Below are 57,013 nucleotides of genomic sequence, written 5' to 3'. Positions count from 1 at the left end.
GGATAAAGATACTGAGTTCTGGAAGGCTAGTGTATATAAAAAAAAAATTTAGATCTATTATGCAATGCCTTTTTTCTTATACAAGTAACTTGAAGAAGTTGGAATTAAGTTTAACTACTTTTAATTACAACGCGTTTCCTTCTTTTTTATATCTCTTCAGGCACCAAATTTATACATACTCAAGTTGTGGAATACAGATCTTATGTAATAATCTTGCTCAATACAAAATCGTACAAGTCTTACGCTTTCCTTTCATTTTGTGAGGACAAGACATTTCTCCCTATATTGCCCATGTCATACAAGGCTGTGAACTTGTATTTTACCGCTAAGTGTTATTAGATGTGGCAAATAATTCTATACCTTAATCATAACCAACTGATCTTTTTACTAAAAGAAAATGTTGGAGTGATTGTTATAACATTTCGTCCTAAGTTACTTAACAAACAGTGACTATTCTTTCTACTTAAATATTACGTATGATAAATAGTAGAAACAAATGCTTATTTCTATGTGACAAACCTTATTATAATAATCTTATATTCTACTCATGTATGATCAACCCTAGGAACAAGTAATTATTTTCTATGTGATAAACATCACAAATAAGTAATAATCCTATTTTCTACTTTTGTATGGTACACCTTAGAAACTAATAATTATTTTCTACTTGAATATTATGTATGATTAAATTAAGAAACAAATGTTTTTTTCTACTTCAGATTTATGTATGTTACATTTACAGTCACACTTGAAATTTGTCTCCTCTATCATGTATTTCCTGTTCAAAATCATCTTTGTAATTAAACCGTGATATGTATTAAGAATTGACAAAATTAATCATGCAATGACATGACAAGAATTAAGCACATGTATTAAATATACAAATATATGTGCATGTGAAGTTGCAATGCACAGTTTATTGCATATATACATATGGTATACATGTAAACCTGCAAAATGCGCATTATCTGGCAAACGTTCAAGAGGAACAGCCTTATGACCTCATGTGAGCTTTATCTCTAGTATTACGAGGTGACTAGACGCAGAAAGATCATGGCAGAGAACTGCAATATACAACTAAAAGTTGGCACACAACATTCCTATATAATAACGAAAAAATCTTTAACATTAACATTGCCGAACCAAGTGAAAATTTACACAAGTAAACACCACGCGGCTGCTACACATGTTCCTTTCATATATAACAAAGCAGATTCTTTTATTGTATCAAGAATAAAAGCTATGAGAAATATCATAATTGAATCTTAATTCAGCGGAACTTTACATCAATAGATGCAAAAATATGTTATATCAACTAGTGAATATCAATGTGTACTGAAAAACTATGTTTCAAGTACCAACTGACCTTTGACCGTTAAAAGGAGAATGACATGTAAGTATAAGTAGGATAGACTTTAAAAGTTTCTAGTAAGGTTTTGCCGAGTTTGGAAGTATACATTTACATAATACCAATTACTGCCTATCACAAGTTAAGCTTTCACAAATATTTTTCAAGCAGTTTATTACAATTGTGTGTCTAGCATACCCAAGCAGTACTACTACTTGTAGCAACTTGTAGCTTATCAAAACAATATTTTGTAGTTTCAACTTCCAATTTGCAAATTTTTCAAACAAATGAAAAGCACATTTTCGTAAATTTCGAAGTTAGTATAACTTTGAGAAAAAGACAAACAGTAGTATTATTGGATATGGTCGTTATACAGGGTAAAATATAGTTTCCAAATATGGTTACCTCTGTAGAATGTCTTCCTTACATTTTCGAAACTATTTGATACATACATTACAATATTTCACTTGAGGGGAGGTCATTAAACAAAAAGAATAACGTGCATTCACTAAACTAAAGTCGAGATATTACTCATTGTTCTCATCGTATTGACTGTCTTTCTTTGTCATTACGGATTTGGCTGTAGTTGAGGAGTTTGTTTACATCTATTTATAATATCTTATATATATATATCTCACTGTGAATTTTATAGGATTATTCAACTTCACGCTTTTTTTTTCTCAAAAATTGAGAGTATATATTCACTGTCATTATTTGAAACTAATGAAATGCATTAAATGGACGATAATGTAATATACCATTACACGAGTACATATGTGTACTTGATCAAAATATTGTAAACAATATTGTCCATCAACAAATTTCAATTGCATGAAGGTAAAACGAAATACAGAACATCGAGCGTTGATCCATTTTGGGTAATGTTTCATCACGTGTTTCACATCTATGCACGACAAACAATATACAGTATAGCTTGGTCAGAATATAGGAATATCCAGTATAGTTTGGTCTAAATGTTTTGCAGCAAACAATATACAGTATAGCTCGGTCAGAATATAGGAATATCCAGTATAGTTTGGTGTAAATGTTTTGCAGCAATATAGGAATATCCAGTATAGTTTGGTGTAAATGTTTTGCGGCAAACAAAATACAGTATAGCTTGGTCAGAATATAGGAATATCAAGTATGGTTTGGTCTAAATGTTTTACGGAAACAATGAACAGTATATAGGAATGTCAAGTATAATTTGGTCTAAATGTTTTGCGGCAAACAATATACAGTCTAGCTTGGTCAAAATATAGGAATATCCAGTATAGTTTGGTCTAAATGTTTTGCGGCAAACAATAAACAGTAAACGGAAGGACGTTACCTGACTTTTATTAAAAATGTCAACTTGGAGATATCTCTGTATTTCTGTTTAGACTATTCATAATTATATTCTTCCATAGGATGCTTGCTATATAATAGTAACACACATCTGATTGACAATCGCAATTTTCATCATTACAGTTATACTGACAGGTGTGTATTGGACCGATTTATTTGCTCAATTATCATGCAGTAATTTCAAATATTAACAATTTTATAGGTCACTTACTCTTAGGTTTTGCAATTTTGTAACCAATCTGGCGTGCAATGAATAACCTCACGTTTACGTTTTGTTTAAGAATAAAATAATGAAACGCTTCCCATTTCCCCCTACTTATATGTGTTATTAGAAACAAATGAGAGAGCTTCGCGTTTTCCTCCTAATTTACTTCACGGATTCCTAGTACATTCGCTGTTATTTTAACTTCCTTTAACAGAAATGTAACTGTTTTTGTGTACAACAAAATTAACACCCGTATAAGTTTATTGACACGTTTTACCGGCAATCCATTAAATGTCACAAAACATCCCTACAAGTAATTAGATCAAACCAGTTTTATATGCAATGGTATATTTTTGAATACTTTTCAGTTTTTGTCTTACCTATCAGCGTTGTTAGAATGGTAGGTATGTTTTGACTACTAGCGAGAATATACCACAATTTTACAAGAGGCACTCAGCAGTGTGCATGAACTGCAGCCGTCATTAACCTACATCACCTGACATAAAACCTGTGCATGTGTGCCAAGCTTTGCAAACTGTAGATCAAGAGGGTTATGCTATATGTGGCTTTTTGGCAGTGTATGCATACAACCTGATAAAACGAAGATAAACATGCAGCGGGGTTAAAGCCGGTAGATTGGGCGTATTTCGTTTAGTGCAATAAACACCTACTTAGAATAGGGAAGGTTAGTGGTGTACTTTTCTTATGCATCTGCATGTTTTAATGATAAGTTTATTCAACTTTGTTAAAGCATTACATAACATGAGAGATAAAGTTGAGGGTTAAAACTTAGAGAAATGAGATAACGCGATTTCCTGATTGATATGGTATATTATACACAACATGTCTGCAGCGGAGTCATTAAACATGCATACCCAAACTTAGGCTGTAACTTTTGAGTCTATAAAGCGATATATAATATGTAAGTGCTTATAAAACAGCAGCAAAACATATATTGTTGGCATTTTCTTCCAAATCACCTACAAAGAATCGAAATTAAGAGATATCCAGATACGTAGGAATTACCGATATGAAACACTAGCCAGAATCCAGGAGCGTAGCTTCGTATTAACCTAAGAGATTTGAACGTTCATTTTCGTGAAAAATGACATGTTCTACTTAAACGTACTCATTCCATTCACAGGAGTGAAAATTATGAAGTTCCTCGAGTAAGCGCAGTTTAACATACAATCTATATATCTTTCTTTTGGAAATGTAAAATGATTTAAAATACGATATGAAATACGAATAGGAATTTACGAATATGAACGGTTTTGTAAAATTTTGATAACTTCAAAATTCACAAGCGTTGACAGGCCTTCAAGCTTTCTAAACTATGAGTACAAACATCATTATAACAGTACCATTTTGAAATTGACACAAAATGATTTTAAAGAAAATTATGAACGTCGAAGGCCAAAGACAATACAGGTTTGTTTTAGAATATTTTAACCTATGGAACGTTACAAAAGGCCAATGTCTCATTTTCAACAGTACAACAAAGTAATCTTCCCAAATATATTTTGTAATGCTAAGGTTTATTTTTTTATATTTTTCAAGCATTTTTGGCGGCGTGTATCAAAACGTAATGTATATATACATTATTCATTGACCAGTGACACCAGCAACATGTAACCAGGCATAATGACGTCATAGGAAACAACGCTGTACAGCGTACTTTTCTCGGACGAGGACTTGGAAGTCAATTACTGATGTTCAAAATTCGGCTTATATGGAACTACAAACAAGTGGATATGTCTTAACTTAGACACGGGTATGTTAAAAAAGATACAATAAAGCAGTATACAAATAAAGTTGGTTTTATTTCTTCTGTAAGCGGAAAGAAATGTGTCTTGGACACTTTAATAAATTTAAGCACAACACTAGATAACAGTACACATAATACTTTGTCTAACTTCTTAACAAAATCATAATAACACACAAGGTTTACAAGTTAAACACATATTATACATAAAACATGTTAGTACAGTCTTTGTGATATAGAAAAAAAATATGCAAATGAAACATGTTACTGCTTGAAAAGGATTATGGAGATGATTTAGAATCAAAGTATTGAAGTCATTTGTATGTTATACTATGCATTCTGGCATGCATATATATACACTGTTCTAACAAAAAATGTCTTTTATAATGGCAAAAAAAAATCTTACTTTATTTTTTCAATGTTTTAAGAAAAATGGGTAATAATTAGAAATTATGAAAAAGATGTAAATATTTTAGTGGAATAAGAACTCAGTACACTGCCAAATAAACCTTTTGAACAGAAAGATTTTTAAAAAAAAAACAGCCAGTGATGGCAATGTCACAAAAGCAATTCCAACACATCAGACTTTAGGTGCAATAAAACGGTTACAAACATGGATGACGTTTTTTATGTATAAAGTAATAAAAGTTTCGGCTAATTTTCAGGATAAAGTATTTTGAAACAAATAAGACATGTTAAAGTCATTTTATAGTAAAGACTCACTAGGAGTAGATTTAGAAATATTCCGTTATAATCAGGCTACACACACACTGAGAAGCACGAGTCAGAACTTTTTCAAATTTAACACCATATGGATTAAACATTTTTACCCCCACCCCAAAACAAAGGAAGAAGGAGAAACGTGTTTTGGCATACAATACCGTATGTATGGAACATAGCACATTTAAAGGGGAAAAATAAAAAATATCTAAAACGAAACATAATAATTTCTATGATATTATGCTTTTTGTAAAACCTTTTGGCATATCTTTGAGCTTTAAAAGCACCTAAGTTTACTCATAAAGCGCAATTATTATTTAAAAACACCAACTTTTCTCTTGTGAATTTTTTTTCATGAATAAAAAACAATATAAAATGTCTTGTGCTATATTATAAACCAAAACATTATTTTCAATTGCATGCGTTTTATCTTTTATATTAGAAAACAGTGTGCTTTTTTAATTCATATGAATAAAATGGACGCAACAAAATAGTTGGATTTTGCTCTTATTACATATTCTACTAAAGATCTGGTTTTGAACCATTATATGAAAGTGACACTTTGTACAAAATGACATGAAATAAATGAAAGACTAAAAATGAACAACATTGCTCTGATTAAAATTACTGCATTATAGATAAAAAGGCTAAAACAAAGAAAAGCAATAAAACTACTAATCTGGTTTGTAAAATGAGAATCCGTCAAAACGTGTTTTAAATTATAAAATTCCAGAAGAGAATGTGCAATTCACAGAAATTTCAAAGAGATTTTAATGCAGTTTTTGTGCTAATGAATACTGGAAGCTTCCTTCTATTTTGCTTCATTTTTTTAAATGAAATTTAAGCCAACAACGCATATATTGGAAGCAAACGTTTTAGCACTGAGATCATAATTCGAGTGGTTACAGCTAAATACCAGGGTGCACAGGTTTCCTAATGTCAAGCACTGGCCAGAAACTGTTTTAAAATAGTTATTTTTGTTTTCTTATTAAAGATGAACATTTTTTGCGGATTAATTTTAAAACAATGTCCTAATAAACGTTTTCAATAACAATGCTTTCGCCGATGTTTCTTCCCCTGCTGACAAAACATGGGTATCTGAATCTTTTACGAAAACTTCAAATTTACTTAGAAAACTGGTGTTAAAATATCACTCAAATGCAAATTATTTATCTGTTTAAAAAATTCTGGTTGGGATAAGGGTAGATTATAACGGTTCATAGCACAACTTAAAAATACTGTTAATTCATATCAGAGCATCTCGCTTTCTGTCAAACACATGCTACTTTATGACAGGAGGCTTTACAATCAAAAACTAGCAAAAAGGACAAAGGTCTTTTGCATTATCCTTGCGGACTGTTCAGCTGTAACCTCTCGAAATGTGACTGGAATGTAATTTAACCTGCCCAACATTTTATAAATATCTAAAACATGTAACTGTGATTTCCTTTTGAGTATTTTCTTTGAAATAACATGATATTGTGAGCAAATCGTCGATTACACATGATCTGCTGCGAATTAGGCCAACAAAACACTTTGAATTGTTTCGGTTCCATGGGCTTCATAATAAAGGTTAAATTCAAATGTAATAGAATTATCCCCTTCTGTAAAGAAATTGTTTAGCTTATTTATTTCCATACCACAATGTTCCCAGAGTTACCGAAACAATACAAATTATGTATTTCTAAAAGATACGATTTAAATGTGTGCTGCCAATTGAATTCATACCACAAAATCCTGTTTCTTAATTCCAGTTTGCTAAATTATACTATTAAAAGAGTATTCAACATTCTACCAAACTGAATTTCATATTATATATTTTGAAGGAAAGTGGATCAAATAAATGTCAAAATTAAATAGTTTTAAAAAGTATTAATAAATTTCACATAACATATTTTATAAAAATGCAGCAGTTATTCCGAAAGCAGTTTGTTTGCTAGCAAATTTGAAAATAATATTTATAAAGATACCGCATCCATGAAGACTGAGAACAAGAAACAGGATATGGCATGGACATTATACGCTTATGTAGACAGAAACAATTAATTGTTTTGCTGATCAGGGAAAAACCATGACATCGAATATTAATGTAGAGACTTTGAGGGCAACTTTAAAAGACCTATGGAGCCTCAGTATCAGCAAAATGAGATGAAAAACGTTTAAATTTTCCGTCATTTAGTTTGATGTTGTAACATTATATATCAATTAATAAAATAATGGCCCCTTCCAATCTGGCAAAACTCATGTTGTCAATATGCACTTTTTGTGTTTTGTGTAATGTTTTACAACATATTTTGTTTTGAACTAAATTTTATGAGATACATTTAATTTTACATGCAATAAAAGCATGTTGTTTGTGTCATTTTATGGATAATAAATGTAACTATCACCATTACATGGCGAACATGTCAAGTAGAAATGGGTATGCATAAAAAAATGGAAACTGCATGCGAAACTAATTTTCTGCTCAATAAGCGAATCACACCAATGGAAATGGAATTGCGAACTGCACGTTTTTCGAAAAATAAATGTGTGAAATTTGAACAAGATACTGAATAACAAAATAGTTTTGATAAAAGTTACGCAGTATAATACTTTTGTTGCACAGTAAAACATAAATGACGTCATTCGTGACGTCAAGAAGCTATTTGGTTTTCTTTTTATCACTTTCATTTACCATTAGTTTGAGCTTTTATTTAGTTTCGCATCCAGCTATCAATAACTGACAATGGTTTAAAACCTGACTAATTATATATTTAAGTTTGATCAATGACAATGAATAATTTACAAAATGACTATTTTAATGACGGTAATACAATTACCCTTACGCATGGCAATGTTAAATAATTTCATAATTATAACATTTCAAAAATGTAGAAAAATATACAGGAAAAGTATGCTAAGAATATTTTTGGCGTCTTAAACGTTACAATAGTAAACATGTGAAGGGTGTGTGTAGACAGTTTAATTGGTTTTGTTTTTAAAAAAGCTTCTTGATGATGCAGGAATCAAAGCAAGCCATATTCTCCCAACCATTATTGGTGGAAAATACTTCAAGCAACATGATACTAATGATCTGATCGAATAACTGAGCCATTTTCCAGGTACTTTTGTAAAATATACATTTGAATATTTACATTTTAGCAAAGTGGAAACTTAAAACTATTCTTCTAACACCATTTACTAAACAACAAAATAACAACAATTTCATAATCTTACTCTGTCGACCAGAATCATTGGAATTTAATCAGAACGAGCCTTATTAGATTACAATAAAATAAGGGGAATCTTAGAAATGCATTGTGCACATCAGTTGAGACAGTTTACAATTTATTTCTACAATTAAACACCCTTTTATGTACTATTTTCTCAATAACTTCGGCTTCTAAAACCTACTCTGCATATCTGTTTGTTTCGCTGACACCATGGAAGCAATAGAACATATCAATAAAATCCAATAAAATTTCAATTATTCAAGTGACAGAAAAACCGAAAGACTAGCGATTCAGGGAGATGCTATTGTATTGCCATATAGGGCCAGTTAAACGAGCCCCCACTCAATAGCATATCTCTTATAAGAGTCTCGATTGGTGTTTTCCCGACCAATCGTACAAAGAACAGTTGCTCTATAACTGACGCACTTACGGTCCTCAGGGATGGAAGCCTGAGTAACAATTTGCCGAACCGTGTGGGCTGGTTGGGATACTGACTCCGGCAGTATTCTTCTAGTGCACACTGGGATTTTTCCTGTATGCTGTCGATGTGATTTGCGTCCGTTATTCCGCATGCATCTGCAAATTTAAAAAACAAAAATTGTATGGACAAGGCATAATCTATTCACATTATCGAAGTATTCAGATGTGGAAAAAGAGCTTACAATCCGGTGAAATTCGTTTCTTATTCCAAAATAATTTGGAACAGAAGATAGAATGTTTAAATTGTGCAACTGTTTTTTTTTTTGTTCCATTCAAAACGTATCTTAAAAGGAAAACGAAAGATAAAGACAAGTCAATATTTAATTTTAATTCCTTATTTGTCTAGGAAATAATACGTATTACTTTTGGGCGTCTTGAACGGGGAAGAAAATGATAGTCAACAAAATTTAAGTCATTCATATTTATTCCTCAAGCATCGGTGGAACATTTTTTTTTGGTTTTATTCTGCGATCATATCTACGACAAGACAAAGGCAAGACGTATTTTAAAATATAACTTAACATAGGTCAACTGCGGAACAATAGATTTTGAATTCCAACTAGAATGTGGCTCACTTATTTACGAAGCATGCGGAATTCTGCATAAAACATTCAGAATTGGCAATATATTATAACTAGATAAATATGATAAATGTAAGCGGATCATTTGAGGTTATGCAATACATATATACATATACATTTGTAACCGTTTTAATAATAAAAAAGTTGGCGCTAGGGGTCAGCATATTCCAAACTAATAATGTTTTATCACTGCAAATACATTTTTTTTTTTTCATTTTAAATGTGAATGATTAGGCACTCGGATGTCTCAAGAACAATTTGTTAACTTCGTGTAATACATATGTTAATTAATTTTATTTACACATTATTGAGCAAATATATATACAATCTTTAGTAGACATGATATTAAAAACTGTCATTTCAGATATTAAGCATTTCTTAATGGTATATTTTACAACATGTACATTAGCATGTTTCTAATCAGCTAGGTTAATACCAATCCTCCCATATAACTTGTTTCTATTTCAACGTTTAGTATTCAAAGTTGTAATTTATGTTTTGATATTAAAGCATCACGTTTGTTTCTTTTCAAATATCTAGAATTACAATACATTGTAATATATGTGGAAAAGTGCTACAATATTCAACTTTACGAGTATATGAGTTTCTTACATGTCTGACTTCGCGGGAGAGTAATAAAGCCATTATATAAAAATGATAATACACTAGTGTAATAAAGCTTTGACGTCGACGTCGTTTAGTTTATAGTATAGGAGGCGTTGGTCAAACTGACTTGTTTATATAGTAAAAGAAAGTAGAGTTTTTGATGTTTCGACAGGAAAAGCTAACATGTGATAAAAAGAATATTACATTTGTGACTTTCCACACTGAATTTATTAAACGAGTTGAATAAAATAATAAAATACGAGGCTCTGTCGAGCAATTTATCAATTTTATTCAACGAGTTTAATAAATTCAATAAGGAAAGACACTAATGTAATATCCTCTATATATGAAATTAAGGACATAATATAACGAGTATATTTGTTTGTTTCGGTGTAAGACGTGTGAACACCAGATGCAATATTTTGATATTACATGTAAAACAAACATTTTTTATATATTATTTTGACTAAATTTACCCATTTTGTAGTTTCTTACCAGTGAAAAAATATGTTTGATATTTTCACTCTGAAAATATACTAGATATATTTCACTCTAATATTTCTATACTTCACTAAAAAACATGTAAAAGCTAGTATAAGGCGGTAAATCAAATGATTTTTCCTTCGTTGAAACGGGATATTACTATCTAAAAAATAACCACACAGTTTCTGACAGGCACATTTAAAATGTTTATGAAAGACACTATTTACTAGGTTAAGAATTTATGGGGATATTAAAACTTAACAAATACGACGTGCAGTGATTATTGAACAAGAACAGGTCTTAAGAGTACCAGTTATTCCTGATGAAGCAGTGACGACAGCACAACTTTAACCAAGTAAATTTAAGTGTATATAATGGACAAAACTTCAAGCCAAACAGTTCAACAAAAACAAAGTAACGTGTACAACCAGACTGTTATTTGTTATCTTGTCACTTTGGCTAAGGTTGATACTCCACGTACCAACATAGTATGACACAAGTAGATATAAGGTACATTTGTAAACGACAAATTTCTCCATTCATTCTACAGTGACACTGGCATTTTATGTCAACTAGACGATGATTTACCTAATCCTCATTAATTAGAGTGGATAAAACATTTTTGTGAGGTGCAATTCAAGCTTGCTCATGTTTATGTAGCTATAGTTGAATATATACAGCTGAAGCAAATGGAGGAAATAAAAGAATCTGTCTAACTAGTTAAGTCGCTAAATATTGTTAATGTTGGTAAGGGAATGATTTGTAAAAATTGGTAAGTCATGAAAAATAAACCAGTTTTAACTATTGCTCAAAAGTGGTAAGTCAATACTGGTTTGTTGACGAACTAATTTCAACAAGTTGTCAAACTTCTTCTGAATATTCATCTTCAAAAATATATTGATAAGCCACTAACTGAGTGGACTTCTTGAATCAGCTCGTAAACGACTAATATTACTTTTTGGGAGAACTTTGGGAAGATAACACTTTATTAAAAATAATTACCTAAAATTCGTGTAAGATACAATATAGTTTTCTTCACAGCAAATTAATTTCCTTATTCTTATGTTCTGTTTGAGTAGATATTGCACTGACAGAGATCTGACTGAAGTTAAGTGGGCCAACAATGCTCTACTTAATAATCTTAAGTATCAATTATATTTCTCTGTGGGAAACCAGTCGTGAAACAACAAAAAATTAAATGACTTGTATATAATTGAATTTATAGTTTGAATACAGTGATAAAACACTTCGTTCATTTTCGCAATGGCGACTCTGTAGATAATGTTATTAAACGATGTTCAAAACACGTAACATCTGTAATACTGCAAATTTCTGCTTCATAATTTATGTGCATTGTCTAATCATACCGTTAATAAGCTTGGTCTACCGATCGAGTAACCTCTTCAAGGACTACTAATTAGATGATCTTTGCGATTAATTTACCAAAATATCTTGGACCAGCATGAATTCTGAAAGGTCGTATATATGTAGTAAAGCGAGCTGGAGGCGCGAATTATAAATTCGCGAAATAAAAGCGTCATGAAAAACGTTCCGTTTTACAGTCCTTTTAAGAAAATACAATACGAGTATATTCAAATGCAAGTTTGCGTTTTAAGGAGGTAGGTTACCTTCATATTTGTATGTGCGCATGTCCAACCGGAAGCTAACGTGACGATTTACGACGACGTTTACGACAAACTAAATGTGTTTGTATATTCATTCTTCTGAAAAAAAATCATGAACCTGACTTCGATCCGATGCTTTATGGTTTAATAATGCAAAAAAAATGAATAAATTGCCGCAGAAACGCTTCAAAACAATGTTGTCTTAAAATGACGTCATTGACGTCATGACGTTACGTGTCAGTTACCGCGCAAAGTTAATAGCTTTTATCTTGAAAGTACGTAATTCTGTGCATTTTCTTTATTTTAACTATTTCTAAATAACCATTATTTGCTGAAATAATTTTTATGAGTCTTTTGCTCTGAATAATAATCAATATTTTGCTTCTTTTATGTAGTTATAACGAAATGTTATGCGGAATGTAAGAAAATGGATAATGGTAACCAATGTTATTTGGAGTATAGTTGGGTAAAGGTTACTTGTTACGGCCATTTTCAAATAAAAGATCTCGCAGTTTGATTTGTAATACCTATTTTTCAGGTTCCGTTGATAATTTGTTACTTATTTACTAAAAGTAAGATCTAAAATTGTTCAAATTTCAGTAGAAAACTGTGGTTTCTTGAATTGAATTGATGTTACCATGGAAACGAAGCCCGTGACCTATGTATCTAAATGTAAAATTCAAAAGCGTTGACACTGGTCTATTTAAGAAACACAGCTTCGGCTTTTTATTTTCATTTCAACAATATCTATGAGAATATTAGCAGCATGCTTAACGATTTTTCCATGAAAAATGCCAGACGAGGGGTACTGCTGTAAGTATTCTAAGCTGTGAAATTTGTTTGAATAAATGCAAATAACACGAAAATATTACTTACGTTAGAAATAATATGTTTTAAAGCTAAATCAACTAGAAAGATAATCTTATTCATTATTTTTTATAAGAAATTACGACAAAAAGCAAGATATAAGCTATTTTAAACATCTCTGTTGCCATGGTTACTTTAAACTTTAAGAAAAATAGGGTACCATATAAAGTGCTTGGTATTTTGCTAATAATATTACCCAAATATTCCATGTTGGTCATTAACAGAATGGCACTGAAGCCGTCGAAAACCCCTATTTTTATACATAGTTGTTTAAAAATGAGAGAAAATGCGTTACCATGGAAACACGAGCCCCGCGACATATACATTTTAAGCTTATATTAGAAAGCTAATGTGCATGCTAGTAAAATGATCAATTATGCAGACTTCTACGGATATCAATAAAACTAAAATACAATGAAAAGTGTTAAATATCCGTATTTCCCTTCTTCTTTCAATATGAAATATCTTTGGAGGGTCATGTTCTTCAAACCTGGATTAAAATTGAACTTGAAGGGACAGAGACAAACGAAATTGAAATTGTAGCAGTTAAAACTTCATATTACACGAAATGCAAAATAATGCTGCGTTTCAACTAATTTGAATTTACCCTTGTAACAAGGTAACCTACCTCCTTAAGCTCATAACCACAATGTGTCAATCGAGATTTTTTTCAAATATTGATCACTTGTGAAACATCTAGACATATGTGCAATGATCCAAGATTGGTTGTATGTCATGTGTTGTCGGGAGGTTAATGTAGACTAAACGCTTCATGAATCCTGAATTTTAAATAGCTATGTTCACATAAAATGTATCTATTTTCCCAACTGCTATATCATGTTTTTTTGCAAAAGTACTATGCATATGTAATACACTATTTACATTATAAGATGAAGAGCTTTCAGGGCAGTTAACATAAACGTATCGGTAACATCAGTTTTTTTGCTGAACAAGTCTCTGTACTTTAATACTACTACATGTATATGTTTAATGTAGCTGTTGTAAGCATCAATATAGTTTTTTTAAACATGTACTATGCTGATGTTTCACCGAAATATCTAAATCCTCATCAAATATATTCATCTTTGCTAAATATATAAATTAAATGTATATGTAGAGCCTCAGAAGTATTTGTTAAAAAACATTCCTTTTTCTATCGGCACTGCATATACTTATGTATGTATATGTTTTATTTAAGTGTAGTATTTTAAACATAGCATGCAGTACTGTTCATATATAGTTAAACATGATTTACATTTTATGTTTACATAGAAACTGTGAAGATATTGTATGATATTTGGTAAAATATATATTTAAGTGTTATTTACAAACAATTCTTGCTATATAGGTATATAATGATAATAATACAGAAGTCAATTTTGTTCGACTTTTGTTAATATAATATAACTATTCATTTATCTTACAGGAATTTGTTAACTCTGAACAGGTAAATGGTTTAGGCACACAGTGTTTGTTTGTTAATACTTTATTGATGCATCATTCCATGACCTGTATATCTACACAATTAGTAAATGGTATTGTAATTTGCGCAGTCCCCAGTCCCCTTTAACAATATTCAGCCCGCGCATTTTAAAATATGCAAACAAAATACCTCCTTTAAGTTTTGATACGTCATATATTGAGTGCACAATTTCGATTTTTGAAAAATTTACTATTAAATTTAAATCATTGCTATTTTGTATACAGCTGCCCTCTATGAAAATTCCTTCTTTTTAAATTTAATATGAAGTTTAAATGAACTACGAGGTGCTTTTGCTCACCCACACATATAGTAAGGTCAATACAGGATATAGACGCAATTCTTGGAAAATCGAAACAATCGACTAAATGCAGTTAAGGAAGATAACATGTATCCTACTTTAAATTTAAGTGATAAACTTTTACAAACTGCAGTACATACAAGTTTATATATACATTGTATATCATTTTAATGAAGTCCATACATTTAGGAAATACAACAAAGTTACATCACAGGGAAGATAACTCAGCAAGGGACTAACTGCCAGTAAAAGGGGAATCATCGAAGGAGTTACCACAGATAAGTTAAATTGTAATTAAAATAAATTGAACCCTTTTATATGGCAGATGGGTCAGATTTATAATCTCAAAATCATTTAATCAAAATGTAAAAAACTGCTGAAGTTGTATTAATTAGAGTGCATAAATCAATTAAAAAGTCATTTTTTACAAGGGTGTTTCACAATGATTATAAATGCACAAGAGCATGACATCAACATTATATCGTTTAATGTTTCCGCACAGATGTGAAAAATATGTGTATAAACCGTAATGTTTATTGCCACATTTTATTACGTCTAGAGGTATAAACTGCCTGCAGATATGTTAGAGGTTAGATTTCGAGGTCGCGCTTATGCATACACATTGCGTAATGTTGTTACACACACAGACGCTCAATGCAAGGTTAGTGATAGCGGAGGTGCACAAAGGGAAGTTTAAAACATTTTGAAAAAGTACCGTGTTGTTTAACCTGTGCATTGATAGTCTAACGTGTGTATCAACATGTAAAGACCAGGGGGTTTAAGACTTTTTAAAATATATAATTATTCTTTAACGCGTGTAATTAAACTATTCTTAAAATTTGATAGGAATTTAAATCACGGAGAAAAGAAATATAATTCAAATTATGTCTGGTAGTTATCCAGCTGTAATGAAATCGATTATGCTATTTGACAAACGCATATAAGAAAAAAAAAAGATTGTACATGCATACCCTTAAGGTATATAGGGTGTATATTTAAAGGTATATTATCATTAATAAAATTATTAAAGTAACATCTGTGTGTTTTGATCATTAATTTGAAAATATCTGTGAGGCTATACAGTATTATAGACATAAAACAATTATAACTGCATTGTCTGCATTATACTGCAGAGCACTATTCAATTTCAAATGTTCCTAAGATAATAACACAGTCAAAACAAAATATGAAGAAAAAAAACACACCAAAATTGAAACTGGTTATAACACAAGCAACGCTGTATGATGCTTTTGAATAGAGATATAGATTTTTCTGTTTAACTTTTCTAGAGGCGTTAAAAGTCAGACGGTGAGAGAAACCCTCTTGTGAAGCTAATCTTTTCCACGAGTTTTTCTCCCAGTCAAAACATTGTATTTATCCCAACTTGTATATATTTGTCTGTCTAAAGCATTTAGTGCATTGACATTTATCACCTGAATCCAGAAATGTGCATGGCTTATCTAAACCCTACTTGTACCGAACATGCGGAGAAGATAAGTGTGCTAGACATGCCATACTAAAATAATTTGCTAGGAATAAGTCCGCTATTAAACAGGAATTTAGCATTGAATATAACTGCCTCGCTTAAAAGTTCATTTCAAATATTTAGACGACAATGCAGAATTTAATGCTGATAAATAATTTAACTACACCATAATTATATTGTCTTTTTTCTCTTTTTGTATTATAATTATTGTTATCATTATCTTATACAGAAATGTTCAACGTATTTTTAATTCAGGTGGAGCTCTACAGATACCTTGTGTACATGCGTTGTTGAAACGAATACCGAACACCCATTGAAACTGGTAGAATATCCAATCCCATTGAGTAACTAAAGATGACCAGACCGGAATATTCGCAGTCAAAATACTGGCAGAATATCCAAACCCATTGAGTAACTAAAGATGACCAGACCGAGATACGCGCAGTCATAATACCGGTAGTAAATCCAAACCCATGGAGTAACTGAAGACAGATCACGATAACTAATGCTCGCAGAGATCTTTTAACTTGACAAGAAAATTTCAGAATATATGACGTTTTTCCGCGAAACTATATATCCCAAATCATTGATTTAGACATAGAACTAATTCATACTTCAACATCTTACTTTATGTTTACAAAGTATTAAGGGAGGGGAATGTATCATTTTCAGATCCAATATTTAACTAATACCGCGCGCGCACACACACACACACACACACACACACACACAGACGTACGCACAGACGTACACACGTACGCACGCAGGCACACATACAAGAACACTTATTTCGGGTTGGTTCCAATACAATATATCAAAAGGAAACCTTTCCGTTAAATTCTCTTTAAAGTGCACTCCGACAACAGTTTATGCATGGAATCGCATAAAAATTTAATGACTGAAGTTATTGGGATCGCGATTTGGAGAAGAATAGCTTAAGGGGGTTACGAATACCTATAAATCGATGTCCCACTGCTTATGACATTCCAAACAAGTTAACAAGAAGTTTTGAAGCGATGTTTTAAGCAAGATTCCTTAATTTTGGACGTCATTAAAGATTAGTAGAAACCCGCTTCAGTCAATTTTCAATCCTTTTATTACTTTTTGTTTGTTTCAAAACAATACGAGATCAAGATGTGAAAACAAGAAAATTGTGCGAAGAATTGAGTAGTATGTGGTTGGTATATAGCAAAATGTTTTCTTTTGTTTGGTGTTAAAGTAAGTTTATAGTTTTATATGCAACAAGTAATTTCTTCGAAAAAAAAACAAAAAAAAACAACTTTTTGTATTTTTAGAAATGAAACATGTTTTTTCTGGTACATTTTTTAAAAAAATATTGTCATCTTTTTATTAATGTTTCAGACATGTCATTGAAAGACCTTTATGTTTTAAAACTAATTATAGCCTTAAACTAATACTGGTTAAACCCCAAACGGTTTGTATATTCTGCTTACATATGGATAAACAGAACATGTGATTATGTATTATCTTGTACTAAAAGTAGAAATACTTTTTCAGACAAACCGGCGTTATAGTTAAACAAGACGACTGACGGTGGCTCATTTCTGCCAGGCTAAGCTGCCGTGTTGGCCTCTTCACTTGAACGACAGGAGGACAACGGCAAAAACACGACAAAACTAAGGCAATGACACGACGATATTTTTCTGTCGTGTTGGCGCTTTATTTTGTTGTGTTCTCGTAGGGGAAACCCCACCAACAAGAGGACAGGATAAAATAGCACCTGTCTAGTTGTTTTTCTGTTGTGCTGCCTCGTGTTGTCGTGTGGCTGCCCCAACAGCACGACAGTTCTACAGAGTGCTACATTGTAAAGATCTCGTGTTTGTCGTGCGGCGTACCCAACAGCACATGGACATGAACAATACGGACGCCAACACGACAGAAAATCGTCTTGTCGTCGCCCTCTTTTAATCTTGTCCTCGTGCTTTAATATCCAATAGATTATGCAATATCATCTTTTGAAATTTCTCGCTCAGGTAAAGTTTAAACAATGCCTTAAGTAGAGATTGTTTTCATCTCCACCTGCTTTTTTAAAGTACTACAGGTATTTATCATCATGAATAAAGGATTGGTCACGAGGACATTATACTTGTTACCCGATATACTCCAAACACTTCATGGACACCATTCAACAGCATTAGCCCTAGTTTACTATTACAAAACACAACAATAAGTTATACAGGCTCCATTCGTTAAGATGTCACAAGATTATACCAAACTTCAAATCACCTTATATGCAGATGTATTGAAATAGGTTAAGTGATCATGTCATTGGGTAAATCGGACTCTATGCATATGTGTAGTTACTAGTTTTTAAAGCTATAGTATTCCCACGTAGCACTATCTGGGTTTAGATTTGTATCTATTTAGAAGAGGTTTAGGTTTATGTTATGGACTGTGATTGGTCATGTCCGCAGAATGGAAACAACTACAGTCCAAAAGGCAGCCAGGAGATGGACACCAGCAGATAAAAGAAGCAGAGGGTGACCAAAGAAGACATGGATACGATCAGATGAAAAGGAGATGAAAAACCTTGTACGGCCGTGGGGCCTGATACAATAGAGAGGTATGGCTTGCTGACTTCTCAATAGAAAAGGGGTTAGAGAAGCTCCTCGTCATAATACTTGGTAGACCATCACTCTTCAGAATAATATTATATGTTCGTTTTTTTTTCAGATTAAGTATGACAAGTTTTCTATTTTTTGTTGGCAATATCTATACCAATAAAATTTGGATGGCTTGAAAAAAAAACCGTGTCTTCAAACTCATTTCATTGAAAATTTACTTCATTTACACATTGACATATCGATATTGTTTCGTAATTAATATTTGAACGCTCAGATTTAAAGAAATTGTATTCTTTCAAATGTCTATACTCTACATTTTGTTATACACATTAAAAAGTTTGAAACCATCTGTTCTTATGTCTGTATTACTTGTAAACATTTCAGAAACCCAACTTTTGAATATCTTATTGTTATTGAAGTTGTCTTTAAGACTATATGAGCCGCGCCATGTGAAAACCAACATAGTGGGTTTGCGACCAGCATGTATCCAGACCAGCCTGCGCATCCGCGCAGTCTGGTCAGGATCCATGCTGTTCGCTAACAGTTTCTTTAATTGCAATAGACTTTGAAAGCGAACAGCATGGATCCTGACCAGACTGCGCAGATGCGCAGGCTGGTCTGGATCCATGCTGGTCGCAAACCCACTATGTTGGTTTTCTCATGGCGCGGCCCAATATTATGTTCTTTGTTCTTTGTAATTATATACTTTCCTCTAATATTCATGTATTCACTTAACAAGTCGTCCTGTTTTAAGATATAGGTTGGCTATTATGACCATTGAATCTACGAATACATTAAGTACAACTGACATGTAAGCTCAAAGGACCAGTTCCTTTGATTGACCAATAATATAACGAGAAGATATCATTCTTAATTACAGTATTATTTGTGTTTATATTGAAATCTCCTTTTGAATCTCTATTTTAGCTGGTCTATATAAGAAACTTGAAAGTTACTGAATTTATGCCAGTTAAGACCAGAACATCTGTAATGTTGGGACCGAGTTAAGCGACCGACACCTTATCTATCAAACAACTGTTCTAAATTCTGAATTTAACACAACAATGAAAGTGATCTTGTTTCAAAATGACGGCTAAAGTTTTAACATTTACGAAAACTAAATCTTCATCCTGGCTCAGTTCATTTTCAACCATTTCACACTCTGATAAAAGTTGCAAATTTGCAATCACCAAAACGAAAGCTGCTGTTCTCCCTCTAAAAATACATTCTCAATTAACTAATTAGCCGTGCTTCCCGGTACTGCACTGCGCAAACATGTATCGTTCGAAATAAAGTAATACGCCTATTTCCCCTTTAAACACATCTGTTTTTGTGACCTTAATCAAATAATAATTGAACAAAAAATATCTCCCATCTTCCGCTCACAGATACGAATTTAAATTGAGAGATTCACCTGGTTAATTTGTAATTTTCAAATATTGACTCTAAACAGCTCATTTCCAACCTAATCTGAGCCCGCTTCATTGGTTTTATGTCTAAATTACTAAATGAATTGGTAATAATAAATAATAGCTGTTATCCGCTAGTTTGATGCAATGTGTTTGTGGTTTTCTAGAGTCGGGGACAATTGCTTGCATTTGAACAGCAATAGCTTTAATTAATTGACTCGGCGCATAAATGCCATATCATCTTCTTTCAGAGTAATCCATGTACAGTGCTATTACACTATGGCCAATATTACATGTACAAGAAGGAAATACGTGAAATTAGTGAAATAAATGTTGGAATTGTACGGAGTTGGAACCAATCAAAAAAGGCCATGTGTTATATCCAATTGAGAATTATCTTAGTTGAACAAATAATAATAATTTTTTATGTAAGATGAAACAATATCAATTGTTGAAATTGATATAGATCTGTCACCATACCAGAGTTTGGCAAATTTTCTTCATATTTCTTCCGATTCTGTTAGGCCTTTTTTCTTTTCTATTAATTAGTATAAAGTTAATATAAATTGGTGCAATTACTTGGATAGAAAGATGGAAATAAACATAAATTCATAATTATTAACATCTCTTTAATATTCCTTCACATATTTTGACAACATTATTTCTTGAATTCTGTGGAAATCCAAACAAATAGGGGTACAGTTTTGTAAAGACTATAACAGTCTTTCTTACCTCTCAGCACTGGGACGTTTAATTATGCATTTTCACTGGCTACATCAGAAATAAAAATATTACAAAAAAGAGCAACGAAAGAGTTAATGACTTTTACGGAATCCCATATCGTTTTGAAAACACAAAACTAAATAATTATAATCTACTTACTATATGCATTTGAAAGTCTCTGTGCTGGTTCTGGTTTACGATCTAAAAATGAAAATAAATGGAATTATTAAAGATAATCATTTCATACCCTTTATTTACAAAATATTACGTTTGTAATTAAGTCAACAGTATTTTACATTTGGATTGAACACGACACTGAACTCGTTAAAAAAACAGGGAGTAATTAGCTAATTTATATGCTGTTTAGATATGGTGTTATTATAGTATCTCTATATATATATTTGGATTTAAGACTCTACGTACATACAGTCAGTCAGTATGGTCACATGTCCCAATTTTTTTCAAAATTAAAACTTAAAGCGAATTGTGATAAAACTTGGTTACATTCCAAAGTTAAAAGATAATATTTAGCTTTTGTTTTAACTCAATATGGACAGTCAACTGTTTCCAAACGGTCTAGCAATTTTCTAAACCAAAAATGTCTCCAGTTTTATCTATAATTGCCTTTATGTGCAAAGTTTTTAAAGATTGGTTCAAAGACTAGTTTTAATGTCTTCAAAAGAACAAGATACCATTTAAAGAATGTATAAATAAAGTTATCAAGATGGCCGTCCATTTAAATTGTAACATAGTCTATTACCTTGAACTAACAATTAAAATTTGTTATAGTCATATTCTACTGATCAACAACTGTCGAAAAATCTATGACACAGAAATTCTGATTAAAAAGTGCGAAAACACGATTGTGAGTTACAATATTTTAATAAAAGACAATTTACCTGAGCTGAACAAAACTATGGCTTTCAAACAACTATACTCTGCGGAGTCCACATGAAGAATTTTTAATTTTTCTACTTGCTCTTGGAAGATTCGAATGTGGTCCATAAAGGCTACAACTCGATCCGCCGCCATCGGTGACGCATGCAGTCCCGCTGCGGCCAGTAACGGTGCCACGTGCAATGGCATTGAGCATTGAGCCGCATTTAAAACGAATAATTCACTCCAACTTAACCTAAGTAAAGCAACCTGGTCCGTGATTTGTAATTCTGGAAAAAAGGGAATGTTTCTAGCCCATTCCACGGCACTGAAAAGTAATCTTGCTGCCAGTTCACAAATGTTTTCGATGCCCATGATGTTATTAGGCTGCATGCATTGTCCGTAACGAGAAGTTGGATAGGGCTCCGCCCTAAGAAGCATTGATATAAAACTTGATAGGTACGTGTGACCCGTCAGTGGATCCCCATTGGTGAAAGCCATCTGACCAGCAAAGGGGTGCTGAGTTGGTGGGACTCGGCCTCTCTGTACAGCTAAAATACATTGATAATATCTATTGTAGTCAGTGTATCAACAGCTCAATAATAACGTAAGAGAGTTTTAAACCTTAAAACAAGTAAGCAATATCATTTCAATTATCACGTAATATTTTCATCAAAATATGACAATCCTATAACCAGAAATAGTTATATGTCATTTAAAGTGTTGAAAAATGACCTAGTTCATTTATACATATTGACATTAACGGCTGTATAGCTAGTACTTAGCATAATGTATATTTTCCGGAAACCCATCTTACTAGGAAACATATATGCGGAATATACTTAATACAGTTTCTGAAAAAAAATAGGCTGTTGTTCTTATTATAAAAGGGTCTTTCCTTTCTTCAAGTATAGTTTTTAAATGATGTATTAGAACAATAACCCCTTGCATTTACAAGCACTATACAGCTCGAACTTCAGACCCCTCATGGTATAAACCGATTAAGCTTATTATGCTTTCACAAAACATTGAAATATATCACAGAAGTATATACAATGTGTAAGACACAAACTCGAGGTTTGAAAAACCCGAGTGCATTATATTCATTTAACATTTTCAATTTTATTACATAATGAATTTTGAAACCAATGCATTATATTCATCAACATTCTTTTTTATTACCAAACGCAGGCTTTAATAGACTTTCACATGAATTTTGGAAACCGATGTGTTACAAACGTGTCATATTGTAATCAAAACATGCAGCGAATGCATAAACAATAGATATTATACCGTGACCTTTTGCATAATGCTGCGACATTTCAGACTCCAGACGAAACTTGATATAATCATTCGTGTACTGTATTTATATGTTGAAAAGATGCAAAGATGTAAAAGATTAAAGCCAGTTGTTACATGATTTGCATTTGTGTTTAAAACTTTGCTATAGAATCCGGCAAGCTGTTACTGTTCTATGGTACTTGCGCATTACATCATGTCGAACTAATGGCTTTTTTTCTCCCTTTATTGCAGAAGGCTAGGATACATTTTTATATAATAAAAAACAAGAACGTGTTGAGTACTGAACTGATTTTTCATGCAAGCGTCTAGTGTACATGGTACATGCAGTAGATGTTGATTAAAAAGATATTATTAAAACATCTTTTATCAAATAAACAGAACTGACTATTTTTATGTACTCTATCTCCTTTTATTATAAGCTTTAATAAATGTTTTTGATTTGTCTATTCATTAACTACAAAACTTTTGACCATTTGTGTTCCCTTTTTAAGTGACCATCAAACAAATGGCATTTCAAAATGCTTTAACATTTCATAGTATGCATTAACCTTTGATATCGAACCTAATTAATCACCAAGTGATATGAGTATTCAGTTTAATATGTTTAAAAAGTTGAGCATTTTACATCTTCATGTATAATAGCAAAGTAAAATTTATTAAAGGAATTTGGCGATTTGTTAATTGTGTTAATATACTATTGTTTATTCTATGAAACTTATGAAAAGGCAATATGATATGATGAAAGAGCAAGTGGCTACAATAATATCCTATAAAAGTAATAACAATGAAACTGATTTGACATAATACCCTTTGGTTGAAAAAAGACAGGAAATATATATAACGTTACTATTAAATAATAGAAAGTTTGAAATTCCTTATTGATATATATTTAGGCAATGTGAACAATAGTGGTGAGAAATTAAAGAGAAAAAGTATGTGACTAAACTAAAAATCTTGAAATTAACGGTAGTTCTAAGTAAGAAATCCTTAATCATATGGGTTATCACGAATTTTTAAATATAAGAACTCATTCGTGATTTGAACGAAAACTAGCTTATTATAACCTAACATAAATTTCTTCTTTTTCTCTCAAACAAAAAAACCAAATTACAATGATTCAAAATATCAAACTATGCCTCTACCATTATTTCACATTCTTTAATAGGAAATTACAGCGTATCAAGTAACTCAAGCAACGTTATTTACATCAAAGTGATGTAAATTTCACCGGGAACCTCATACCTTGTTAACCTTGCACAAAGTTGATAGCAATAAAATGTTGACAAGATAGTTTTATTACTGAAGCACAAGAACTTTTTAAAAACTTCAACCCCAAATGCCACGCATTTAGGCATCATTTTAAATTGTCCCGAAAGTGAACCAGGCAGGTATATCTCTGTTTTTCGTAATTTTAAAATGTTTAGAAATATGTTCTAAATTGGAACGTCTTTTTAGAAGACATATAGCAACTCGTGTAATACTGACAACTAAAATGCCATAAAAGACAAACTAATGTATTACAATTAGCGAATTCAGATAAAATATTATCTTGAAGCCATCATTTTATTTCATTTCCTCATACACGCTATTACAAGGTCTTTGAATTTCAGGGAAATCTAAATCTAACAATGAACCAATACCGATTTCTTGTAAATTAAACGAAACTACAATTTTAAGGTTGTTTTAATGTTTAATCACATATCTTAAAATCTCAAGATTAAGTATTAAAAAGTTTTCAAACTATTATCTCTCAGTCTTCAAAAATCTTCAACATCACCTGCTCAAGAGTATACCCTACTCGCAAAAAAGCCCCGCGGTCGATGACACCTTGTCCGTGAGCGACTTAAAGAGGACAGTCTGACATGACCTGTGCCCGGTTAATATGTCTGGTCATATCAATATTAATGCTCATATCATAATATGAAAAAAAACGCATTTTTTTTTAAATATTCAAAGCCCATTTCACAGTGTCTGCAGTATATTACAGGTTTATCGCGCGAAAATTGCTTTCTACTAAGTGGTTTTCAATGAAACTAACATGCACTTAGTGCGCGCTCCACCGATTTTTATTGTACCTGATATTATCAAAATAATAATGCGAATAAAATGAGTAAAAAGTCTGTCTGGATCGTAAACTTTTGCCGTGCCTTTTCATAAAAAATAGCACACATACATCCCATTAGGTGAGAACGTTATGCAAAAGGGTTGCATTAGAATAGTGTTTTATCTCATAGAATATCTAAATGGATAAGAAAACAATAAATCGAGAAGGAACAATTTTTATGAACATTAAATAACATTTGAGAAAAAGTCCGGGAGGATATTCTATCAACTGTCATATATTTCGGGTATATAATGTGCTTAGATTGGTTTTTTCACCTATACCCAACATGCGAGTTAATACGTTATTAATACAATGCACGTTTTCAATTAGAACATTTTATCAATAATGACTAATAATAACCAATCATAGTGTAGAAAAAAAATCTGAAAGTGGTGTAATTACATCTGATATCTGTATTTATGATAATGGAAACTGGCAATTTATGTATTTTACTTGACAAATAGAAAAATAATTCACAAATTAAACGGGTAACGTTGCCAGAAAAATATAACAAAGACACTTGAACCTCACAGAGTTTAAACAATTACGTTGACATTAATCAATTACTGGCGAACAGCCGATTCAAATAGTATGTTTATTGAAAATAAAAGAACAAAAGTTATTACAATTTGCAATAGGGAATAACCTGCAGCGATTCCGCCGTGGAAATGAAGAAGCGTAGAGTCAGTGGACCTACCTTCCCGCCGCATCCCCATTTTCAAACATTTCTTGAACCGGCAGTACTGACACTGGTTCCGGTGGTGTTGGTCCATCGGGCAGTTCCGGTTTCCCCGACATGTGTATGTTAAATTCCGACGAACGGATCTTTTAAAAAAGCTTTTACAACCCTCACATGTATATTGTCCGTAATGTTTTCCCGAACTTTTATCATGACATACAACACATTCTATATGTTGGTTTTTACTGTCCGGAGTTGAGCTTCCATTTTGACTTGACGCCGACGAATCTCCACCGTTGGACACAGGTTGTGAGACTTGTGTCTGTACCGGTGGCGGTACCGCCGAGGGAGTTAACGCCGGTGGTTGTGAAGACTGTGGCGCCGGCTGTTGTGGTGGCGGTGGTGGCTGAACCGGAGTCGGAGTCGTACCGTTCATGTCCACTACTTGGTCGGGATCTCTCCAAGAAGTCACGACAGGATTTTGTGAGGCCGTCATCGCCATTGCAATATTAAGTACTCCTCTGTGAGCCTTAACGTTAATGCGCGCTTTACTAAAGGTTAAACGAATGTGTAACTATTAGATAAAATTCGCATGTACAGTTATGTCGACTTTTCACATGTCACTTAATTAACCGTACCGTAATCGATTGACATGTAAAAATATAAACACTATAAAGATGAATGTAGTCTTATCTATATCCACACATATTGAAAACTTAAGACTTATGTCCTGTTGAACGTCTGTTAGATGCTCTTTCACCCGACTGCCTGATCACTACTATAACCTGCATACTGTTTGCCCCGATGTATCTCGACTGCACTGTTCACCGGCGGAATAATCGCATTTAATGCAAAAGGGGAGTAGTGTGGTCACCCTATGCACCCTATCTCTACTGAACTATGACCCAACCATTGAAAGAGTAAAGTTTCTATAGTGACTTTGCCATATATGGTTGACAGTGTCATTTAAGTTCAAGAAGCGTATTTATGAGTGACAAATACAGGCGCTTGGTCGCGGCCTTCCCGTCAGAGGGCATGACTAGAAGTGAGACACGCGCCTTACGATTGGCCAGACATGCCTTTATCAAAATACTCTCACAGCTTTGGCGCCCGGCAATTGGTATTTGAGAGCATAAAGGGTGAACCTTACGATATTGTAAACCTGCACTGCGAATACTGTAAACCAATCAAGTAGTTTAAAGTAGGCGGGGCGAAAGGCGGGAATACGTGCTTTATTGATTTGAGAAGATACGATATCGTCTGCATCGGGCGATATTAAAATCCTTTATAAACCATCATAAAGTTTAAGATTTATAACTGCATATTCTTGCATCTTTTTGACAACATTTATGTATCATTTTACATTCCGGTAAACTTTTAATGGGATATTATCGCTGTTTCCTTCCCTTTTGTTTTCTCAAACGTGATGTTTTCCCTCCCTTCTTGATTTTTACGTCCATTTCCTATTGACTTTGTTTCGTCTGTTTTCGTCTTCCTCAGTCTTATCGCTTACAGGTTGCAACCTTTTTCTTGCATGTCGACCTCCAGATGACAAAAAGAGCTATCGTCTGCTCTCTTGCATATCCATCAATCTTGTTTTATGTATGCAGTCAAAATGAACTGAATTGAAAAAGAGGCAAAGGAAAACGATTGTATCTGCTATTACGCAACATACAAACTTAGTTAGTTTATTTGTATACCCGTTTCCACTGCATTTAATGTTTATCTGATATGCAAGAATCAGACATATATAATAGTTAATGGTTTATATCATGACATGTCAACTTATATATCACATAACAGCCCCGTTTTGATCTCAGGTACACTTAAAATTTGCTTTATAAATTTATAAACAAGTCAGCTTCATATGAATATACTATATGTCATCAATGCTTTAATGTTTTAAGCCATTTCGGAAGAGTTTAAACCCATCGCAGTTTATGTATTATATTTAGTCTACCTTATCCATGCGGCTGATATAAAATAGGTGACCTCAACACATGTCGTGACCTCAGACGACCTACAATGCAGATATATCTCGACCTGCGTTGCATGTATTTACATAAGGCTATGTAATTATTCACATTTCGTCTGCTCCGAGGCGGACTAAGCTTACCGTATTTATTCTAATCAATATCAGCAGGTACTGAGTTTTATACTTAGAACATTATTCGATATATAATATTTGTTGTTTGAAACATGAATATATGTTTGAATTATTACAATATAAATTATTCGGCATCATTGAATATAAGATCAATTAGAATTTAAGTCCGCAGTCAGTTATTGTTTGGGCATGGTATTAACTAAAGTATATTAGAATATGACAATATGATAATTCCTATGATTTTATTCATTATATTGTTTAACGGAAGTTGTGTCGACCTTAGTATTTAAATAACGTATATGCAGTAGTTGCAGGCTGGACTCGATGAAGGCTGGACTGTCTAAAGGTGGACTGGTCCTTGAAACAAGAAGAATTATACTGCAACCGGCTTCTTAAGATGTAAAAAGACAAAAGAAGGCATGGTTGTTAATGTACTTAATGGGATTATGAGAAGTGGAATTATAGAAAATTGTCTGGAAAGTAAAGAGTCTAATTTACATGTATGTGCTTGATACTGACTCGCGTCACTGCAAAAACGATTTAATTTGCGTTATGCTGGAGGTAATCTAGAGTATAGACTTGTACAGTGCTTATTTAGGAAACACGACAAAAACGTGCTGACTGAAGGCATTGCACTTACAAACAAAGATCAGTGTTTATTTTGACTATAGGGGAGTCGAACCTTTTTCTGTTAAATTGCCGGGATGTCCTAATAACTTAAGGCCATGACTTTGGGCGGTATCGTCTCATTCTGCAATCTGGAGAAGGTACTGGCCAATACAATTGCATTACCCATTTAAGATCGTCTTGACTGGGGACTGATCTAGGGCAAAACCTTTCCTTGGTTTGCACTGATTTCCAATGGTATTGACCGTTATTTGGACAATATGATGCTTATTCATGATACAGCTGGATGATAAATGTTAAAACCCCATGGCAGTGGCATCGAATGTTTTCGGTGTTTACCAAATGAGATATTTTAGAAGCTGCCTTATTTCATGTGCCAAACTACCCGAAGACAATGTCTTTAAGACAAACATTGCCTTAGAATAGTGCAGATTTCTGACATTTTATAGGGAAAGGTACAAAATGTTGAAATTCGTTTATAACTGGCGAGATGCATGCTTAGGGAAGTCGTTGACTGATGGCATAACTTTATTTGGACAGCATGTGTTTGAACCGGTGATAGTACTTAAATGGGATAGACTTTGCTGGATATTTCACTGATGAACACAACATTTACCTGTAAAAACCTGTAATGAGTTTGCTGCTTTGAAATGTACTGGCAGAGGGCAGTGATTTACATGGTCAGCCTTTGCTGAGGACAGCGTTTTATTTTGACTACAAATGTTGGACTGCGCTTGTTTGGATCAACGATGGGGGCTTTATTCTTCTTGAAAAGATTATGACTGCAACGTATAAAGATCTGTTCTTTCTTTTGACTGTGCATTTTGGTTATCTTTAGAACTTTAGTCCAGGATTTCGTGAAATAGATTTTCTACTTACACAGTGCTTGCATTAGATTTTCTACTTACACAGTGCTTGCATTAGATTTTCTACTTACACAGTGCTTGCATTAGATTTTCTACTTACACAGTGCTTGCATGGAATTGCGCTAGGTGGGATTATGATAGAGCACGACGGGCACCAAGGGACAGAAGCTATTTCATATTGTATCAAAAGTTGAGTCGGTTGAATGGCGCAAAAAGGTGAATGTTAACTTACTTGTGCATTGTCTCTTTCAACATTATTTTGCATTTACAGCTTTCAGAAATTGTATATGAAAATCCTTCGGAAGCACAGAACGTATTCATAGTGTCCAGGCACAGATATAGTAAATTTTGCGCAATCCTATTATGAACATATCCATGATCATAAAGGACTAAAAAATAAAACACTTTTGGGTCAATTCTTCAGGAGGAGATAACCTTAAGCATAGGTGTGATATCTAAAGCAAAGCAGTCTCGAACTAGGTATATGCTAGGGTCATTGTGGTAATATGTGAAGCATGAAAAGGTTCATATTTTACATCCAGTACCTCAACTATTCAGAATATGCTAAATGCATACCAAAATTAAAGCAAGTTGAGCAGTTTAGAAAAGATAAGAACGACGGACACATATAGGCTCAAACGTTTGACCGTTACTAAGCTTACTTAAAGAAAAAGAGAGACGTGGATTAAATACAAGACAGACCATATGAATGTTTCCACCGAGCTTCGACTTTGACCTTTGATCTTCTAGACTGATTATGATTTCTGAAAAAAAAACCCATTAGGATGTCAAATGGTTCGAAAAGTAGAAAGCATTTTTGGAAGACGTAAAAAGAAAGACTCGGTAATGTTGATACAGTACCTACGTTCTTACCCATGTAATATATAAAATAAGTAAAATATGTTGCTCCTAGTCATGGAACTGATCTGAAAGTGTTGGGTCTGGGTCTACTACGTAACACATTCAGTCAAACATTTACGGATGCACTAAGAACATGCCTTAAAAGCAGCCTTTGAAGCATAGAATGGATCCAAGCAAACAGAGAAGATTCTGTACATAAGAAGTAATGAAATGTGCAACACCCCCATACTATTATACCTTGAATGGACTCCAAACCTACAAGAAAAAATATTGTACAATGCACTGGAGACTGTATCAACTGATATTGACACTGATTTACGAAAATGGATCTAGGTTTTGGGCACAAAGCATTTTCTAAGTTAGGAGGACATTGTGTCATTTCTTTTCCCATTACATGATTATACTCGGATTTCAAAATAAATGATTAAGTATCTATGGTGTTAGGAAACTATCTTTTGCCTTGATTTTAAATGAGCTGATGAATAGGACATGCATTGATTCCAACACTCTAGCTCCATTTCATCAACTGGTTTTACAGTTGTGAGAGGGCAAAAGGGTATTTAAGGTATGAACATTATGATTAGTGTAGATAAATGACATTATACTAATCGATAATGAAATTTAACCCAAATACATTCTTGATAATCACAATGTCTGAAAGTATGACCCAGTGACTGTTGTCGTCTAGGACTTGATTGATGATGCAAAATAAAAGAGCAATTATTGTAGGTCATTCAGCTGCATGGTTCATTGAATTATTTATATTAAGTCATCGAATAATTGAATCAGTCAAACGTATATTGTTTCATAATTTAAGTAGATATAAAGTTGTGCTAAAGCATATTTATTGCTTCTCGTACGAATTTCCTGATATAACAGAACCTTTAAAAATCTTAAACAAATATCACTGAACCCTTATCATACTGGACACAATTGATTCTGCCTTTGCGACCAGTGTAGATCATGATCAGTCTGCACATCCGTCAGTATCTTTTTGGTAAGCATCCATTTTTACAGTCAATGTTACTGTCCAAATAGAAAGATGGACACGTTCATTTTTGAAATTTAGCATGGTAAGGGTTAAGAGGAAAAATTTGAATGTAAACGAATTAAAAAGTATGCAGCGCCACAGAATCTTTCTTTAAATAATGTAAAAAAAGACGCAGTGGGATAAGTAAAATACTCGAGCGATCATAAAAAGTATAAGGAAAACATAGAGAGCCATGAATTACTTGAATCAGTCCTGGTGTTTGAGTCATTGATGCTCCAGGGAACCGTGTTTTATTGTAGTTCAATATTACTGCAAAACAGTTTGAAAATCCAACAAAAGTTAATGGAAGGTAAAGTGAAAATTTGTGTGACTATGTCTGCTGGGGACGGCCGCGGATGTATTACTATGCAAGACCATGTGATCATATTATTTCATCTATCTAATGTATGACTTATATAGACGCATTATATTTCAGAAAGATGTTACTTTCTTTTTGCTGTAGTGACACCAAGGTTGCAAGGTGAATTTGGAAATCTTAAACTTGACCATCTGTTGTTTCTAGAGAGCAATGACGAGATGCATTCCGAAACTGGTCACCAAACTACGCTTTTTATTCTTAAAATTCTTTAAAAATCATTTTGCGCTGGGAAAGTTTTATTCTTCTTGCAATCTTTTATCTGTTATAGGATAAAAACTGCTGTTACAACGAGAACGTGTTTTCAATGCATTCGAATCAGGATATTTTAATCAGTTCTATGGAAATGTATTAGATAAACTGAAAGAAGCTCAATAGCTGCGCATGTAACATATGCACGATAAAGGATCAATTGATTCCTACACAACCGTATACCAACACATGAGCTCTTTGGTGTGGATTCCGTAACAGCTTGTAGATATAGTGCAACATTAACAGATACGGTGGAAGCCCTTTTATGTATTCAAAACGAAAGAAAGGCCTTTTGAATTATATAATGTTATCAAATAAGACGTACACTACATATGGAGTATGTAATTTGCTGGTTTTTGTTTATCGAGTTTTGTGTTTTGCTCTCCGGCTAGTTTTGTTTTACGCAAGAGTGGAAACATTGTCCATATAATTATTAAAAAACAAAACGCAAAGGAAAACCATTCCTAAGTTATCTAGCAGTTTGAGTCAGATCTTTGTCAGCAAGTTGGCAGTTACTTGCGGAGAACACATTTAGTGAAGACAGACCGGATATAGCAGAAATACCTTTGAAAATTAGGAAGACAGACCAGATACAGCAGAAATACCTTTAAAAATGGCACAAATTATCGGCACTAGGTTAGGGAGACAGCACATCAGCGGCTATGCCTTTGAAAAAGCAATGAAAATGACTTGTTTAGATTTTAAGTTACCTTACCCTTAGTATTTGATTCCGTAGTGCCAACATGCCAGAGACAAACGTACTTCTTTTTCATGCTTGTAACTGACAGTATACAAAGTTAATTCAACAATGTCAAATTACGTACGTACGAGTAAATTGGCTTTGAATATAAAAAAGACGCAATGGGATAAGTAAAATACTCGAGCGATCATAAAAAGTATAAGGAAAACATAGAGAGCCATAATATATATACACGCACGCACGCACACACACACGCCCCCCCCCCCACCACCACACACACGCTAAATCTATCCTCTTCCATCATTTAGTGCAATAATTACAACTAATGTACATGAAATAAACATGCTAAGAAGTATATAGCTAACAGTATTTAATTGCAAAATGTTACAAGTTGTTTTTCTAAAGCACATATTTGTTATTCGTTCTATCCTGCTCCAATAATTTGATTAGAAGATCACACAGGTTGTGACAAAAATAGTGACGAGTAGACTGTTGGTATATCCCGGTACAAGGTACAATGTCAAAGGCCTTTTTGTGATCCATAGAAGCCTTTATGAACATAATCATTCTGATATATGATATACTGAAAGATAAAATATAAAGCAGTGTGCATTTTGTTCATTAACAAAAAAGAACCTTTTCAAATGCCGTATCGCAGTGACATTTGAGTAAATATTTGTTATAGGCGGGTAGGTCACGGGACCTGCATTGAAAAAAGATCGAAAATTGTTATATTGTAGGATAGATTTTATTAACTTCATTTTAGCATTGCATGCATTTGAAACAGAATGGAAAAAAATAATCAATTTCTAAAATTCTTTCAAATTTTAGTAATTCTTATACCGTGTTCACACTAGCAGATCGGTTTTATTTTTATCTGGCACTAATTCGCTATAATTGGTATTTGACATTTAAAACCCATCAAAATATAATCTAGTTTGCGTCCACACTAGGCAAACAAATGTGGTTTAAATATATACATGCAATGTTGAAAGTTAACAAATATTTTGCAATAAGCAAAAAAAGGTAACAAAGAAGGAGGCTAACAGAAACAAGAAGGAGTCATCAATGTTTAAACTTCTCTGTTCATCTGAGAATTTCTGTTCATTCCATCTATAGTCCATTTTGAGCATCAGCATGACTCCATATCGCAATTTAATGTTTGTGTTTCATCAACACTCCAATTGCTTTTGCCAGCCATAGCATCAATTGTTTGATACAAAAGAGAAACACATGGTATTCTTCCGCCAAAAGGTAAGATCTGTGGATTTGGGATTGTAAAACCAGTTCTAACTCACAATTGCGTTCACACTTGTAAAATAATGTAGTATTACTTTTTAATATGGTATTAAAACCACCTCCCGAGGTAGTTTTAATGCTACATTACAGAAACCACTTGACCTTTACATAATTCACGGTTTAAACCACATATAGTGTGGACGCAAACGAGTTTAAAAAATAAACCCAAGTTAATATAGGATTAAAAACGTAGTCTGAACACGGTATTAATGTAGTTATCGCAGGTGTTTAAAAAATGACGGGAATTAAAACAAAACAAAAAAAGAACAACAACAAAAAAAAACAAAACAAAAAAACAAACGGAAAATAAGTAAAATCAGACAAAAGCAAGGTACCTACGAATCGTGTCATGCAAGAGTTTGTCTTTTATATCATAGTGTATACTAAAAGATTTAACATTTCTAACATGATTTTCTTACAGATGTACCATAACTGTTTACTGTTTCTTATAATACTTCAAGTGTTACATTTATCAACAAAGACAATGAAGATACATGTAAAAAAAGGAATATATATTAGTTACCAAACAACTTCATTAAAAGATAACGATGCTTCCTCCAAAGCTTCACAGTCGCATTTAGTAGCAATTGTAAATAACGCAAATGTTTATAGTACTTTATTACTATTGCGTTTGTTGAGATCGGTTGAAAGAGCAATTTAAATATACTTGTTTTTGCGCAGGACATGATACACAGTATCATTATTAAATGATCAAGTAATGTAGATGCCAGTATTCTATCACCTGATATATCAGAGATGCAAAGCCATCCACTACGTACCACACAGCAAATTCAGTAAATTTATTAAAGATATATAAGCAGCGATGAATGAATATATGCCGAATATATAATTATATTAATGCTAGAAGTTCCCAATGAAAGAACTCTTATTAGAGAGAATGTCTCGTGAACGAACACAGAAAACTACCTTTCCTGATTCGTATAAATTGCGATGCGATTACGATACGAACAGTTCGATACAATAAGATTCAGTACAACGCAGTAGGACAGAATAAGCTGTGATACAATACGATATTGCTTGTTTAAATTTTCCAGCCCTCTGCTACGTGGTACTGCAGCGGCTCTTTTTACTTACATCAAATTTTAATTTATCAATTTAAACATTAGCTATAGTATTATATATCAGTTCTCTGTCCTTCTATAAAATAAACATAGGTAAAATCCAAAACATCGAAGGTAAAAGCCGCCTTGGATCTATTTCCTATTTTACAGTATGATTAAATTTTGTGAAAAGATCATGTACACAGAGATCAGACGAGGTGTTCTAATTTCTTATATTCCATTTAAAATGATCAATTTTCTTGACTTTTCTCACCTGAACAAAAGCATAATGACATACAAGACCACGTAGGGTATAGAGAGGCAGTCATGGGGAACACTTATGGCTAAATCTGGGTGCATGTAACGTAATCACTCTATTCGATATATACAATACTGTCTGACCTCATGCATTCACCCCTTTGTTATGTAAATTACTCCGCGTAGTGTGGGTATAACCCTATACATTACCGCGATTACGAAATGACAAGATAGTAACCTAACGAAATATACTGAAATTTTCATGTTTTGATATATAATTTTATCTGTAAAATACATTATTCAAATAAGCTTCTACCACTATTCGGCCGAAGATATAACATTAACAGGTATTACACAAGGAAACATGTAATACATGTATTGTATTCTTCTAATATGGCAGAAAATGGAGGTATTACTTTTACCATCTGTAACTTTTCACTTCTGCAGAGAGGTGTACACGCCATCCTTCTTTCATTACAACAATCTCAGGTGTAACTAAATCCTACAGAGACCATGGCAAGTACGAAAGGCCAGCTAAATACATTGATCTGTGAAAAATAAAACTGCCATTAACTGAACGCATGTCTTATTACGGTCACGCCATTGCAGAAATATTATATCAATTTTTGCACTGCATGTGAAATGATTAAGACATATGATATGCCTTATTTGAGACTAAGAATGTCGGCATATTTATTCAGGTTACAAATAAATGAGCGGTCTGTGATATGTCCATTAACATTACTTAATTTGGTATAATTTCTGAGCACACAACGGAATCTCACACAAGGATGAAACTGTCTTATTTAAAAGACAGAAAAAGTCTGCTATCAGACTCTGATATTATTTGCCCGCATAATTGTATGGTGTGAAAAAATATCATGTTGACCATACTGAGTTGCATACTATACAGGCATGACCGGCTCACTCGTAAATAGTGTGGTCAGTGTATAGCAGCAATACAAATGAAGCCATTTTTTGTGGAAAAGACCAGTGCTGGCTTCTTAGATGGATGAGAAATGTTCAAGAGTATCTCAGCAACGTCCAGATCCCTGACCGGGATTCAAACCCCGGACCTCGGATTCACACTCAAACATCTGATAAGTTAATGACTGAAAATATACCAACATGAATTTTGCTATAGTAAGACGTTATTTCATGTACAACCACAATTTACTGACGCTATATAGTAGTATTTGGTGAGTTGCGCGAAAATCATTACGTATAGACATAAGATATAATAATAACAACTCGTACATGTATATGTTGAAGACAAGCTATTTTAGTACTTTGTAATCTTGGATATGATACTGAATAAACCTTATTAAGTATCAACTCTGGATGGAATACACAAAACAATTGAGTGAGTGTTTTGATGAAATACATGTGCAGCTCGTATAGATCGATGACAATGTCTACAAGTACTAATTATCAGCCATTTATGTTATGCAAGGAGTTGAAAGTGAATATTAGAATTGACAATTTGGGGGCAATGGAAAATGAGAGTTGAAGAATTATATAAAATATTTCATTCAACTATTAATCAGACAAAAGTCATAAAGAAAATGTGAAAGTATGTCCATGAATTACGCCTTGCACTAAATACGTTTAAGTTTGTAGAGTTTCTTAACAATTGAAAAAAATCTTTAATACTCAATTTTGCGTTTTGTTACAAATAAATAAAACATAAATATTTTGTCAAAAAGTGTTGTAACTTTGCTTTTAAGATTTTGTCAGAAACTGGCAGTACAGCAGCAGCAGCACCAGCAGCAGCACCAGAAGCAGCAGCAATGGTTTAATGGTACATGAATATAATTGCCTCGACTAAAATTAGCAAAATTATATTATTGAAAATGCAAAGATGGGGATACTGCTTTCTGTTCAAGAAACCATGGTGTACAAGGGCATAGTTAAGTCGCTAAACTGTATTTACAATCGAAACATGCTTTAAACAAAAGCTTATCTTTATGCACTCTGTCGAACATTTATTTTAAATTGTTGAACAAATATTCCACATAAAATGCAATAATTCAACATAAATTCCATTATGTTTTATTTATAATTGAAATACTGTTGAAATTAAAGTTCCACCCATATCAACCTAATGTTATTGTTCAATATCATGCACATAAAACTACGCTTTGATTAATGAAAAATTTACATTTACACCTAGACGACATACATAATTTATACTGATCTTTCAGTATGCAGACAAAATATTGTTGAAACCTAATCTAAATGATGTCTTTTCAGTCCATTGTGAACTCCGTTCTCAATAAAATTTACATCAGAATTACATAAATATAATGCCAGGTGATGTTTGTATACTTAGTCTGCAATATGAGTAAATGTTTAAAATGCCCTTTTCCAAAAATGACTATTATGATTTGTACGAAAGTCAAAATTTTCAAAAAGTGTTTAAAATCCATGCAAATACACGAAAACAATCAAACAAAAATATGCTGTAATTAATGTGTTCCTTTGAATGGACAAGAATCAAGATAGATATGAGCCGTGCCATGAGAAAACCAACATAGTGGGTATGCGACCAGCATGGATCCAGACCAGCCTGCGCATCCGCGCAGTCTGGTCAGGCTCCATGCTGTTCGCTTTTAAAGCCTATTGGAATTGGAGAAACTGTTAGCGAACAGCATGGATCCTGACCAGACTGCGCGGATGCGCAGGCTGGTCTGGATCCATACTGGTCGCATACCCACTATGTTGGTTTTCTCATAGCACGGCTCATATTATCTTATTGTAAACAGAGTTTCGCGGCGTTATTGGTGGCATTATCTTTTTTATTATTCAATAAGCTTCAACAGAAAATAATCATTATTTTCCCTAACTTCTTAAAGCTGCTGAAACGAGAACATTGCGACGTCCAGTGAAGCGCACTTCATGAGAGTCAAGACCCGTCTCTAAATTAAGGAACACCTCTTTCTTATGTGATCACATGACAGAAAACAATACAGTCAGGTAATATAAAACAAATTAGAATTTAAGTTCTCTGAAAAGGCCATTCATTTGCTAGTTACATTAAGTAGTGAAAGTGACATCCCAAACTTACGATCCAGAATTATGTACCACGCAAAAGATCCTGAAACATGTTCAGACATTCAATACTTACCGTCTGCTTTCTCTGAAGAAATGATAACTTTGTACAGGAGCATCTCCGGAATCTGGTGAACACAACAATTCAAATGTTCCTTTTTCGTCCATTTAATATCAAGAAATAGATTTTGCAATTTCAGTTTAAGAAAACATAAAAGCTTTTAATTTGTTTGTCTCAACAACAATGCTACATTCTAATAAATTCTTTCAAGTTTTACTGAAATTATTGCTTCCAGCTATTATCCATATTTTCCTTGCGAAAATTTACCATGAAAATGATTCATTACATCATAAGCCTCTATCCTGAAACCGTCATATTCCTCGAGTGACGATTTCAATTAGTTTACTTGAAAATATTTGAAGTTTTGAAAAGAAATTGCAGAGCTGTCCCGTTAAAAAGGATATTAGTCTAATTAAAACTGAAACTTACGCTACAGTCTCATCACAGAAGCGTGCCAATTTTCAATTCATCTCTGGTAATTTGATATTTACGCAATAGGAACTAATTAGTTCCACGATGATACATGTATAGTGTAGAACGTCAGAACTTCCCATGATTGGTGACAACGCGGAATATTACAATGTGTGAAATGAGTTTAAAGCTGCTTGTACACAGAATGAATAAAGTGTTCAGTACCATTATATACTTAAACTGCCCTGTGCAGTAATCAGAACCATTTTATTCTTACAGTGCCAGTACTATTATATACATGTACATAGAGTGCTAAAACAATTATATACTTACCGTGCCCAGTACCAGTATGTACTTACAGTGTCAATACCGTCCCGTTTTATACCTACAGTGCCCAGCACCATCATATACTTACAGTGCCCAGTACCATTATATACTGACAGTGCCCAGCACAATTATGTACTTAGAGTTCCAGTACTATTATACTTACAGTGCCAGTACTGTTATATACTTAAAGTCAATGCTATTACCATTTTATACTTACAGTGCCCAGTACCATTATATACTGACAGTGCCCAGGCCATTTTATTCTTACAGTGCCAGTACCATTTATAACTTATAGTACCAGTATTATGATATACTAACAGTTTGACCAACATTGAAAAACACTTTCAACTGAAACACCACAAAAGATACGAGTAAAACGTTATTTTGTTAAAAAAAAATATGGAAAAATCCTTGCAGCATAGTTCAGAAGCGCTGTAAAAAAAGATTTTCTTGGCATGAATATATGGCAAAAGCCGTATGTCATAGACTACTGCAATAAATTCATCTTTTTAGATATGAGATAATTTTATATCATTCTTATATCTGTGAAAGGATAGATCTATACAGTTTATGAAATAGAAATGCACACATTTTCATTTAGTATGCAGTCTGAACCCTGAGAGACATCACGCAGACCAATACTGGAGAAGAATCATTAAGATTCCAAGTTTCACCAAGCAAAGTTTCAAACCGCTTAAAAGAATAACCTTTCATTAATTTCATGCTAGTGGCAGAGAAAAGCTATAATATTTCAGACATTGTGCAAGAGTAACATATGAAAAACGAAGACTGAGCTGAGATAAGGTCAAATTCACTTAAACCATTCCTACTGAAACGCGAACACTATGACATAAAATTGATCAAATATTCATTTGATATTTTTTTTAGCTTCTGGTGCATGAAAGCTGTTCAACACTTAATCTTTTGCTTTAGGAACTGTTTACTGGTTTTGCTATTCATTAAAAATCTCTCTATTTGATTTTGATATAAAGTGAAATCTTTTGATTCGCCGTCTTTAAGCCGTTTCCACAGGCATTTTACAACCATGTCTCGCAAAAAATGAACAACAGCAGGCAAGAGAAAATTTTCAGCTTCAAAGTATTCAATGTTACCTGATATTCAGCAAACAAAATTATTCTGTTTGATGGTGTTCCATAATTTATTTTGTTCCAGTACGCCAGAAACTTTGACTAACGATAAAAATATATAAATAAAAATTGTTTCCATAGGACAAAGATGCCCGTTTACATGTCTGCTAAAAAAATAAAAATGATTACAACTCTTCATTAACAATTAATACAAAACGCCTTACTGTTGATATAAATCAGAAAAAAAGAACTTGTCTAAGATGTACTAAATCACAGCTTGTCGTGCAAAACAAGGTTAAATATCCAATGTTCCAGGATTGCAGCCTCATAAGTAGTGTCTACTGTAAAATAGGATTTTACATTTTACGTCTTGAAACAATTATTATTATAGTGATATTTAATATATGTAAGTACATTATTAATATGTATATGCTGAAATAAAGGATCAATTTTTGATTTATATCAACTTGCTAGTCAAGGTTACATAACCGCGTTTATTTTGTGCGTACCGCCTTAATTAAAGACTACAACGTTTAAACCTCTTGACTGTTGAAATACTTGATTTATTGTATATAAATATTTACTCGCATATGCTAATAATCGATCATCACTTTATACTGCAGTGAAAAAATATGCACCGGCTTTACGCCGAGAACCACTAGATGAACTTTATCACAAAAAGCATATACTTGTTAGTTAAAAAAACTAGAAAATACTAGTATATGCATGTATCTACAGATAGACAGTGTAATAACTTCATCGCTGATCGCTAGTCCAATGGCTTCTAAAACAGTTTTAACAAAAACTCACAGAGTGGTATTAAATGTGAAATCCAAAGAAATTCCTAAATGAAATTTTATCACTGTTTGAAAGTGAAAAAAATACATAGAAATTTGATACAGATTTTTATTGCACAATAACATTGTGAGAAAATGAACTCTGTTTGTAATCAGAATTGTATTTTTGACCAGCATCTTTTACAATTAACGATCAAAGATCGGCAATATAACAGGCGAAAAGGGGTCTTTTCAATTTTAATTACTTTGAATTTTATTCAGACTACACGAAAACAACAAAATTTCGTCTTGTATTTCCAGATAATGAATACAATTGATAATAAAGAAAGAAACTGAATATTAAAACTCATGTTTACAGGTGTTTTACGGAGAATTGATGCCGTCAGTCGAACCCCTACAAAGCTATCAAAATACCAAAGGACACATAGGGTCATCTTGCGGAACGCCAGTGTCCGTCAATTATTCCTATGATATAATCGTTTAAGATGTTTAAATCAAATTTATAGCTTTCTTTGGGCAGTTGTATAACACGGGATCCTCCCCGTATTTAAAACTAGTCATTAACTGAAGATACCCTTTAATTAAAGTACACATTATTTGTGTTGTCCAACGGATAAAATGACAGTTTTAGCTGTAATATCGAAACATTGCTACAGGGAGAAAGTCACCCATACCATGGCGTAAGGACAACAATGGCGTGGTACTTGAGTTAATCGTTTATACTTGATGCCCAAGCCATTTACGTGATATATGTCAGTTCGTGTGAAACCCACGTTCTAGGACCATTATGCATTTTGTATTTTAAATGCTAGTCAGCCAAATTCGGATAAAGTTTGCTTTGTAACATCAAAACAGTATAAAACCCTCTTTCTGTGTGGTATGATTTAAACAGTAAAAACATTTGGCTTAACTAATATTTCATCTGGGCCAATACATGCGCCACACTCCAAAGTCAGATCATAAGAACATTCGATAATAACCTACACCGCACTGACCATCGCGCTGACCTATGGTCACTTATATGCGGATGTACACTTAGATTAGATTTCTGCCATCAATGTGTTGTGAATGAAATAAGTCAGCGTTGAAATTCGGAGCGTCAACTGGTCAGCGATTGACCAGGCGGCATTTGGCACGACCTTTGGCACGAAAAGCCATTGATCTACGAAGCGAAGCAACCCCGACAGAAGGTCCTTAGATTAGAAATATTTCCGTATTGTTCTGGTCTTAATTTACTTCATAAAGAGTTTATTAAATCTTAGTGTGGCTATTTACCGCTGTTAATGCGTATATATACTTTAATAGTAAACATGAAAACCCTCCGTGTGCCACACAGTACGTCTTTTAAGAGTTATTCTTATATATAATACGACATTAATACATTCTTATATATGATTCATTTAATACATTTTTTTATGTGTGTGAATGTTTTATCTTTTTCTAGTATTATTTCTTGAATAAACACGGGGCTTTCATTTTTTAACATCATTATTATATGATTTTCACTCACATATCCTTAACTCAGTTTAATTCTTTGTTGTAATATGACATAAAGTTTTATAGATTATGACGAGATGTTCCCTTAACTAAAGCCAGACTCGGATGAATTAGTTTCAAGGGATTCTTCATCAAACTTTCTTCAAAATTATTTGCGCGCCAATTTGTAATTCTAGCAACCGCAGCTCGTAAAATTCTGAAGTGGCTGGCACCATAATTCACCTAAATTTCCCGAAAACTTTAATACAAAGCCATCAATATTTGCCATTTATTATTAAACGCATATGTCCAATTGCATTTTCGATTGCATATTTCAACGGGTCATTTGAAATGTTTGCTTAATCTACGCGCATGGGTAAGTTATCAAGAGCCCCTGCCAGTGCCTGCTAGCACATCAACAAGTGGGAGAAGGGCGGAATATTGCGGCGGAAGTGCTCTTATACTCATCGCTTTTGCTCCTCAAGCCATTGTGTCAAACGCTGACAGCAATTCTTCGCGATGAGAAATTCCATCAATTTTTGTTTTCAAAATTTTGACAAGAATTGCAATAAATAATCCTCGCTCTGTATTACGAATGAATCAGGGTTTGTCTTCCGCACGCATAAATCCCCCCATGACTTTCTGACACTTTATGCATCAACAGGTCAAACTGATTTTCTCACAACTTGCTGCATCGAGAATGACCATAATCTCCTCGTTGTAGCGGTCTGAGGGAAATATTACATTATGCGAAGACAATTACGCTATGGAGAGTTAATGTGAAAATTAGACACTATACAACTGGACAAAGCTAAAATTGCTAAGCCCTTTTGTGACATAAAATTTCAGAAGAAGGGAAAACATCACTGTGCATTAATGCACGGCTTTGATAATGCGGCGGGAACCGTGGTTACTTCAGCTTTTTCATAGAATTCCCACGTCCGAAATTGAATAAACAGTCAATTAAATATTATGATTGTAAGTTAACTACCTGTTTGGTAACTGGCTTTTAGAATGAAAATTAAAATGATAAGGGGTAAAGTAGAGTGCAATGGACACCGAATATATCACTCGTAATCCTGAAACAGATTGCCCTATTCTTAATATATTTCCAATTTATATTTAATATTTTTGGTGGATTCGCAGGTTCGGTTTTGCGTGACTAAGGCTACAAAAGACCTCCACTACCGATACATTCTTATTTTATATGTCAGGAAGTTGCTAATCTGTTATTTTTCATGTTTCAAGTGGAATTGCATGTAGAACGGAAAGAAACGCATTTAAACACAGGTGCATCAATTTTAAAATTTGCAATTATTTCTAAAGAGTTTTGTTTGTTTTTAATTTGCTACAGCGAAGGTATTACCTATGCTCTTTTTTAACCATTTTCTAGTATGAGATAATGTTTAATGTTACATTCACGTTGATTGAAACTTAAAACTCGGTATGATTTTCGTTTCTTACTTTTGGCTTCCGGTATAAATTCTAAACAAACCTGATCTTATCTATTTTGCAGTAAAACATGAGTATTAAGTCATGTTTCAAATTGATTAAGATGTCGTGTGGCTTTGAAACACCTGCAAGATCTGTTTGTTAAATTTCTGGCAGTGATTTTATATGAAAAACATTTCATAAGTATGCATACTCATGTATAACAAAGTAGAATGGTTACACGCCGTATCTCTGAGAAATCGAGGAAAAATAGAATATGTTACTGTTTCTAACGTCCCCTCTATGCCATCGTATGTATCAAACTAAGGATTTATATTTCTTTCATTTGAAATTCTAGATGACTTTTCATGAAAAAGATAAAACCTCGTCTTCATTTTCAAAGCTGTAAGGAGTGCGGTCACGTTTTTCTGGCTGATATATCTTCTACTGTAAGTAACTGTATTGGAAAGCAATTTAACTAACACTGACTGGAAAAAATACAAATGAGCCGCGCCATGAGAAAACCAACATAGTAGCTTTGCGACCAGCATGGATCCAGACCAGCCTGCGCATCCGCGCAGTCTGGTCAGGATTCATGTTGTTCGCTGTCAAAGCCTATTGCAATTAGAGAAACCGTTAGCGAACAGCATGGATCCTGGCCAGACTGCGCAGATGCGCAGGCTTGTCTGGATCCATGCTGGTCGCAAACGCACTAGGTTGGTTTTCTCATGGCGTGGCTCAAATAATAAAGAAATACTTCGCAACAGAAAACTAAATTTAAGTAAGTAATACTTCGCAATAGAAAAGCGTTTCATATATTTCTGTCATGTCGTTTCTTTAAAGCGGCTGAAAGTGTGATTTTGGAACGAGAGTCAGTCGCTAAAACGCAAATAGAATTCTCTTATTATCATAGAAATCTTTACATACAATATGTATACAAAAAGTATTTATTAAAACGTGTTTTGACTAGAGTCAGTACGCCAAAGCGCAAATAGAATTCTCTTATTATCATAGAAAATTTTATATACAATATAATATACAAAAATATTTATTAAAACGTGTTCTGATATTTCGAAAACAAACGCAGCTGAACAATAGCAAATATCATTCCAAGTGTAATTTGTACTGACAAATGATATGAAGGACAAAACACAGATGGTCACTTAATAATTGGCAGATAAAAACCGAATAAAATGCTATCCGGTCATTCTACCCCTTGCTCTATGATTCCTTAATTCCTAATTTCATATTTCTATACTCTTTTTAAACAGATGTCTGATGACCACTATAAAATGCATTGCCTTTATATTAGATGTCATTTCTAACGATTTCTGGATTAGTTTTACTAAAAATGCCAATCACTAAAGCGACCTCTGTCTCTATCACGTGACCTTAAACCGGCCATGACTTGACCTTTAATGACCCTAGCCAAGTTGCGCTGTAGATTTTGTGCAATTAAACAGGGTAGTAGATTATTTTGAAATTGCTCATTCACGGTGAAGTGCGTTATATGATAATCTGTGTGGATAGTTTAGCCCTTGTGTGACACTGGTCAGAAGCCCATGACCCTAGATGTTGACCATCTACTGACCAGGGTGGTATGTCACGGACAGTGGATTTATGACTGTCAGTACAGTGCATCACAATTATTCTCATATATTACTGTAGTAAAACTTTTTGTAGAAATTCTCAGCGCTTAACAGGATCGTAACCAGAAACTAAGCTGTACTTGTACTATTACAATTATTTTTCTGTTACAGTTATATCAAACAGGAAGCTAAACAGGCTGCCTACTACTCTAAAACTTCGAACTGTTTATTTTCTCATTAATGTGTATTTGCCCATCGGGAAGCATATTTCTATTACCAACGTTCTATCATCATTGCTGTAATACGTAGAGTTTAGTACCTGAATGTCTTAAAATCTGACTTTCGACTTTCAACCAATCCAAAGCGCTTGTTTGTCAGTTTGTTTTGTTGGATATTAAATTTTTGGTCATAATTATGGCGTTTTTCCAGCCTTTCGGGGGAAGACCCAATCTGACTAAAGTACTTGATCTTCTAAACGAAGATCTGAGAACGACCCATTCACATTCGTCTTCTGTATATTTTGGATTTCCATTATTGCTATTTTTATGTTATCCAATCAGGCGACTTGTTCGATTGTCAAAGAGTAAGAAAAATATGCAGTTATTCCAGGACTCGAACCCGGGACCCCTCGCTTACAAAGCAAGTGGCCTACCGACTGAGCTAACCGGCTATCTGATACAATACGACATAAAAATTGTAAATATCAAAAGTCAATGCTAGAGGTAGATTTGCAAGATGTTGTAAGTTAGGCTCTGATTGGCTAGTGAAAGGGCCGTCAGAACGAGGCAATGAATAGGTCGTTTTCAGATCCTATGCGTAGCGTAATAGGAGATGTACTTTAGTCAGATTGGGGGAAGACCCTAGGTGCCTCAATTCGACATTATTTCGGGCTCAGACCGATACCTGGTTAGAACCGCCGCATGCTAGAATTACACATCCCAAACTAGTCTTCGAACACATCGCGGTGAGAGATATATGATTCGACGGCTACCTTTACTACTCTGCCGGGGTGAAAGTACCCCCACAATCAACCAACAAGCTCGTGAGTTTTGTTATACCTTTTTGTTTGGTTTGTTGAGCATGATTTTAGAAGCAACGTGTTGGGGGTATTGTGTTTCTTATCGTTATGTATAACGTATACCAGTTCCATAAATGTACATTCAGAGAGGATTGAATATTTCAAAAACTTGTTTTCATGTGTAAGTATAATATTTTTCAATTGGTCTGTCTTGAGTGTTTCGAAACACAAATGATCAATATTTACCATCTATATTAATTGAAGAATAAATGAAAAGGGTCCCCTAAATCATGGGGAGTATTGTCAGAATCGTCTTGAGGAAATATGCGTTTTAGAATTTTCCACATTCCAGGAAATGATTTCACAGATTTTCTAAGTTCAATTACCGGAAGCGTACCGCTGTAAAATGGTGTCCTGGAGCGGTTGCACAAAACACAACAACGTGCTCTATGAGTTTCTGCTATGGCACATGGGATGTTCAGTTTATGACATGTTAATTGCCGAGCAACATTCAATAAATGCTCATTAAAGTTAACAAATTGTTTCAGCATTGGTCAGAAATTCCGCCCTAGCATCAATTTAATGACCATGCTATGTCTAAATGTCAATAATGTCTTGTTAATTTCGACACGGTGGTTCTAACGGAACATCACAATTATTATTAATTCACATCCCTATTTCAGGATACAAATAAAATTTGTAGAATTCAGCGGTTTTTCTAATTTTCACGGTTTAATAATGGAAATTTTAGAAGCCGTTTATTCGATTCAGGGACTGATAAAAATGCCAATTAATGTAATTACAGATTCAAAACTCGTGAAACGAGTGAAAGTGTTGCGAGGAACACTATGGGAATCTCCCGTACCAGCAAGGGTCAACAGGTGAACTCATAGAAGGTCAAATTTTATCGAACCCCGACAAACTTAGCTTATTTTATGTAAATACAGGAAATTATTTTCTTTGAATGATGTAATCATGTTCTGTGATAAAAAGATATTTTATATAAATTATTTGATGCTCATGACAGTTCACTATTAAAAACATTTGTATTTTTGATTTTATGTTTTATTTTTATGTTTTATCTCTTACATATTTTAGTAAAAAAAATATCATCATCAGTATCGTTTTATACAATACAGATTCATCTTTATAGATGTGAGACTCATTGAGTTCATATTGCTTGATGTAGTGCAGAAATTCATTTCCGTCACTCCAAACTTTTGTTTCAAATATGTATAATGAAAGAAGGTAAGAAGTATAAAGTTATTATAATGGAAGAGCATAATTACAATGAACAAAGCGCTACCAGGGCCCATGTGCATAAAAAAGCTTTAGAGTTAGACTTCAAAATACCCAACTTTCTTTTTGCTCTGTCATTGTTAACTTAGTTTAGGCAGTAACGAAACTTCGTATTAACGTAAATTTTGCTGCTACAAACTTCTTCACTTAAAAATTACTATAAACACAGTCATAGCAAAGTGAATATTTGCCGACTTCAAACATCCAGGTTAAACGAAATAAAGTCTTACAGGACAGTGTCATTCGTCCACATCAGACTCTGTAGACTCACGAAGTGTTCATATAAGAAAGATGCAACGAGTTCGTTCTGCAGCGTATAGCGTCAAATTTTACGACATAAAACATGGACATTTTCAAATGATGTTGCACGGTACTAAGTTTATTGCATCGGTCAAGTTAATACCTAGCCGACACCTCCTATCTCCAAAATTATATATCATAAATTATTGAATGTATCACATTATCTATGATATGTAATGAATACGACATTAAATATGTCATATCTGGCACTTTGTGAGTTTTAGAATAGTTATTAATATTCATCTAATGATTTTTACACTCTTTGATCGTAAAGAACAATGTTAGAACCTTGTTGAATAGACAATACTGTTAGGATAATTCTTTGATGTTCCTGTCACTTGATCTTTTTTCATAAATTTGTCATTGTGACCATAAACAGTATGTTCTGTCATCTTGTCAAATTGTCTCTCAATTTAACTCTGCGCATCCACTTATGAATTTAGATACCGGAAAAAGCTCTGTCCACATTTCAACTGCATGAAAATGTAATTAAGCTGTGACAAATGTAAAAATAATTTATAATCAATTTACTTTACAATAATAGAAAACCTTTGAAGATAATCATGCATGGAATAGGTGCAAAAACACCAGGACAAGATAAATTATTTGCAATTATTCAACTGCAGTGTAAATTGTGATCCTGTCTTTTCATGGCTGCACAGGTGGAGGCGTCAAATATCTGTTCAATAAAAATCCAGTGATTCACAATATCATGATACCACAAAATCGAGTAATCTAGGACCAGTGTTTTGTTTTATATGAGACCTCTTGATTACTGAATTTCAGTATTGCATGGCATTGTGTCGGGCCATTCCCCTTAATGATTAGGGTATATATTTGCTAAATCAATAGACGCATCGATATGTTGACTTAAAGCTACAGCTGCATGTTAAATAATGTGATGGTGTTAGCAGTATGCTTGAATATGATGGGTTATTTTAGAAAGTATAAATAATCGTAGTTTCATTATTAATTTGATTCTGAAGTGTATAATTATTTTATGACAGAACACTGGAGAAGTGTCAGTGCTCAGTATGAAAATCCGACCTACCCGAAATAATGTTGTACGTAACGAGAAAGGTTAATATATCCTTTTTCATAAGCATTCCCTTTTCAACGTGTACGTACCAAGGCTGATAATTTATATAGGTTTGAACCAATTCCATTTGATATCAAATCTGAGTTCGGCTGAAGGTTTCAGTACATGTATCAGGAAAATTATAAAGGAATTTTGCCTAAAAATGTATCTCTGCAGCTAATTATTTCTATACTTATATATGTATCTATATTCAGTTTTGCTAAATGATGAAAGAGATGTTTGACACACAAAGTGTTCTGATGTATGGACAGACTAGGGCTAATTTATATTATAACCTTGTCCTACCCATATTACTCCTCGATCCTCGAAGGATGAGAAGGCACAATGAAAATTATCAAGAAATTGGATTAGATATTGCTTGACAGTTGAATCCGTGGTATGGATCCTACAGTGGTGTCAGTAGCTGTGCTATTTTGTTGCAGTTGAAATCATCAGATAGCTATTGAAATATTAGTGTCATGTTGTTTCGGTGAAGGTGATTTATCAAATAAGCTAATAATATTGGGGCATTGTTAGAAACCAATATGGATATGCAACAGTAATAATAATATAATTCAACTCTGTTTGCTTGTCTGTATTTGCACAACAATGCAGAATAGGTCATATCTAATGGTATCTTACCATTAATGCTACCAAGATCCAATCCTGCCAATTGCAAGGTAAACTCACGAGTAGACTACTATAACGCCTTATTGAATGGTATTCTAATCGCCGCTTTTGGACAAATTAAAACATGACCAGCCCATAACAGCTGGCATTTTTGGACGTCACCCTATATTTATATTGCACCGATACCGAAGGAGTTCCACGAGTTACCAATGAAATAAGGGTGTAGGTCTATATAAAGTTCTTACCCGAATCTATAAGGCTTTACCCGATAATTTCTCAGTCTATATTAAAGATATAACAGAACTGTACAAACAGGTTATAATATACAGTGCCACTATTAATGCCTATCTCTAGAACCTTGATTTATGGAAATCAGAGATCCCGTTAAGATTAAGGAAGCTAGCATGTCCTTTCTTTTGAGCAACATTTCGTAAACCTACCGATTCATCTTGTGATCAGCCTTTGTCCTAAAAGTCTTTAGATATTTTATATTTAAATTTGTTTTTACATATATTTGTATGTTGATATTCGTGTTTGAGATAATCTAAACTTTTAAAGTAGTTGTATTCTTTCTTGAATTCGTGATCGTTTGTATTTTTGAAATGCATTCTGTAAAGCGCTATAGAACGTGTATAAATGCGTGAAAAGACTACTTTACCAAATATGGTATAAAATCATAGACTTACTAAGCTGAAATATGGAAGTGTTCTACGTGAGCGATTAACTAAACAGCAGGCTGTATATAATGTAAACAGAAAAAAATCTTTTTGTACAACCTGAGGACACATGTTTAATATCATTATCATGCTGTATATTAGTTTGTTTGTTTAGGGTTTAACGCCATTTTTCAACAGTATTTCAGTACTGTATATTAGTATATAATATAGGTATACTTTATATTAAGCAGCTCTTATTAACTTAGAAGTCCTATAACTTCGCTGATTAATGGTACTATAATAATATCATTATTGTTTTGGCCCTTCCATTGAACCATAAGTTATGCCATCTACCTTATTTGCTATGGTCGTATAATAAACATAATCAACATATTCATATTTACAAGAACGACCACAAAACAAGTTGCGCAGTAACACCTGTATGAACACTAGTTTATTTATTTATTTTTGTTGGTTTTTACGTCGCACCGACACAATTATAGGTCATATGGCGACTTTCCAGCTTTTGGTGGTGGGGGAAGACCCCAGGTGCCCCTCCGTGCATTATTTCATCACGAGTGGGCACCTGGGTAGAACCACCGACCTTCCGTTAGCCAGCTGGATTAATGGAGCTGACTCGAACCCACATCGATGAGGGGCAAGTGATTTGAAGTCAGCGACCTTAACCACTCGGCCACTAGATAACTTATTTCTTGAATGGAGAGGGATGACTGGGAGCGAAGTGTTTTTTAGGAAATATAAAATTTTGAGTAGGAACTTCGTAATTTGTTCTCGCCATAATGATGGTTATCCATTTTGACATTCAGTTCTATTTTTTTATTATTCTTAAGACAATGTTATAAGCAGCAAGACCTCACACTTTGCTTTTACCAAGAAGCGAGCTCAGCTGACTCAGTTTCTAAGGCATAAAATTTCATTGCAAATTTATTACCAGTCTTCAAGCTAACGGTATGACAAAGAAAGCTAACGGTATGACAGAAGAGAATATGTCTGAAGACATTTCTCTTCTGCTGTAAATTTGTCGATGTCTTGCGGATAACAGGTTAGAACTCGTACAAAATCCAAATTACATACCTGAAATGGATTTGAAAAATTGTGTTACCTTCCATGAGGTATTGACTCAGTCCAAACCAGTCAGCTATTAATTTGCTTGGTTGTATTCTATGCTTCCAAAAGGATATCCTTACAGATAAGTTTTACAAAAATATAAAGAGAAATTTTGTTAGAAATTAAAGTGATTGCAATCAATACTGTAGCACTGGCATTCAAAACAAATAAGTCAAATTATCAAGTTTTAACCTTACTGTATAATACATTTACTTAAAGATGTCTTGATCTCAAAATATTCGGTAATAAAGCCTTATCGAAGTTAGTGAATTTTCAGATTCAATTTTACTGCAGCAGCTCTCCCTCTGTATAGTGTAGCTCAAATATAACATCTTTTGTGAAGATGAATGTACAATGTAGCTGCAAATTGAAAAAAGCCATGGTAGAAACTTTAAATGATTTCCGGGCAAAGCTGCCCAAAGAAAAATTTGCTTCAAAAGACTAATTTGATAACTTGGGTAGTTGCCTTGATGCTCATGTCTGACATACCCATATATAAATAGTAGGCATGATTTTTGTTATCATCTTGAAGTATTTAGACTAAAATAACTTCTATGTAATATGCAGTTTATGAATAGCAGAACCCGTTTGGTGTTTATATAAAATAGTCAGTCAGTGTCAGCTAAATTGTGTTCCAATTTCCCAGTGAATGTAGGCTGAATTGGCCGGATTTTGTTAAAAGGCCGAGACTATTTGGAAAGGTAAGGGTTTTGACCTGTGCCTTGTCTAGTTCGTGGAAACCTGAAAAAAAGTTTCGTAGAGAATATTAATTTGCTGCACACAATATTCCGCTTACAGCGGGTCAAGGCCACATTTGAAAAACTTGGTCACAGTTGTCTAGATAACACTGATATCACTCATAAGTAGGTAAATTTATTGCATAAAAATCCTCCAAGCAAATGAATTAATATGCACTAAACAGAACATGCAGCTGTTGCCTGAATATGGTCATAAATCAGTAAGAATGAATAATTCGTAGTCTAGACTTTAAGCCTCAGCTAATAGCAACAAAAGCATGTCAAGGATGGCTGAGAACTACATTTTAGAGCATGGTGTCATATGTACATGCTGATTGTAACTTTTCCTCACGAGAAGGCTGGAAAACTCCGCATGTCAATAGAATAAGTAATCACACGACATATGTACACTAGGAACTTACCCATATAGCAACAATATATCATCAGTCATTTGAGCGTTCATCCTCACAAACACTTTTTTCTAGTTCTCTATCTGTATCAAAAATATACAAGTCATAACAGCTTCAGATCAAACGTGATTTCTCTGTCTGACAAAATGTTCTGAACACGAAGATAACTTTTATAGAAATCAGAAACCGAAGAAACGTTATGACTGATACACGAAAATATGTATAATGCATTTTACTGTTTCAGCTTTAAACTGTCTTCAGATGAAATTGTAAATGTTTTATCACAGAACCAAAATATTGCGAAACAGAGTGTCTTATCTTTTGAATAATTTGTTACTTTGGAATTAATCTAAAATATTCTTCATTAGGTATTTAGTGCTACTTATAACTGTCTTATTCGAACAAAATGAAACTGGGTGACACATTGACAACAACGTTTTAACATTTGAAGTTATATTGTGAGAACAGTAACCAATGCTTCGTCCAAAGTCGGTAATAGGACAAATGAAACAATTGTGATTTTTAACTTATATCGCTTAGGTAAAACATACTAACACTTAGAATTTTTTTATAACTTACCACGTTGAAAGACTTGTTTTCCAGCAACAGCCGCAGAAAAAATATGTATCACATGTTCAAATCAACATATGTAAAGCCATTATGATAGTGAATCTCAACTTCAGAATAAGGTTAATCGCATGTTTGACATGTTAAGAGAGAAACATGGAAGTCATGGATATTATACGATTGTGATTACATCTTGACGTTGGCGTCGTTTTAGGAGACGTTGGTTGAATGGACGTTGTCTACAGTATGTCAAAAAAAGATATACAGTATCGATAATTTAACACGAAAAGCTGACATGTGATTAAAAGAATATTACATTTAGGTCTCTGAAAATTGGCTTTATTAAACTAGTTGAATAAGATAGATAATACAGACAGAGCCCCACACTTTTTATTTTATTAAATTCGTTTAATAAGACATCCATACATTATCCTCTTATCTATTTACCTTACATTTATTTGCAAAGAAGAAACAAAGTCAGGTGTTTAAATGCAAGGCAAACGTTATGTTTTCATGAGACCTGAAGGTAACTGCATTTCAGTATGGTATTTTGTCGGGACATCAATTATGTATATTTGCTAAGCCAATTAATCAATGCACGTACATGATATGACTACGATTATTCTACATGCATATCGCATTGGACATATTTCCATATACAACTCTTCTTAAACGCAAACTTTGATCTGATGTCACTTATAAACAACCGTTTTTCATCTGTAGTTCAGTTATGTAATGGCGGACAGTTAACCTAACCAGTGTTCCCGGATTCTGTATCCAGTACAAACCTGTTCTCCGCAAGTAACCGCCAACTTTCCCACATTAATCAGAGGTGGAGGACGAATGATTTCAGACATAATGTCTTTTATCAAATCGTCACGGAGAACATACACATTCACCGTATCCGTAGATCCGAGCTCTCCCAATTGATCTAAGCCGGCGAACTCAAAGAAATAGTATAATTTTCATTAGGTTAAGCTGATATCCAACAAATGGCCGCTTATTTGTTCCTGATAAGTAACGTATAAGATGTCAAGTTAATATGAAGGTCTTCGGATGGGTGGATTGATATTGAACATTTGCATAAATATAAATATTCATCCACACAAGCTTCGAAAATTTACTGAAATAGTGGTGTTGGTTTCTTTGATATATATTTTTCAGAAATGAAGCTGTACCAGACATAATACATTTTAATCTGCCATATATACAGTTATAAATAATGTTTTATATAAGGATTAGCAGCTTCTCTTTTGTTTTATCTTTATGTATTTTGTTAACTTACGTGTTAAATGTAAATGTAGACGAAAAAAATATTAAAAATCATTACAACAGAAAATTCAAACTTTTCCAGGAAAACAAAACATAACCTTCAAGAACGATTTGTCATAGTTTTGTGACACATTTTATATTACATAGAAAAAAATGAAAACGAAAATATTAAAAATTACACTAACATCTGTTGTTTGAAAAAAATACATTTACAATTACGTTACTGAAGAAGTGTAACACATTGAAACAGCTTGGATACACGTCATCGTCTAATTACCTTTTCAATCGAATGCGTAATAGTTTTCATTAACGATTTCATTAAGGTTACCTACTGCAATGATCTAACCTATCGTACGTTAATCTGACTACCAAGGCACGTGTGTAGGACCATATTTTCGCAATTCACATCATACGCTTGTGAAGAATAAGATCCTTCTCTTCACATTTTCAAATGTGACATATGTATTTGTCCCACAGGGGGTTAAAGGGACTCGCTCAAAGCTCTCGAGGTAAATACTTTGCTTATTGATTAATATGCTTGTATCATGCTTTTTGTAACATGTGTTGTGTAAATGTATGTATTGTTGAGGGCCTCATGGAGGATTGACTTGTTCTAATGTGTTCCCTCGTTAAATAAAGTTTTATTATTATTATTATTATTATTATTATTATTATTATTACACTTTTCTACTCAAAATCGATAAAATATGGTTGCTGTGAATGTATTCAGTGGCACAAACTTGCTGACATACGAATTTTGCAAGATATCCTAATATAAACAAACAGATTGTACAGCAGACCGTTGCAACGATTTTGAAATAATGCAGAAAATCAACAGTCTTCTTGCTTTTTTTTTACCAATATGTAACACTTATTTCTACTCACTTTATCAGTTTACAGTGTCACACACATTCTATGCCTCACTTGGTGGAAATGAACAATGTTAAAAGGTACAGTAACTTCAACTACTATATCTACCACTACTTGACTTTTGTCCAAAACCACCGTTAAATGTTACTTTTAGCATTAGGTTCGTTCGTCCATTTTTACAGTAAAGAGGCTACATTTGTCAAGTAAACGTGACCAGACTTATCATCAAATAAAAACACGTGTTACGATGTGGCCCTTGGTTTTTCGAAATTGATCAAAGTTTATCAAGATTTCCATTTAGCGCCAAAAAACTAATCATGTCCGGACTGAATGTGTTTGGCCATTATACGATTTTTGTCACGTCTGAGTTATGAAGGGTTGTCTACCATTGATTCAACAATCCCATGTCTATAAGTCAATCACTAACGGAGGGTCAAGTGTTATAGCACCACAAGAGGCGCCAACGACCTCACTCTGTAAGCGAGAAAGTTGGCTGTTTCTTGTGTGGGAAGAGAGTATAGTAAGATCCTTCGCTGGAAAGATATTAGGTAACCCATATGTTGGCTGACTGTCACAATGAGCAACAAATTCGATCTCGCTGCCAAATGCTCTTTCACAACAACTCATAAGTTTTATATGTTGACCCTTTCTGATAGAAGGAAAAACTATGGTCCTTAACACATGAACTTCTACTTGCCATGTTTACAGATCAAAGACCAATGATAACGTGTATAAAATTCATAAATAACATCATATCTTCAATTGATAGGTGTACAAGTTTTGTTTCTTTCTTCATGTGTTATTGATAAAGTCACGACATGCATTTATCATTTGGAGTTCATGTAAAATGAATGACGGAATATAATCAGCAAATCCATGACTTGCGTCAGCTATATTCCTGTTTAATTTCATTTCATATATCTACATTATATTTTCTTTCTATTTATTAACACATTACTTTTACGATTTTAACATATTGTAATTTACATAAGAATGCTCTTCCGCTGCAGTAGATAGAGAAGCTGTGACGTCATCTGTCGAACGTTCTCCATGCGGGCTCGGTCGCAACAACGGCAAATAAGCGACGTTATCGTAACTTAGACGTCCTTCTTTTTACGGGTCATACGAAATGAACCTCATAGTTTTCAATAGAAGGAATAGGGAGAATGTAAATATGAGACAAATGAACGTAA

General features: G+C 33.5%; 1 protein-coding gene across 2 annotated transcripts; it reads right to left on the bottom strand.

Annotated features, from left to right (window-relative positions):
* Positions 1-4,704: 4,704 nt before the first annotated feature.
* Positions 4,705-27,087, bottom strand: LOC123566539 (COUP transcription factor 2-like). 2 transcript variants are annotated; one of them, XM_045360739.2, is made up of 4 exons: positions 26,155-27,087; positions 22,126-22,653; positions 21,386-21,427; positions 4,705-9,176 (listed from the first exon to the last, which is right to left on the bottom strand). In XM_045360739.2, exons 1-4 carry the CDS (start codon positions 26,687-26,689, stop codon positions 8,902-8,904), a joined length of 1,380 nt encoding a protein of 459 aa, XP_045216674.1. In that variant the 5' UTR covers positions 26,690-27,087; the 3' UTR covers positions 4,705-8,901. The 2 variants fall into 2 exon arrangements, with proteins under 2 accessions (XP_045216674.1, XP_045216675.1); XM_045360740.2 differs by having other exon boundaries at positions 26,206-27,080.
* Between the last annotated feature and the right edge of the window lie 29,926 nt (positions 27,088-57,013).

Source organism: Mercenaria mercenaria, chromosome 8 (genome assembly GCF_021730395.1).
Source record: "Mercenaria mercenaria strain notata chromosome 8, MADL_Memer_1, whole genome shotgun sequence".
Classification (NCBI taxonomy): domain Eukaryota; kingdom Metazoa; phylum Mollusca; class Bivalvia; order Venerida; family Veneridae; genus Mercenaria; species Mercenaria mercenaria.
This window is presented reverse-complemented; position numbering and strand designations above follow the sequence as displayed.

Excerpts from the sequence above, each read along its gene's own strand:
- LOC123566539 (XM_045360739.2), bottom strand. The coding sequence starts at position 26,689 with ATGGCGATGACGGCCTCACAAAATCCTGTCGTGACTTCTTGGAGAGAT. Across the intron at positions 21,428-22,125 it reads CATAGTTTTGTTCAGCTCAG|ATCGTAAACCAGAACCAGCA; the intron begins GTAAATTGTCTT and ends TTTCATTTTTAG. Across the intron at positions 9,177-21,385 it reads GAGACTTTCAAATGCATATA|ATGCATGCGGAATAACGGAC; the intron begins GTAAGTAGATTA and ends TTAAATTTGCAG.